The 62,747-nt window shown below is 40.5% G+C and overlaps 1 protein-coding gene across 2 annotated transcripts; it reads right to left on the bottom strand.

Moving 5' to 3' along the window:
- Positions 1-20,349: 20,349 nt before the first annotated feature.
- onecut2 (one cut homeobox 2) lies at positions 20,350-59,674 on the bottom strand. Of its 2 annotated transcripts, XM_068705988.1 has the most exons (3): positions 58,141-59,674; positions 26,153-26,227; positions 20,350-20,639 (listed from the first exon to the last, which is right to left on the bottom strand). In XM_068705988.1, the coding sequence occupies exons 1-3, from the start codon at positions 59,348-59,350 to the stop codon at positions 20,350-20,352; spliced, it is 1,575 nt and encodes a 524-aa protein (XP_068562089.1). In that variant the 5' UTR covers positions 59,351-59,674. The 2 variants fall into 2 exon arrangements, with proteins under 2 accessions (XP_068562089.1, XP_068562090.1); XM_068705989.1 differs by lacking the exon at positions 26,153-26,227.
- Positions 59,675-62,747: the final 3,073 nt, after the last annotated feature.

Here is a 62,747-nt window from a genome sequence, read left to right as displayed (position 1 = left end):
GGTAGTTCGGTGCGGCGTCGGCAGTGATGCGGTTGCTGTACCAGACTTTTGTGATGTATGGAGCTGAACCGGAGGGCAAAAGCTCTACGTTCCAACCCTCACCTGTGGTCATGAGGTGACCACAGGTGAGATCGCAGATAGAAGTGGCTAAAATGAGCTTCCTTCGTGGTGGTGGGGGGGACATCAGAGAAGGGCTTCTGCTCTAGACCAGGATGCTTCTTTCTTTTTTCTTTTTCTTTTTTTGCGGGGGGGCCCAGGGTAGACCCAGTACTCGCTTGTGAGATTATACAGGTATATCTCGTTTGGACAGGGGACGCCTCAGGGTTCCCTGAGAGCTGGAACACGTTGCTGGGGAGAGAGACATCTGGAATCCCCTGCTGAACCCCAAGCGTAAGTGGATGGATGGATTGACCACGGTTTTTAACATTCACTGCCATCAAAAGGGACCTTTTAGTTAAGGTCTGGCAAAGTATCCTCATACAACGTTTCGTTAGGAAAAAGATCGTGGTTACTTAGGTTTAGGGAACATTGACGTTTGGGGTTGAAAAAAACTACAGAAGTGCCGTGACAAACAAATTAACGTAGGCTTCTCGTTTCACATGAACGAACTGCGGTCTTTTGGCTGTGAAAGACCTGCTGTCAGACCCACCTACCAGCAGGTAGGTTTACTGTTATACGTATCCTGTGGAATGTACTGTATCCACATTTAAGTTGGGTGGATTGGTACAAAAGTTGGTATAGACATTCATGGTTCCCAGACCAAGAGGCCCTCTGACTTTAATGATCCATGGGCTTTTCCACTGGCGCCGCACTGAGGTTGAAATATGTGGTTTTGAGTTCACACAATACATTCATGTCCTCCTCAAGATAAATAGTTATCACTGTAGTGAATTTTTACCATAATGCTCTCGTCCATTTTTCCCCTCTATTTTTCTTCTCTACACCCTCACCTGTTTTTTCCCCCCTTTCATCCCATGATTTTCCCACCTCTTCCTTTTACCTCTCCCTCTCCCTCCCTCTTGGATCTATTTTTTCCTCCCCCCCAAACGCCCTCCTTTTCCCCTTCCTCCCTCTTATCCTTTCCAATCTTCAGTCGTCCCCTGCTCGCTCTACCTCCTCACCCCCGTTTTCCCTCTTTTTCCAATCTTTTCCCTCCCCCCCACACACACCTTCCCATTCATTCCTATCTCGTTCTCTCCACCTCAACCTCTCCTCCTCCCCTTCCCGCCATCTTTTTTTCTCTCCTAGCAGTCCCCCTGCGGTGTTGCAATCACCTCTGCTGCTGTTGATTAAGCTGAGAGAGATTGGCTGTCCACGACCCAATAACCCCTGAGGGTGCCGGGCTGGGCGCACCCTCCCCTCCTCCTCTTTTCTTCCCCCCTGCATCTGAGCCAGCTGCAATCTCTCCTTTTCATTTTAATTTCTTCTTCTTTTTTTTCTCCGCACCTTCCCTTTCTCCACGTCCACCTCCCTGACCTTTTTTTTTCTTCTTTCATCTGTTCCCTTTCCTCATGTATCCTTGTCTCCTCTCTCTCAACCTGATTTCCTCTCCTCTCTTCGTCTCATGATTTTGCTTCTTTCCTCCCAAAGATATTTTACCATCTCTTACCTCGTCTTTTTGTCTCCTCCTCCAGATCTCCATCATCTCTTCTCTCACCATGTCTTGTTTCCCTTCCTCTAGTCTCCTCTTTTCATTCTCTCCTTCTTTCCTCCCCTCTCTCGTTTCCTCTGACCTCCTCTTGTCTCTTCCATTTATTTTCTCCTCTCACCTTCTTTCCTTTCATCCCACCATACTTTTTTTTCCTCATCCCTTTTGTTTCCTCTCTTCTGTACTCACATTTCTTCACCCCTCCTCTGGTCTCCCGTCTTAGAGCTCTTCCCCTATCACACCTGTACATTTGTTATGTGGCAAAATAATCTTCTTCCCCTATCACACCTGTACATTTGTTATGTGGCAAAATAATCTTAAATCAAAGGTCAACTTACTAGCTTTTCCCCTTGTTTTCACCCACATTAAACATGTGTGTCATTTCCCTGTCTTTATTTGGAAAATAGACAAAATAGTTTTTCCCCCTAAATTATGTACAGATTTTACATCATTCTATCATCTCAAATGGCTTAAAAAATGCATATAGCTGTGGTAAATAGGTCTAAAACATCAGCCTGAGGAAGGATGTCCTCGGACGCCCGTTAGGTTTGGATTGAGCCCTGAATGTTTACGACTGGCTCCGCCCCTGGTCCTCATGTCAATCGTCAGGTTTTAGTGGCTCTGTTCTGCTGCGATTTAGCACTTCATTCAATACCCATCATATTAATGGGAGCTGTGTGTGTCCCACTGTGTGTGCTGATCGGGGCAACATTGCTCACACTGCGGTTACCGCTGATTACCCAACACCCACGGTGCACTTTAAGCACTGCTGCTGTTGTTAACGCCGTTAGCTGCATGCCGCCGGCTCAGACATATCCACGTTCGTAGCAGTGTGTGCGGGCAGGTGATCTCACGGTGTGCTGCTGCAATAGTGGACCAATCCCATGTTGCATTGGATTGACTAACGCTTGCGTTGATTGGCTGAGAGGAAAACCGGACAAATTGTAAAAAAAATTCTAATTTGCAGGTATATTCAATGCTACTTGGTACTGTGTTATTTAGGTTGGTACCTAAAAGGTATCTAGTACCTCTACTAGCCGTGACAGATGATTTTAGACAACAGAACCTGAAAGAAGTTGGCTCAGGGACGTCGTCATCCACTTTTTTTCTCCTCACTCTCCTCCTCGTGCTCTTCTGTATTTTTACTCTTTTCTCTCCACTGCCCTTCGTTCTGACTTCCACCCCTCTCTTTCTCCCTCTCTTTTCAACATCCTAACTGTTCACCTTTCATTTTGAAATCTTCACTCCGTCCTCTCTGTCTGGTGGCCGGTCAGCTCAATGGGGGAAGGGCTGTTCAGGACGAAAAGGTGTGTGTGTGTGTGTGTGTGTGTGTGTGGTGTGGTGACTGCAGGCTGCTAGTAATTGAAAAGCCGGGACGCCAGCAACTGCAACCCCCGTGACCTCCTATTGAGAGAACAACCATTGATTTCTACACAGAAGGAGAGAGACAGAGCGAGGGCTAAAGAAAAGGAGAAATTAGAAGAAAATAAAATGGGAGAACAGAGAGGAAGAAGAATAGAAGGCAAGAGGGCAGGGAAGACAGAAGGTGAGGTAGATACAAAACTAAAGGAAAGCATTAGAGGTAAACTAGGAAGTATGAAAGACAGGGAGAGAAAGAAGGGTGGAGACAAAGGAGAGGAGACGAAGTACAGAAAATGTTAAATAAAAAACTGCAGGATGAGAAAAAAAGAGTAGAGAAGAGATGATAGATGAGGTGGAAGAGAGATAAGTAGACAGTAATTAAACAGTTGAATGTGAAAAACAATTCAGGATAGGAAAGAGAAAGGAAAGATCAGGGCATACATGCTAACTCAGCAAAAAAAACAAAAAACGAGAGGGAGCTGGAGAGAACACTTTCACGAGGATGTGAGGGGGAAGGGTGCGAGCGAGGAATCAGGAAGTGTGGCATCAAACATGTCAACATGCATGGGACCAGAAAGCAGAAAATGAACATTTAAATCTCTCAAAACACATTCATGCTCAAATCATCTGACAGAGTGAGACATCTCTACAGTTGTTGTGGTTGTAGGTTGGCCTATTAGAAACTAGTTTGATAGCTAGTTTACGGCAGGGCTATTCAAATTCAATAGTGGACCAAATAGGAAAATCATTGGGGGTTTGTGGGCAACACAGAATACTTGGTCAATTAATGGCTGTTTACAGATTTATTACTCCATAGAATAGGGCCTTACCTAGTCACTCACACTCCTGTTCTCTCACTTTGTCTTTGTGGCTATAAAGTAAATAAATACTTGTCAGTCCATTCGCCCTGGAATAGGTGATTATCACAGATTTGAACTTTGTCTCTTTGGCTTATTAAAGTGAGACATTATGAAGCTTGTTGCTGGCTCAGCCAATGTGAGTTTCCCGGTGTCCCCGCTAGACTTGACTAAGAACATGGTCGTACGCGCGGGTGTAATCATAGCGAAGCCAACCACAATCCAATAGTGAATAACATAGGCTTGGATAACAGCAGACTAATTGCACAACTTCTACGGCAGGTCTGGACCGCTCGAAAATTGCGTTCGTACCTAAGAGAAAATACAAAATACAAGAAAATTGGTGAATGCAGCAAGTTCTCCAAAATCACTTGTACGGGCCACTAAATAATCAATCTGTTCATACAAGTGATTCTTGCACGAGGCCCAATGATCTGGCGACGGAGTGTAAAGGGAACTGACGTAGATTAACTGTGCATTCCAATAACCATTTGCCATACTATTTACTATGTTAGAAAAATATTTTGTATGTCCCAACCAGTTGACAACCTCCGGTTCTGCTGAGTGAAGCCGATGCTGAAGCGTCTAAAAACTTGCATTCTCTCTACTGACCAGCAGGCAGTGACTCCTCTGGTTGTAAAAAGAAGACAGATTGTACAGCAGTCTACTAGAAAATGACTCTACTTCTCTCTTGATTTATTACCTCAGTAAACATTGTAAACATGAGTTTATGGTCTCAATCTCTAGTTTCAAATGATAGTCCATTTAGAGTCAAATAGACCATAAAGCGGAGTATGCTTTAGGGCGGGGCTAACTGTGATTGGCAGGTTGCTACAAGAGTCTACCTCACTCCTCTGCATTCCAAATATGGTAACTTCCGTTCATTGGTTGCAAAAAAGACAACATGGCGACGGCAAAATCGCAGAACTCAAGGCTTCAAAACGGCAGTCCACAAATCAATGAGTGACGTCACCATGACTACGTCCACTTCTTAAATACAGTCTATGGTCCCATTACAAGACATATCAAATACAGTATGCAAAAAATATCAAGATTGTCCTTCTTCTGCATCCGGTTGCATTTTGCAGTATGCAAGCCAGCATGCTTTTCTTGCCTTTGACGGCAGTGGTGGCCAGAGCCAGCATTACATTTCCAATGAATGATTCCACGTCTCCAGTGAGGCGGTGCGTGTGGACAGTACGCAAAGGGTTCCAGGATATTTCAAGGCTAAAGTGACACACACACACACACACACACACACACACACACACACACACACACACAAACACAAACACAAACAACAACAACATCGGCCAAAATGAGCACAAGATTGAATCAACTCTTATCAGATGGCGTAAAAAAAACTGAACATTGTGAGCTTCACAAAGACAGGATTTATTGCAGGTCTGCTGTACTGGATTAGCTTGTTCATATGCCTGCAGAGTTTGTATGCATGCACTCAGAGCAATGAGGAAAATATCTGTATAACACAGTAACTACCCCCCCACACACACACAGAACTCACTTGTGTTAATGAAGACCAACATTTTACGAACGTTTAAAGTGAGTCGCCCTTTGGTTTCCCACCCTTTGTCCTCCTTATCAGGCATCTGACCCATGGGTAATAGAAAGACAATGTCACCAGATTAACAGCTACAGAGTGGGCCGCTGTTTCCCTGGCAACGGTGCGAGGAAGAGGAGCAGGAGGATGGGACGGAGTGATTAAAAGAGGAGAGGGGGAGGTTAAAGGAGAGAAGTGACGAGGTGGATTGATGAGAGGAGATGGACGCAGGGATGATTACACACAGAGCGAGAAGAAAAAGAACGAAGGGGGCAAGAGATGTAGAAAGAGACCGAGGGTGATCGAGTCATGAAAGACAGAGATGGGACAAACTAGATAGATTGATGGATGGATTGGTTGAAAAGAAAAGAGGGAAAATGAGCAGGTGAGAGGAGCGACTGACTGGACTTATGAAGGAAAATTAAACTTTAAACATCTCTGCGGGGAAATTAGTTTGCTGCAGCAAATGTAGAGAGTTATCAAGGAGAAGCAGAGACCAAACAAGTATGTTGCCCTTGTCTATTTGTGTTTTCAACTAAACAAGAGAGAAAAAAAGATCATCGAAACTGAGCTCAAAGCACTTGAACGCAATCGCACCAGCGGCGACAACCCCGGGACGACCAAGAGGTCAAAATAGATAAAGTCATAATGGTTCAAACAAACCAACATCGATTGTTGGGTTGGAGACAGGATGTGAATTGTTCTCTGGTGTCAAAGTCAGACACTTTCTTTTTAAGGGGGGTGGTTAGAGTAGATGGCAGGCACACAAAGGACAGTATCTCGACACCAGAGACAAAGGTTCTTCTCCTGATACCCCTACCCGTTCTCACTCCTGGTACCCATTGGCGTCACTTACGTTTAGGCAACCAAACTACTTGGTTAGGTTTAGTAAAAGACCGTGCTTTGGGTTAAAATAAGTATGTTTGTTACGTCACTTCAGTTAGCTGCCCAAGTTACGGAAGTTCAGTACCTTTGCGTAACTTAAATAAGCCAACTTTTGTTTTCACACTGGACATGAATACCGTTCTCCTGGGTGTAAGTCCTGTGTTTGTTTGACCCATCCATCCAATTGGTCCACCTCTATACATGGACTTTGTTGCTCTTTATACTACATCACCTGACCTCCAGCGCTGTTGCTCTGAGCGTTTGATATTGCCGCGGATGGCTTTACATTGGACTAACTTGAAAGTTTGATGCATCAAATACAATCCCCAGAAGGAACCTTGTACATTTGTATCAGACACGGTGACAAAATGTCAGTATTTGACGTCCTGGGAATGAGACCGGGCTGGACTCCCCCAAGTAGGTCTCGGCAAAATGAGCGCTATGGTTGAGGTTAGGGAAAGGTCATGGTTTTTGTTTTCAATGTTAAAAAACACATTGTGTCTAAAACGACGGTAACGTGAGCCGCAGAGTGCAAAACCGAGGTACTGCCAGTTGCTGTCTGACTTCCATTGCTCCTGAAGAAGTATTATTATGGTAAGGATTGCCCCTCCTTGCTCACATCACTGCAGTCTTGGAGGGGGAGGAGTGAGCCGAGGGGTATTCAGTTGGTTTCAATGTGCAACCACACCGCTAGAAGACACCGAATTCTACACACTGTCTCTTTAACATCAGGTCTCCCCCTTATATTGGTGGCACTGCTGCTGGCAGAATAGGAAATGACGAACAATGTCGAGACCTGCATATGAAAACATTCTACAGCGCCACAAACATCCCAACAAGACTCCCAAAGGACTCGGACTGTGTTCAAGATGAGGCTCGAGGGAGCGATGGACGTAGCCATGCTAGCCAAATAGTTCTAAAGGGCTATTCTGCTGTGTTTACTGTAAGCCGTAGCTAGCTGGAATTTAATACAGTAACTAGTACTGTGCGTACAGTTTTGAGGTACTTCTACTTTGGTTGAGTGTTTTCATTTCATATCATTGTATATTTCTTCTCCACCACATTCCAGATGGAAATGTTGTACTTCTTTATTCTCTATTAAAATCCCCAAATGTGAAATCTAAGCGTGTTTCCCCATCAGGATATTTCTCGTCGAGAAAAAAATAACAGGAGGATGAGTTGTACATGGATAAGACCATTGTGATTTCTTTATTGATTTTTTTTTCTTCTTTTATACATAGAGTGGAACAACAGTAATTCTCCCAATATCTCCTTCATGTTTGATCATCGTTTTATTCCACACCACAACTTTTCAGTCACTTCTCTTTTTCTGTTCTAACCAAATGTCTAAAATAAAAATGCATCATTTGATTTTTGATTACTGTATGACAACCATGTAAGAAAATGGTAAAAAAAAAAAAAGAAAAGAAAAGGAGAAGAAAGGGTCAGTAAACAGAAAGGTTGATGTTTGGGGAGGAAACTGCTTGAATAAGTAATCCGATACAGTTCCATACATGTTTAGCTGAGGGTAGCATGTTGGATGCCTATAGTAACTTCATAAGTGCACTGATTGTAATTTTGTTCAAATACTGATGGATCTGCCACTTTGACCTTTGACACCTCACTGTTGGTGTTGCTGATGCTGGAATCAAAACATTTGTTTTGTTCTAACTGTAACTGCATAACATATTTGATTTAATCTGATTTGTTCAGTACAGAGCCCCCGTAACAAAAGTCCCAAAACATGATATTGATGATAATGTACAGGAATTGCTTTACAAGAAGCAAAAAAAAATACAAAATTATGCAATTTGATAGCCCATTTTTTTCATTTTCTAAATATATTCCAATCAGAAAAAACCCCACCAAGGTTTCAAGTTGCTTGATGCTTTGAAGCTAATCGGGAATGGAAGACAAGCAGGACTGGACGGGCTCTAAAATGTACTTTGGTTTTCCCTCAACTAACACCGCATGAACTTGAGCATGAACACAAAACATATATTTTGGCCTTTCAAACTCGTGGAGTTGATATTTACCTTTGAAACTGTCGATTTCTTTGTTTTCCGCCTTTACTCTCAATTTGTTCATTGGGCCATTTGTTCTCTCACTCACGTTCAAAGATCAAACTAGTTGTCGCCATTTATTTGCGTATCATTTATCTGTCCAATTAAAATTTGAATCTACTAGCAAACAGCACCTAAGTGTCCATCGTATTGGGGGCATAGGGTATTTTTTAATCGATTGCTAATATTTTGATAAGCCACCGGAAAGATCAGATATATGAACATGAATCAATAAAATCACTCAAAAAGTTATTTTTGTTTGTTTGGGAGCCGGTATGTACAGGAGATAACCTGGCTAAAGCTTGGACAGGCTAAATGAAAGTACAACCGAGCAGAGCCATGCTGCTGCCGCCGAGCGCTTTAAGATCGCTGTCAGTCGGCGGCTAACAACATTTTTCCTTTCTCACATTTTCAGTTAAGTCAAAAGCGTTTGTGCTTCCCCTGCATCACGTTGTATTTAACTGTCGCCATCACAACAACAGCTGGTGTCCAAATGTACCCGTAAACTGTCGGTAGCTTGCGGTAAACCTCACAGTGACGATGATTCTCTCTGTAGACGCTGACGCCTCGCCCTCTGAATCCGATTTAAACAGTTTATTTATATCAGCAGGTCAAACGTCACACTAATGCCGGATGCAACCCGAAGTTCCGTGTGTATAGCATACACTGTGGGAAATGAAATGAGAGGATGATAATAATAAGGTTAATAATAAGTATCACAATGCATTACACGGCTAGCTAATCGTAAATATACTCATGCATAAAATCTGGGCTATAGCACTGCTGTATGGGTAATGTAACGGCGATGCTAGCCTTAGAACAGGAGACAAAGGACACCAAAACTAGAGTTAAAATAACAAACAAATGATGCATGAAAATCAACTGAAACGTGGCTGGACTTTAAACAAAACCGATGGATCAAAGAAGCCGGTATTATTCTGGGCGTCGTTCCAACAATGTTCCCAATCCCAAAAGATTCCACATGAGGGGACAATGACCCCTTCAAAACAACCAAGAGACCCAAAAAAAAAAAAAAAGATTTGAAATTATAAATCCCTCAATCCTCGGCAGATGGGAAGGAGAGAAAAAACAGTAATACATCAACAAGAAAGAGAGCATAGAAGAAGACAAGCAATTTTCATTTTTGGTTTTAGCGCACCTTTTTAACGATTACAAAAAACAACTTAAAAATGTGTAAAGCTATTTTTCCCCACATTTGTTTTGTTTTTAAAGTTACAGTCACCATTAAAAAAAAAAAAGGAAGAAGAGCAAGTGAATAATTTATGACATACGCTATCATTACATCATCCTAACACTAGTGTCTATGAGGTATATCTGCAACAGTTTGGTAAAGAGAGCGCGGTCTGCGCACAACTCGCACAAGTTTGCCTCCGTGGTTTTTTCATCATTTAAAGCTTTGCGACCGTTTGAAGAAAGAGAAAGAGGAGGGAAGGAGCTGGGTTTGTTTTTAAATGCGGTTGGTTTTTGTGCGGACAAAGACGATGATGCAGTAAGCCTGAGACATTAGCTTACCCGAGAAAATATACTTATGTTGAGATCATAAATGTTTTGTTGTCATAATCAGGTATCATTATCAATACATAACATATGCTTTTGGGATACCATCTTATATTATATTGCGTTAAAAAGTAAATATTTTGTACAAATATTTTTGTAAGTGTAGTTTTTATTTGTATTATTCCATTTATTTTTTCAAATGCCAAACGTCAATTTCTGTGTTTTACTTTCTTTTTTTCAGCCAATGTAGCTGCAGTCTTATCATCTCAAGTCTGTGTAAAAACACAAGGGAAATCAGATTGGACTTGGTGTCTCCTTTAGTCAGAAAAAAAAGATCTAAACTTAGCTTGGAAATAAAAAGAGAGAAAGAAAAAGAGAAGGGATAGTAAAAGAGTCGAACAGAACGGGAAGCCTTTTGGTGATCGCTCTGGATTTCTTTGCGTTGATTGCGTGGCAAAGTACCAGAGAGCAGAGAACACAGAGGTCTAGATGTTGCTTTGGTTCAAGCAAGGCACTCATCCAAGGTTATCTCATACTTTGCAACAAAAGCGTTCTCTACGTCTTTGTTTTGGCCCGGTTTTGGAAAAGCACGAGTCAGAAAACTGACTCGACAACAGACTTTAACCCCAACAAGCCACAAAGTTGCTCCTGCGCCATTTGGCTTTCCTGTTTGACTTTTAAGCCAAACGCTTGTAAAGGTCCTTTACACAGCGGGTGGGCGTTTTTTGGTTGTTTTTTTTTGGTACGATTGAATCGCCACTCTTTCCAGCCAGGCGTGTCTGATAAGTATAAGGTTCAAAGAATATCTTTAGTATAATATATCTCTAGGGTTTTTTGTTTTTTTTCATTTTTGTGGCAATGCTGATTATTTGCACTGCAACAACGGATGACAATCGTCGTGACCCTTCCTGATCTCTACTGTGCTGGTTACAAATATTCACGATCCCTAACAGGATGAATTGTACAAGAACTTATGCAGCACCATCATCAGGTCAAATTCCCTATTGGACCAATACTTTGGTTTGTGACCAAATACTGGTGACATGACGTAAAGTGTAAATGTTAGCATTTAGCTAAAAGTACATGACCTGCATGAGATTTAGAGCTCGAGGGATGGTTCGGCAAGATCTTTTTGAGAAAGTCATTCGTGGCAACAGGAGGGCAGTTTCGCTTCCTCTTACAATTTGATTTTACTTTACAGACAGTTATACGAGTAGTTTATCAGGCTTGCTACCAATCAAACGGAAAAGTTCAGCCGTGAACTCACAAGGTCAGAGCAGCGTTGGATCACTGTGGTTGCTACGCAGCACAAAGCTGGTACCAATCAGCTGTCTAATTGCCGTAGCGAGATGAGTACAAACGGAACAAAAAAAGAGGAGCATGTTGTTGGGAATAAAGCCCAGTGAAAAGCTTCTTGTTCATGAAGAAACGGGATGTGGGTGTCTGGAACAGAACACCAAGAGATTCTTCTTCTCAAATTTTTTGTGTTTTCTTCTTTTTTTTTTTTGCAAATCAAAGTCTCAGGACGTCATTACGCTTCAAACAAAGCGCTTGTCAGATGGTGTAACAACATCTGGGACCCTGTCTTTGATGGCGGGATTGGGTGGTACGATCCTCTATGACAGCAGGCTTTTCTTGCCATTGTGTGGCCATTAGCGACAGGTACAAACACTTTTGTTTGTTGCTGCGTAGTTCGTTTGAAGCATACAGAGGCCTTAAAACTGTGGAGGAGGCAGGAAAACAATGGACAAAGCAGAGACCTCCGGGTCCATATTTGATCCATCCATTGTATTGTTGTTTCTCATATTGTTGAATTTGAAATTGAAATGTACTCTGCTCTAAGGCTCACTAGCCAGAATTTTTTTTTAGAATTGAGTATTTATGCTCATGCACTCCCTGATATCCAGCATCCAGCCGGACCCCGCGCTACAACTGCCTCTCACCCCTTCACATGCATTCTTTTTGAAGAGACGAGACGGTGCAAGGCCAACAGAGAAGGAGGGAAAAGAGAGAAAGAAAGAGAACAGGGAGAGAAAAGGAGAATGTAGAAAAGAGGACGACATGAGGCGTCACCATTAAGAGGTGAGAGCGCAAACGCACAGAGCTGAGTGCAGACCACACTGAAGAGGACAAAAAATCTTTGGTTTCTTTGGTTTCATCAACACGATTAAAAGGACAAATGGAAAGTCAGTGAGGTAGCCTCTCTGGTTCTCACTATTGAAATAGAAAGTTGTTTTTTTTTTTTTTACACACACAAAGTCAGTCTTGGAAGCAGCTATAGCTTTAAGGGACTCCTCAGTTTTTCCTTCCTTAACGAGTGAAACAAGTCGGTGTGTTTGCATTCACGCAGTCACACACACACACACACACACACACACACACACACACACCGATGTTCGGGGAACAAATGGGAAACACAGCAGGTATTTTTCCTGTCGAGGTGGTGTGTGTTAACATCACATTCTGTTTACAGTAACCTGGATAAGCTCTTATACCTACGCAGAGAATTGTAGAAAAAGTATGAATGAGCAGTGTTTTTACGGAATATTGGAGAGGATATTCTTACTATTAATATTTGCTTGGGTAGCTTGACATAATTATGTGGTGATCATCAAAATGTTGTTAAAAACAGCTTGTTGAGTCCCAAAGTGTACACCAGACACTAAGAGCAATTAAACTTGAATACACCCCCTTCACAAAATGCTCTGGAAAAAGGAAAATAGTTTCAAAAAAATGAAACCAGGATCGATAGAAAGTGTAATAAAGTGGCAGTACTTGTAATTTAACACTAAATTCACTATTTAGAGTTATTAAGCTACGGTTTAAAGTTTGTGGTGTGCACCATGGACCACCGTGGCAACCTTCGCTTCTGAGAAGTGAAGCCAATACAGAAGTGCCCTAAACTTGCATTCTTTCTAATGCCCATCTTGTTGTAAAAAGAAGTCGGATTGTATAGAGGTCTATGAGAAAATGACCTCAGTAAATCATAAACATGACTTTATGGTCTCGGTCTTCTTCAATACAGCATGATGTTCATTTCGTAATTTATGGTCCCATTTAGAGTCAAAGGTCGAAAACAAAATACAAGAAAATGACGAATTCCAGGCTTTAAAAAACGCAGTCCACAAACCAGTGAGGTTGCGGTGACTACGTCCACTTCTTATATACAGTCTATGCGGCGCACCATAAAAGTTTTTGCTACCCATGTCCTCTTTAGCCCTCCATTGACTATATAAGAGCATTTTTGATATTCTTAAATTCAGCTAGCAGATGTTTGAGACTGAAATCTGTTTAATTCTAAAATGCACTAATCTTTCTTCTTGGGGAATAAAATGGCGCTTTTGAACATGTGTATACAGAATATACTTTTTGCTAAGTCGATGTAGGAATAAGACCTTAACCAGGGTAGAGCTGCATGGATGTAAACACACACTGTTTGTTGGCCTCTCAAGGATTCCAGTTATCTTTGGTGAGTCAGTTTATGTCAACGCGTGGCCCTTACTTCACCTGATCAAGTGTCACTAGAACATCAGTCTGAAATTCATTGCTTGTTCAACAATGGTCAACAGGAGGCAAAGAAATTAAAAGAAAAACAACCAATAAATTAGCCATACAAATCCCAAGGTGGAAAAGAAAAACAGATGCAGTGCTCATTATTTGGTAGGCTGTTATTTGTCTTAAAGAGATTGTTTTCATTTTCGAAAAAGAAAAAATCATGACCAGGACAAAAAAAACAAAACAAGATTGTTTAAAAAGTGAGAGCAAGTGTTGACATTCAGAAGTAAGCAAGTCTAATCTGACATTCCTACATTGTTCTGTCATTAATTCTAAACATTCATAAAACAACATTTCATTTGCTTTTTAAAGTAAAGCCAACTAAGAATAAATTAACAGGCCTGGCATAAGCACTGCATCTTTGATGCAACTAACATTCTTAAATACTCATAAATATCCATAAAAAAATCAATTACATCTAATTAAATAACATTAAATTATTAAGTACAAAACTAGTGTGTTCTAAAACACCTCATAAATAAATACAGCATTGAACAGAAAGAAAAGTGAACATACAATGTAAACTTTGGCAAAGCTAATCATTAAGGGAAAAAGGGTTCAGAGGGAGATTTGGCAACAAATATGTTCGCTTAAATTAATTCACAATTAAAAAGAAAACATAAATTACATTAAATAAAAAAGAAAAATCGCATATTGCAAAAACCTAGGAAGGAACATAGTCGTAATAGTAGACACATACATATTGGCAAATAATTTTAAGTACTTAAAAACAAACAATGAAAACCTCTTTGGGACAGTTTTTTTGGTTTCATACCCATTTTTTGTTCTTTTTTTGGTTTGGCAGGTTTTTGCCTGTGTTACATCCAGACAGAACTGCAAGTGGGAATGGAAAATGGCCGCCACCCCCCTGAGCCACAAGCCACGCCCCTCCATTGGGCGTGGTCAGCAGGATTGGAGGGTCAGGTGGGCGGAAGATTTCTTTGGACTAGAAGCTTTACATACAGAAAGAGAGAGAGAAAACTAAGGATAAAGCTATTTGACCGATATTTTAGCAGTTTCTCTCAGCGGGCGAAGTGTTTTTTGGTTTTGTTTCATTTATTGTCGTTGTATATATGGAGCAGCAGCATAGTTCCTCCCCCCTAAAGAACACGCTAACGTGGGTTTGTTAGCAATGGACAGTTAGTATGTCCAATTATCACTCTCTCTGAGGCTCCTCCTCCAGCATGGCAATGTGGGCTATAACTAACTGTGGTGTAATGATATTTCAACAATTTGCTCTCCACTTTTTCAAAACTTTTCCACCCAAGCTAGCAGTGCTTTTGTTTGGTAGCCAAAACTCAACTAACGTCCACTGGATTGTCCTCAGTCATTTATTTGGGTCTGTTGCCACATCTCTTAATTTTGAAAGTTAGAATTGGAATTCAGTGGGTTGTTTTCAAACTTTTCAAACTCAAAGTATCTCAAATAAGAAAAGTGAGGAAGCCTGTTTTCTATTCTATACCCCTGTGAGACTCAGGACCGAAATATTTGACATTTTATTGACAGTTAGTTTCTTTTTTCGCTTTGTATAAATGCTGATTCAATAATTGAGGTCATAATTTGTGAATGGCCCAAAGAGTCCATCTGCTTCAGCTGGTTCCTACTAGGCTTGGGTTGAAAAGGTAAAAAATCAGAGGCGGTGAGTTGAACAACACTGTGAGTGACGTTGATCGATCTAGATTGCAGATCCAGGATCTGTCCGGGACTCTCAAAATGAGTATGGAAAAAAGGAAAAAGGTATCTGTGTGTGCTACTGTTTTGTACAGCAGAAAATCTTTGGTATATACTGTACGTTTCACATAGCATAACATTGTCACTCTCTCCACAGTAGGAAGTGTGCCGGACAACAGCCAGCTCAACATGAAAAAGTGGCCTATTTGAATCCCCAGACTGGGCGGAAGCAAAATGGAAGATGGAAGCTTTTGAGTAACAGTCAACAACTAGTTGATGTCTTTTTTTTCCTCTTGATGCTGACGCACCAAGCTGCTTGTGTCACACCGCATGGACGTGAAGCAAGGGGAAAAAATAAACCGTCCCTGTGCTGTTGTCTGGCAGCTTTTGTTTCTACTGCTGGAGATTGTTGGAGGTAGACTTTGTCCTGTGGAGCAGGTAATGACTTGTGGTGGACAAAAAAAACAAGAACACACAAACAGCAACAGCAGCCATCTTAGAATCTCCCGAGACGTGTTTCTCTTTTTTCGAGCATCAAAAGTTTGTGGTAATGTTTGATCATGGCCATGGGTGTGAAGGATTTATAACTATAATGGCTGCATGTGTTGACGCCATGCTGGAGGAATGACCAATGAAAATACCAGATGTTTACATTTCAGCTTTGTAAGATACAATACAGACCCATATGAGTGTCTGCCGTGGGAAAAATTAAGCTCGCTATTTGCTGGCTACCTTTCTCAACTTGTCAGTATAGAAGGACGCAAAACTGCAACAGGCCTGAAAGTTAAAGTATAGACAAGCTTGATTAGCCTACATGCTAACCCAGACAGTTTTGCGTGCAATAGATGTAGTAAAATAATAATTAGTGAGTGAAAAGTCCATATTTTTCCTTTTCGGGGGGAGGAGGATTTGCGACTGGAGTTAACGGTGAATCTTTGGTTTGTTAGCTGATGAGGTTTCTGTTGTTCTTTTAACCGTTTTTTTACTTTGAAAAACTGCATAGGCACACGTTAAAGACACTCTTCAACCGTGAGAGACACATTAATGTTCTGCCGTTTTTTGGGGGTCGGAGGGAAGAAAATGGTTGACGGCGTCCTCCGTTGGTTCCTTCCCTCCTTCCCGTGTGGTTTTACCCTTTTCAGTCCCCAACTTGCTTCCCCTTAAAGATGGCCCGATGCAACATCAGGCAGAACAAAGCTACTTCTCCGATCCCGTGATGTCGTCCTTTCTCCCAGCCTTCTTCTCGTTGTTGTCGACATCCTCCATTCTGGACATTGTCGCCACCACTCTTTTTTTGTGTTTTTTTTTTTTTTTTGGTAATAATTCTCTTCCATCTTCAGTTTTTCCATTTGTTGGAACAGTTAGGTGCAGAAAAAGGTTTTCTTTGGTTTCGATTTGTCAATAAATAGAAAAAGTCTCAAGTGTCCATTTTTTAAATTTTAAATCGTTCTTAGCCTTTGGCTCGCCTCTAACCAGGCCGGGACTCAGCCTGGGGTTTTCTAAGGAGCAGGGGCTGCTGACTGACGCCTTTCCTTTGGTTTTGTTTCTATTTTTGGTTCGATAGCTTGAGTGAAAGATGATTGATGAGGTGATTGCGGATGGTAAGGCTGTTGAACTGGAGTAGGAGGTGGCGGCGGTTGAGGTTTTTTGGGTGCGCTAGTATTTACATCATGTGTCAAGGCTGTACAGTGTGACGGATCAAAGTAAAATCAATGGGTGTTGCGGGATTTGGTAGCGATGGATGCTTGGTGAGGTTTGTACGGACACTAGGACAGTCAGAGAAGACAAGCAGAGAAATGTTATCTCTGTGTTTCAGTCCATCTGTCGTTTTTACCAAGCATCCAACTCTACTATGCTGCAAACAAGTTCCATCTAAGATTTTTCTTAGAGACAACGGTTGGGTAAGGTTTTCACCACTATCAACAAGGAAACAAGTTGCTTTTACAAGCAGAAAAAGTCCCATTTTCTCATAAAAAATTTGAAGTCTGAATATATTACTTTATTAGCGTTTGCAGCGTTAATACCGATCTTCCAGCCCGCTGACCTTCTGGAAGAGACGGACCTGCCAGGCATCGTCTTTAGATTGTCCTCTTTAACTATTACAAAGGCCCTGATTCGCCTGGACAGTTCGTCTTCCGTGGGTTCAGACGGTTTACTGGTTCTGCTGTTGTATCACTTGCTACGTTAAGAGTTTGCGGTTTGTTTTCGGGGTATCTGTGATGGCAGCTGGAGGCTTCCAGAAAGCATCTTAGTTACAGCTGGATTTACACCAAAAGGTCAAATCGTAAGGCTATGAGCAAATTTTGGCCAAGAACCCCTTCAGCAATGATAAACCAACAGTCAAAGATTTGTAAAATATGCACGGACTCTGGACATGGACACTGGAAGGTTGTGTCAAATCTTCAGTGTGTTGCGTAACAATTTCGGTCGTGATCGTGCTAAAAACTAGACGGCCCTTCTGTAAAAAGGGCCGGAGGCTTCAAACTAACTCTGTCCTACATCGGAATAATCGTCCCACAATTTTGTAACCCTCTGAGAAAGACAATCGGACAATCAATCCTGTTTTACACAGTGATTGGCCAGGTTTGCTGTGGTGTGACGGTAGGCGGAGTTAGATTCAACTACTTCCATCACCTTTTGTGTGTGGTCCAACACCACGAATATTTTCGAGGACAGATTGTCGCCATTTGTATGGGTCGTTGGACCGTGCCTATTGTTATGTTTGGGCGAATGGGGCCATTTGGGAAAGGTGGAAACAGTTTGGTCTTTAGATGTAGTCGGGCAACATGTTTTAAACATACCTTGGCGTTAAGTGTCAAACTACCTCTAGTTTTTAGTGCTGTCCGTGCTCATTTCACAAAACTTTGTCAGAAATGGCTCAAGAAACCAATATGTGTGCAACCGTGTCTTGTCGCTTCTGCTGATTTGTTAAAAGCCCAGGAGCTCTTGCCACTAAGCACTCTCTTGGTTAAACATGGATTATGAACATAACTTTAAGCTTTAATGCTTTGTAAAGTATTGATAACTTTCTGGTTGTTTTGTGTCCAAACAAACTGCATTTATAAGCGAACAGGGACTTACACCCATCTAAATGGGGAGAAGTCACAAGTAAAGCCTTTTGTATTTGTATAAATCCAGGCAGGATTTGGTGGTTTCTATCTCTGAAAGAGAGCTATAGCTGTAGAGAAGATGCATGTTGGAGTTAAGGTATAAAATATGCCTTCAAATCTACCTATATTTTACCACATTTTGGACCACAGATGTGACTCAAATTGTTGAAAAAAGTCAGTGACAGCTCAAACAGCACCAGTTTGTGTGGTGTCTTTGTTGTAATTGTCGCTAAGATGCTAGGCTGGAAACCGCTGCCCTGATGGATGAGTAATACATGGTAATACAAATGATGGGTGGGTAAAGCCAGGGTAAACTTTGGTTCGCTTTGGTTTAGCTGACAACGTTTCGGTCAGGGTGGGGATTCCGGGGGAACGTTCGGGAAATGACTCTTTAAAGTTGTGTGTCTTTGTGTGAAGCAGGTGTATTTGCTTGTCTGCAACAGAGTGTGTCTACGCGCATGTTTGTACATTACAGTGTGTAACGACAGAATGCCGAATGGATTTCAGCCACTGTTTAGAAAAAATGGTATCCTGAGTTTTCTAAGATGTGAAGACCACTCGGCTTAGCAGAGAGCCCCGGTTCTATTGCAAAGAAAATGTGCTTCAAGATTGTGCTCACATACGTTGTTTATATTCATATATAATACACCAAAACTCCACTGAGCGCAAAGTATGCTGAGAGAGAAAGCTTGTGTGTCGGTGAACGATCGTGTATCTGTGTTTGTGCTTGCATATTTTGCCATTTCCTAACTTTAAGAATCCTCAATGCCCCCCCTTAAAGAATCCAATTAATACATCTTTTTTGGGGGTAAAATTGAAGAGTTTTGTCTCCCAAAAATGACAGAAATCTCATAATTTTATAAAAAAGAAAAGAAAAAAAGAAAGTTGGTTATGAAGTCATAATTTAAGAAAATAATAATCCATCTACAACCTGGATCATATATATATATATATATATATATATATATATATATATATATATATATATATATATATATTCCAGAGATCAACTTCGGGTATGTATTTTCCTTTTAAAAATGGATATAGAACATTTTGGAAGCAAACTCTTCAATTCTGATCTCTGGGGGAAAACAGACTTTGGTATTTCTGTTAGTGTTTGTGATCAGGGACTGCACAGCCAAATGAACACAGTTGTTGGACTGTTATTCCTCTATCGCTCAGCCATTAATTGACACATACATCAACTGACAAGCTGAACCTACTGATTTAGATGAATAAATCATTGAATGTTTGACTAGATCATTTGAACATAACAACCACTAGCTTTTCCCAAGCATACTGAGCACACTCAGTCCAAGCCAGTAAGTGGGCCTCATGCAAAGACTATTTTTGTCAAAGACCTTATGGTTTCTTATGACCGAGGAAATGTCCTCTATACATCTTTGGTTTGGTTAAAAAAAACAAATGTTATCCACAGTCCAACTTCACCCTCAGCTGCACAAACTGACCTTTTGTTTTAAATCACGATTCAGCTACAGCTTTCTGAATTTGACTGTGCGATCTCTGAAACCAGACTTCTGATCGTGAAAGTCTTCAACTCTGCCCAAAACAGATGCATCATTGCCATCTTTGGGACATTTGAAGGTCGACTACAATTCCATAGAGAATTTTTCATAAAGCTTCCATTGGTTTCTTGTTTGGTCGGTTGGCTCCTAGCTTATATATATTGCATAATAGAAAACATACATCGTCTTCTAGTCTTTGGTATTTGGGCTAGTGTGTCAGCTTATTGTCCTAAAGGAGACATCAGCAGTGAAAGTCTTTGATTTAGAAGTTTTTTCCCACCCCAGTGAGGTTTCTATGTTTTATAGGTGAGTTTACCCTTCGGCTTTGTTATGGATTCACGATGGTTTTGCAAAAAGGCGGTTAGGCTACAAACAATTCGTCGCAGTGAGCAGCCCCTCTCAGTTTGTCACCCTTTGACGAAAGCAGAACGGACAAACAAATAAAAAATATGTAAAAAGTTTGGTTTTTCCTCCTCGCCTCGACCCGCGCCCCACGCCCCTCAACCCCTCAACCCCTTCGTCCCTCCCCGTTTCTCCTCCCGAGACCCGTCCCCCCCGTGCTCCCCTCCCCTCCCCCTCCTCGCCATCTATTATCACGCTTTGGTACAAGTGCTGGACGCCGAGGAATGGGCGCCGGGGCTGCCTCCGTCGTCTGTCCATTTGTCCAGGCTCCGGCGACGCGCGTTCATGAAGAAGTTGCTGACGGTGGTGAGTTCGAGGCCCAGCTGCTGCGAGATGGTGAGCTGCATCTCCTTGGACGGCCGCTTGTTCTCCTTGAAGATGGCCAGCAGGGTGCGCCGCTGCAGGTCGGTGAAGACCAGCCGCGACTTTTTCGGCGTGTTGTTGCGGTCCTTCCCCGTGTCCTGCTCCTTCCGTTTGCACGCTGCAGGGGGAAAGAAGATGAGAGGTGAGATGAGAAAGGAGAGCAGAGGAGAGGTGGTGGGGTGATGAGAGGAAGAGACAGAAAATAAAAGTGTTAGCGTTGTTTGTAGTAGTTGAACAACAGTTAAATATTGGAGGAGGATATGAAACACAAACTGATGGTCTTGTTCATGTTCCTGTACATCTGATGTCTTATTCTCCCACTGAGTCATCACCACATTTAATCAATACAGCTCAGGCGTTCAACTCATAAGAATCATGTGAGAAGTAGAATGAAATGTGAAAGTTTGAGATGTAGTGGTGGAGTTTAATGATGGATGTTTAGTTATTTAGCATGTTTTCACGCTTAATCTGTTTGGTTCATTTCAAACAAACTCTGGTGCATTTTTCTTGTTCAATCTTTTAATTTTTTATTTTAGGCTGGTGCAGGCGGCAACATCCTGTTCTGCCGAGTGAAGCCAATGCGGAAGTGTCATAAAACTTGCTTTTTCTCAACTGACCAGCAGGGGGCGACTCCTCTGGTTGCAAAAAGAAGTCTGATTGTATAGAAGTCTGTGACAAAATGACTCTACTTCTCTCTTGATTTATTACCTCAGTAAACATTGTAAACATGAGTTGATGGTTTCAATCTCTAGTTTCAAGTCTTCTTCAACACAGCATGATGTTCATTTAGTAAATTATGGTCCATTTAGAGTCAAATAGACCATAAAGCAGGGTATGCTTTAGGGCGAGGCTAACTGTGATTGACAGGTCGCTGCTGCTAACAACAGATCGTTACATCACTCCTCCGCATTTCATTTATCAATTACAAAAAGCAACAACATGGCTACGGCCAAAATCGCCCAACTCGAGGCCCTAAAATGTCACGATGACTACGTCCACTTCTTGTATACAGTCTATAGGCTGGGTGTGAAAGCTGTCAATCCAACTCTGACGCGGACTCTGCAACCAGACCAAGGCTGCCTAAAACTGTGGGTTTACCCCCACCTCGAAGTAAACTCTGGTGCAGTTTGGGTGTGGTGTGGTTTTGTAGGATAAATACTACGAAGTCCATCAGAAAGAGGGGCGCTCTGGTCCCAGCGGTTAAGGCGCAGACTAGTGCTGGGCGGTATGACCAAAAATGTGTATCATTGTATTTTGTAAGATTATACTGGTTTCACAGTATATCACGGTATTTTTTTTTCACGTTAATGCATTAACTAATTAACGCCGCAAATTATTTTATCGCGCGTTTAATTATTAAGCGGACATTTTTAACACAAGAACCGCCGGCCAACCGGCCAGTGAGCGGTGGGTCCTAAGTCCCTCCCTGTACAGCTTCTTATCACCCTCTATGTACCAACGTACATTTATAACAAATACTGCACATATTACACGGTACTCAGCATTGCACAAGTGTCTAACCAAAATACCCAAAAATAATCCTGCATCGCTCTTTTCTATTCTTCATGTAGCGACGGAGCCTCTCCCAGCTGTTAGCAGACTGCCGTTCGGCGGTGTAATTTTATAAATGTACAATTATTAGTGTTACAAATTGTTTATGTGTCACAAACTGTTGTGTCGTGGTGTTTTGCCCTGTTAAAGAGAGTTAGTTGTGGGTTATTAATTGTTGTGTTATAAAGTTATAACCATGATTAAGGGTTCCCTCTCAATACAGTTAAGACAACTAGCTCCAACCATAGCGCCCGTCACGGTAAACAATATATTTTGCTGCCTGTTGAAGAGCGACAGCAGTTGTTTCGGCTATGTATGGCGGTATATAAAAAATTTATATCATACAGGAAATTAAAACCGGTTTACCGCCCAACACTAGCGCAGACCATGAACTATGTCACATGTTCCACATTTCTTTTTCCTTTTGTCCAACCATCTCTCTGCTGTCGGCTGTTCAATAAAGCAGTGGTTCCCAACTTATTTTACTTCAAGCCCAAAAAAATTAATTAGTCTGTTTCTATTAAACCATCTTTCTTTAATGAATATAACTCGTCCATTTCCTCGACATAAATAAAGTGATGGCGTCTGGACGGATTTTACTTTTAGACTTCACAACGTTCCGGAGTTATTGAAAATGTTTGGATCTCACGATTCGAAAACCATTCTACACTGGAATCTAATTCTGCAGAAAGCATAATACTAACACTGTTCATTATCTGACACTGTGCACAAATACTAGGTTTAAACAGAATGTGGACCACTATTGTTTGACTGAGGACAAATTATCTCTATTCTACCAGTTAAACTTTTTTGATACTTCCAGCACCTTATTTAAGATAAAGCTATGCATGTGCAAATCTTATTTTGCCCCCCCCCCCCCGATCTTTGGCATCCCCTGGAATACAGGTTTGTGTAGCTAGCAGCAGGAGCTATGGCTATACAGCTAAAAAAAAACAACAGCAAAAGCACGACCAGGACGTGTCTCGACATCAGTCGCAGTAGGGTGGTCGCGAGACGTTTGTTTGCTCTGGGGATGAAGGAGAAGTGGCGGCGGTCATATCGTCTTGCTAAACCCATGCTAGATTACATTTATCTTTTTTCAATACATTTAGACTTTTGGACTGTGGAGCTATTGAAAGTGTTTGGATCACAATCGCAGTCACAGCTGTAATCTAATTCTACAAGTAGTATAACACTTTAATCAAAAAGAATAGACATACAAAAAATGCACTAAAATGTCGATTGAGAATTGGAATGTTTGATGCTTTGAACTGTTCACTACAGCCCTAGATATTACCTTGTTATTTTCACTTTTATACAGACAGCTAGTATTCATCTGAGCTCATTGACATAAGATAAGAATGTGGACAAATAGGTGTTTTTCACATCATGGTGATGTCATTAGTGTGTGGTCTCTTAGGACTTTTACTGCCACCGTGTAGTCAAACAAAATATTTATGAAAAATGTATGAAATAAATGAATCCTACATAAATATTGAAATACATGTACAAAGTGGAGGGACCTTTATTCATTAAGTATGGCAGTATATAATTTAAAATATGAATTTATTCATGTCTCCTAGACTTTTCTATGACCATAAGCTTGAAGGAAAAAAAACAGAACAGACTATAATAATATAACATATTTGCAATAATAGTAATAAAACACCTTTTATAATGTGTTTGCTGTTGTATCTCAGTCAGTCACTGAGGAGGAGGTCTGGGTGCGTTTGATTTGATTACCTCTCTGAATTAAGTCAGTACGAATCAGGTTAAGTGGTCAACTATTGCGTAAGAGGAAACTATCCTCGCTGTAAACACACACACACACACACACACACACACACACACACACACACACACACACACACACACACAGCTTCTTATCACGGCGTTTAGTGACCTGACGACAGATGCAAATGAAAGATGGCCAGCATTTTGTTTCTCTGCTGCTCTCTATCTCGTAATAACTGGTTCAGTGTCTTTATGGCCTTCATGATCAATACGCATCTAATATTTACACTGAGTGAAACATTCAAACCACATTTTTGTTTTTTTTCATGGCTGGACATATTCTACATGTGTTTAGACACATTTTCCCCCGAAAAATGCAGCCTGATGAGTTTGGTGTCTTTGGCGTCAGTGGGATTTATTTCTTAAGTTTAGGCATTGTGGCTAGTTGCTGGGCTGGATCAATTCAAAATGTCACTGTTGTTCATTATACAGGTGACAACTCTTCTTCTGCTCTCTGAGTAAATAGGTGAAATGTTATAAAGAATTCATGTTTTACTCCACGCTGTCAGGAGTTGTAATACAATTTGTCACTGACAGGTGGTGCTATTGATCTCTGCATATGAGGAGCCACATACACACTGGGTTTAAAGCATATAGTCAGTGTCTGTGTTTGTGTGTGAGAATTACTCACATTGTGGGGACATACATCTATTTACTTGCCTTCCTTTTGGGGACAAAATGCACGTCTCCCGTTAAGTACAGTTTAGGATGAGGACGTGGTTTAAGTTTTTTTTTTTTTTAAGATTAGGGTTAGGATTAAGATTAGACAAGTAGTGGTTATGGTTCGAGTAAGTCTCCAGGAAATTATTGTAAGTCAATGTAATGTCCTCTAAAGTAATGGAAAGATGACTGTGTGTGTGTATGTATGTGACAGAGACAGACAAAGATTGAAAGAGACAAGTCTGCTTAGAATCATCAGACGTATAATGACAAGAAATTGTGAATAAAAGGCCAAATTGAAATAATACTATAATAATAATAATAATAATAATAATAATAATAATAGCTGGCATCAGAATCTGCCTGGTCTTTTAAATGAACACTATAAAACACACCTCATGTTGATGCACATGTTTTGCCAGTGCAACCATTTTTTTTCAACCTGTTTTGATTAAACCCTGTTTCATGTCATCTTTTTTAAATCTCTCATTATTCCTGATTTTGTTTTAGAGCTCTTAATTATTATTAATATTATTATTACTGGATTTAAAAGTAATGTTTAACTCATTATTAATATTTATATGGATAGGACATATTCTATAGGGTATATAGAAGAATGTCACCATCAACCCAAAACTGTGTCACAGTTTTTGTTCTTGTTTACTTGTTTATTCAAAGCGTAAACTAGAAAGGATCTTGGACGTTGGACCTGACTATTTACTGGATGATCTTTGTGATAAAACATCCGACTGTGAACCAAAGTGTGTTTCTAGCAGCTGAACTGATAATGACTGGTGTCACAAATGTGTCCGTCAACCTCTTTTTCTCTCGGAACCTCAAATAAATCCTCTTTAACTGTGTTCAAACGTTTATTTCAACAAGGACCAACATTACCAGTGTTATTTTCACTACTACTTTTTCTACTGCTAATAGTAAACCTACTACACCTGCTATGTGATTATCACGGTCATTGTACAACTCTTTATGCTAGACGCTAATATGTTTTTATTTATTACTAGTAGTAATAATAATTTGTGCCAGGTAGTTCCAAAAAAACCTTCCCACTAGGCTTTTATTGTGAAATTTGAAGTGTTTTGAAATTTCTGTCCAATGAACTCTTTCTGTTCTCTTGATAGGAGGAAAATCCTGTCTTCACCTAATTAATTTAATATGATAAGGATAATACTATAAGAAAATAAGACTTTTCAAAAAAAATCATTTAAAGGACTAAATACAAATAAAAATAATAAAAATAAGGTTAAAAGTAGATGAAAGCATGAAATGGAGTGGAATGGTAAAACCAGAAGAGACATATTAAATATTACCAAAAACTTTCTTTTAAAATGTTTTAAGAAGTGATTTACTACTACTACTACTACTACTACTACTACTACTACTACTACTACTACTACTAATAATAATAATAATGATTCACGTCAGAATATGTCAAGGTATTCTAGGATAAAATTAGTTTGATAAATAATGTTTTTTGTGCATATATACATACAGAAATACACTCAAAATAGTGTCTTTACTTACAAGAGTTGCAGTTCTATAATTAAAGCTACAGAAAAAAAAAATTCATATGATTTTTTTTTGTGCACTTTTGTAGTGTTTGTTTTGCACCTGGCATTTCCTGACTGGACTTGTGTTGATCATCGTGAAGCTCTGGTAGCTGTGAGTAACTGGAGGTACTTCCACCTGACAGAAAAGAGTATACAGGTTTATATTTTCAGTATTCCTTCCATGCATATTTCATGCATGCATATGAAACACAACGGTCGACAGTTCTGAGCTGCCTGTGGCTGCCCCCGCGTTGTTTTCACTTTGATTTACACATTTCATTTCACATTTCCTGGTGGCCCGTCACAAAAAAGTGTGTCTGGTTCCAGATTCATATAATTATAATACATTTTGTACTTTTATATGTACTTACACAACAGCTTCTTTTGGTAAATGAGGAAAAAAAATTGTACAATTAAAGCATTGATTTAATACTAATAAAACCCGGATATTGTATCGTCACTTTAGTTTCAAAAACATTTCAAACCATATTTGGCTCCTAATGTGAACCGCACCAAAATAGGACAAAGAACCCAACACATTTCATTTTTAACCAAATTAAGCCCAGTTTTAATTGACATGGCTGAATGAAATTTGAAATCATTCATTTAGTAATTTGAGAATTTCCCTCATGTACGGAAGATCATTATGGCCACATGTGAACATATCTTTGAGTCCTGATGCACAGGTCCAGGTACTGATATCAGATATCGGTCCTGTACTGACTTAATAAACAGCTGGACCAGGTCTTGTATCGGATACCATTATTTTAATAAATGACAATTTAGTACATTAATATCTTTGTATTTATTTGTTACATTTTGTTTGAATAAGTCAAGAGAGCAACGTTTAACTCTGTTGCTCTCTGTTGCAGCTAGATGTCACTTTAAACTCAAACACATCTTTCCCATGTGGCCCTAATGCTCTTCCGTACACACGTATCATTGCTGGCTTCATCTGTGTGTTTCAGTGATGTCTTTTTGTCATTTATATATATATATATATATATATATATATATATATATATATATATCGCGTAATGTTCTGGAACTACTTTATTCGGACATGTCGGCTGTTTATTTAAGACAAGCGCAGAATAACAAGACATTATGTTGGGACAAATTCAAGTTGTCAGACACAGTTTTTTTTTTAGATAATTCCAAACTTGCAGTTGGCACGAATGAAGACTGAAAATATAGGATGGAAGTGCTGGTCTTATTCAAAAACATTACATTTGCTGCATTGCTAGAGGGAATCCAAAAATAGCTCAGGTGCAAAGAATCCTCAACAAACAACAAAAATAAATTAATAAATGTTTCACAAAGGTCAAAAAATAAACAGTGAAATACGGTTTCAAATACTGCAAATAGATTTCCAGTGTACACCTTTCCCTCTCTCTGTCTCTCTCTTTTCAGCTTACTGTAGCTCGATGGAAAGCAGCTCTGCAGCAGTTCACCTCGGACTTAGTGCAGACGCGTTTACGTTTAAAAAGAAGGGAGCAATCAAAATCACCCACCCACAAACACAGTGTGCAGTCAATGTGCTCAAAGAGCACACTCGAGTGATTCGATCGGGCTGTCTTTTTTTTTTTACCCCCCTCTGGTCGAGGTTACAGTGAGGATCAAATACGCAATTATATTATTCAAAAGGGGTTTACCGGTTTGAGGAGGGGCGACAGTAGGGGGGGGGGGGGGTATTCTTTTAAGGTAAAGGGTTGAGTCAATAGGATCAATAAAGCAGGGTTCCTCTGTCTTTCATCAGCTCTCTCAGTCTCTCTCTCTCTCTCTCTCTCTCTCTAGACATAAGTGTGTTGCTAAACGCGTCTCCGTCCTGCGAACGAGATCAGCAGAAAACACCAGAATTTCTTCGTCGACTCTTTCTATTCATCCTCTCTGTGTGACTCAGCTGTCACAGCCTCCCTCGTCTGTTATACTTAGTGATTCAAACTACAATCGCAGTCTTCATAGTTATTCCCCTAATATCATCATCATCAGTATAACCGTCTCAACCATATCCCAATTCTCAAATGCCAAGTAGGGCTGTCACAATATATATATTTATATATATATATATATATATATATATATATATATATATATATATTAGGGGTGTAACGGTTCACAAAATTCTCGGTTCGGTTCAATACAATACAGTGGTGCTATGGTTCGGTACGTTTCGGTACAGCAAAAAAGCAGAAATGCCAAATCCTCGATGGTGAGACTCTCAAGTAGTCTTTAAAAATTAAAGGTTGTGTTTGATACTTAAGATCTTCTCTAAAATATTCCTCTATAAACTCAAACAAACACATTTCCTGAAAGGTTTTAGAAGGTTTTTTTTTCAGACTTAGTTACAGAGCTGCGGGTCTTGCTCTCTCTCTCTCACCTCATATTTACTTTAATATTAACACTTACACACAAAGGTTTACTAGATTATGATCCATGAATGTGGTCAACACACGTCTCTCACTGGTAGCTCTGCTGGTGGCTGAAGTCTCTGTCCTACTGGAGAGCAATCCATGTTTTGTTCCTTTATAGTTTATGTGTGTTAACTTGTTGTACATAATTGTACAGAACAAATTAAACATTAATAAGAAAAGGGAAGTCTGTCCTCCCTAAAGCCGCTAACCGTTCCTTCAGACGTCCGCTCCGTAGGTCTGATACCTCCGCTGGACACACCGCTCACTAATCGCTCCATTAACAGCTGCGTCCTCCGTAATAATGCAGACTTTAACTGAACAACAGCTGCAAGTAAAGACAACACGGTCAGCAACGCCTGTAATCAGTTGTTCACATTAAATTAACCTGGTAGTCGATCGGTAATCAAGACTGTTGTCGTTTGTGAACATCCGGGAACGGTCACGTGATAGGAGCGTGGCGAATCAGGGAAGGACATCGCGTTATGTCGGGTGGGTTGCCATGTTTGAGCGCAGTGGCTCCACCAATTTCAGCTATATTTTATTTTTCAAAAGCAATTTAATATTATTCAAATGTATTGTTCGGTTCGTAATGCGTACCGAACCGCGAGCCCCGTACCGAACGGTTCAATACGAATACGTGTATCGTTAATACACATCGTTAATCGGCCTAATGTATATATATATTTCTTAAAGTAATCTATTGTTTGGGTATCTGTGAAAACTGGGGTATTGTGTCGACTCTTGTGTCTCCAACAATTTCAAATGATAGCCATCCTTTTTATAAGGGAAAAAAACATTCTAAAAAAACCCAACCTCACCACCACCAGAATCATCTCCACCACAATGGATCACATCAACATGATCATCTCATGACATGAATATCATGTTCATCACATTATAATCATCATCTTAGAGAAATAGTACAACATTTTGGAAACTTCATTTATTTGACGATCAATATAGCTCTCATGACCGTGTGCTAAGTTAGGAGGTCAAATCAGGACGTGGTTAGCCTAGCTTAGCATAAAGACTGGAAGCAGAGGTGAAACGGCTAGCCCGGTTCTGTCCAAAATCCCAGCACCTCTTAAACTCATTTCTTTTGTGCTTTCTTAGGGAGGTCTGTGCTGGAACTATTTCTTGGCAAACAACACCTGTCCCCAGTGACTGTACACAGCCTTCCTGAAGCCTTCTCCTCACAATGAAGTTGCCAGGTTTGGTACCATCGCGACTGAAGAGAATGAAACCTGTGCTCACAAGACTGCATCTGGCAACCTGTGCAGTAGCTGGAGATGTTGCGCAGAAAAACCGGATGTCCACCTTAGGGCTGGACCCGAATATCTTGACTACTCAGTTATTCATTTGTTGCGTAGATATTTGTTTTTCAATTTTGGTATTCGTGAACAGAGAAATGTCTGAGTCCTTTCCGGGTCACGCCATGGATTTGAGCCAAGCCAGAACCCTCAGCACCATTGCTTATGTTTGAGCGTAACACATGTAGGGCTCATGTTGAAAGGGCTGAGCATAAGCCTCCAGGTGGCAAAGCTGAATTTTGTATTTATGCTAAGCTAGGCTAACGACGTCCTGACTCTAGCTCCGTGCTTAACGCACAAACATGCCATTGATATCGATCTTCTCGTTCTCACTCTCAGAAAGAAAGCAAAAAGACTATAATTATTGTCATCACAATAACCATTATCACCAGCTTCAAAATCATTGCGTCACTCTTACACTGTCAGTCACTCTCATCATCATCATCATGCCAAGTATCCACCAGTCTAAATCATTCTTACCACATGACAAGAATCAGTCTCATCACAGTTGTCATTCTTGTAATCGCAATTATTTCAAAACATAATCATCACCACCATCCCAATAGTGCTGCAACACAATCATCTCCATTGTCATTATCACAACTGATGCTTTGGCATCGCAATCACCCACCCTTGGTCATGTTCATCACCATCATTTTCGTCAGACAATTCAAGATGGCTGTATGCTTGCAGAGTGGTCATGTGAAAGTGTTGTAAATGAGAGGCACTGATGATACAAATGTGTTCTCAGCTTTATGTTCGCTCAAACAGTGATCGTCCAATCACAGCTTACACTGTTTATCTGCTCTGACATAAGCTGCAATGGTTAGCATGTCAGATACAGTGAAGGCTTATGTTACTTCCAAGGGTTAGGGTTATGGTTCCATAAAGCACTTTAACAGCAAACTACATTGGTTTGTAGGGGTGCAGGTTATATAAAAAGAAAGCCCCCTTCAGCCACCCTGAGGATTCTGGTCCTGGAAAATAATAGTCGGATAATACATTTATGTTTATCATGCAACTGTAAAACAAGGAATCCCTGTCTGTCTGTATGTGTGTCCTTTGCCTAGCTCAAGCACAGTTCATCCGATTTGCTTCACACTTGGCGGGTGTGTTGCTGGGGACCCAACCCAAAGATGTGCAGTGACAAAGTTGGTGCAATTTGGAGTCGAGCATGTCGTCCTCAGTGGGCCTTTACAGGCCGCGGCTCATTGACTGCAGTTCACTTTTGCTGCTTTATGTACTAACGTTAAAACCATTGCTGTCATGCCGAGCAATCGGTGTGCTCTGAACAGTCACAAGCTCCGATCAGCCATATGCTTGGAATCAAGCAATTCCCTGTTTCAAAAGGCGATGCCCCAAACTAGTACTTCTAACACTAGGACTAACTAGCTCTACACTGACCAGCAGGGGGCTGCAATAAGAAGTCACATTGTATGGAAGTCAATGAGAATATGATCCTAACTCTCACTTGATTTATTACCTCAGTAAACATTGTAAACATGTTAATTTAGTAAATTATGATCCAGTTTAGAGTCAAATAGACCAAAAACCAGGGTATGCTTAAGGCGGGCATACTGTGATTAACAGGTTGCTGCTGCTTCCAGAGCAGTATACGGTGTCTCTATGTCACATCTCTGCTTTCCAAATATGGCAACTTCCATTCATTGGCTGCAAAAAAAACAACATGGCGACAGCCGTAATCGAAGCTGGTGGCGGCGAAATCACCGAACTCAAGGCTTCAAAATGGCAGTCCACACACCAATGTGTGACGTCACGATGACTACGTTCACTTCTTATATACAGTCTGTGGTTGTAAGATAGGTGTAGATGCGTGAGATGGGATGAGAACTCATATAATTTAAGACAGACACAGAAATGCACTGCTATTGAGGCTTCCATTTTAAAAACACAATCAGCTGTGAACACCCACTGCTGACCAAAAGGTCAAGCCTTTTCCAATATGGTGGCTGAGAGGCATTTTTTCACCTTAGAACCTTTTCTCTATTCACTTGAATGGGGTTGAGTCAAGTGCTGAGCCACAAGAGCTGGTAAAACACTCACAGCAAACACACAAGTGTATTATACAGAGGTGTTAAGAGTCAAGGGCAGCTAAACATCAATAGAAACAACAAGGTGGTGCTTTATTGAAGCAGCTATTTCAAGTGAATATGTAAAAAACAAAGAGAACAAACGGAGCAAAGAGGTCAGTGAAAGTAGAAATGGAGAGGAACAGATGGATAGCAGCAGAGAATCAAGATGAGAAAGCAATGATGAGAATGTAAGTTCAACTCTTGCATGGACTCCCACCCTATCACATTCCCCAGTGAATATTTATTGACAGTTGATAGTGGCCATGGGCCACCATTCCTTAGATTAAGTAGATTTAGATAGCCCTCAGGGCTCTATCTTGGGCCCAATTGTTTTCAACAGTTTATCAGACAACACAACATCAATTTCCATAGCTACGCAGATGATACCCAGCTGTATATCTATATATGTCCAAATGATTCCTATCGACAACTTGATTGCATTCATTTGTGAGATAATGGATGAATTTCTTCCAGCTAAAAGATAAAGACTATAATATATCAATAAATAGATATGATAAAATAAATACAGGAGACACTTATTACATATTAAGACACACACTTTTAACAATGCTTTTTCCTGGGTTTAAGATATTTAAATGAATCCTTGTTTAATTGAAAATATTTTGTTAACTTAGATTGAATTGCTTATTTGTTTTCTTAAATAATTCGCTTTTATGTAAAGCCTTTTGTGTTGCATTTTATAAACTCAAGTTTATTAAAAGTAAAAGTTTAAAGAGAGGAAATGAGTGAGCCAGCAAGCTTTGGTTTCATTATACAGGGAGAGAAAGGAGAAAGAGGAACTCGGCAGAGTCATTAGAGACTGTTTTCATCCTCACCGCAAAGATAGATCACAGCCTGGCAGCTTTACCATGACAGCCTCAGTCTCCAGCGCCATGTGCGTGTCCTGTTGCCGATGGACACTATTTTCCACAATGCACGATGCAATGGAAATTGAGGAGCTCCTCACAAAAAAAAGTGACGGTGTGTTGACCTAAATATAGACAACTTTTTTTTAATACACACGCAACACTTTGAAATTCTAGCGAGCCACCAGGACACATAGAAATCCACCTCTTTTCCTCTCTGGACTGTTTACCTGCATTCAACCGACCCCTGCTGAAACGTGATCCGCAAATAAATGCAGAATCTGTTCATAGAGATTAATACCTAATAGGTATTGAGTATAATGCATATTATACACCAGCTACACAGGATCCTGGAAAGAGACTCACGCTTGTTTGTGAGTTTATTTCTCTGAAGTGTGCACCTCTTTTTCTTTTTTCATTCATATATGTGGCTAAGGACCATAATCACATGGTATGGAGCACAAACAATACATACAATAATAACAAATTGATGGCACACGGCATGGCTTAATTAGAACAAATGCTACTAGATGTTTTTAACTAATAATTATAGCGGACAAATAGCTGTCAGCAAGTCACTCACATTCAAACCTGACCTGGTCATGAAACCATAGAGCCTGACAAACGTTCATTTAGCAGCCATAGACTCACAGTAACATTGGCCACTTTCTGACTTTAAAACAGGTGTTTCTTCCTCACCAGGCTCTGTGCAAAACTCGCCACCACTTTACTAAAGATCCAGGGCTTGGACCAGATCACCAGATGCTAACAGCCAACTAGGCACTCTGAGCTAACAGGAAGGTTTCCTTCTCGGGATGTTGAACATTTTTCCTCATTTAGCTTTTTGATGGCCAGACGCAGACAGAAGTAAAAAAGAGAGATGGAGATGAAGAGGCAGAGACTGAGAAGAAATGAGAGATTAAAAGGAGAGAGAGAGCAGAGAGGATCAATATAGCTGAATATAAACCTAGATGTCTGTCAGGACGCTACAGACTCAGACAGACAGGCTTCATTCTGTAAGAAAAAAAGGATTTATGGCACAAAGGGCCGCCATCAGCTGGAGAGCTCTGTCTCCCTCTCTCTTTATCTACTGTCTCTCTCTTTCTTTGTGTCATTTAGTATTGTATTGCTGTCTCGTCTATTACTATTTCCGCCGTCACAATCTTTCCCTCTTTTGCCTCCTTCGTCTCTGTCCTCAATCCTTTTTTTCTTGCCTGTTGTTGTTCTTACTCTCATCTGTAATCTGTCGTTTGCATCTTCCTCATTTTCTCTTTCATTGCCCCTCTCCCGTCTCCATTATCTCTCTTTAACTCTCTTCTCCATCGTCTTTCCCGTCTTCCTCCCCATATTCTTTCTTCTGATGCTTCCCTTTTCCTCCTTCCTGTCTCCTTGCCTCCGTGTCTCCTTCCTCTCCTTCATCTTCCCGCCCCACCTACCTTTCCGTCTCTCCCTTCCCTCCCTCGTTCCCCTTTCTCCACGTCTCTTCTCTTCCTTCTCTCTCTCTCTCTCTCTCTCTCTCTCTCTCTCTCTCTCTCTCTATCTTTTTTTTATTGCACCATTACCACTTAAGCCTTGGTATCCATTACACAGAGGGCATATAAGTGCAGGGTAAGTAGTAAAGTCGCCCTTCAACGTACACTTCGCTGCTTGTGTGTGGCGCCACATTTCGACACTCCGTCATGTGCCGGCAGAGCTGAGCGATGTTTTGATGAAGTCATTAATCAGCTGTGACGTGATTACAGCTGTGCGACAGCGACTGTGTGATGTCGTTGTGATGTCACCGGTGTCACCCCCTCCACACACACACAAATAATCATGACTGTTAACTAGTGCTGGGCTGGTTTTAATTTCCCGTATGATATTCATTTTTCATATACCGTCATACCGGTGCATAGCTGAAACAACTGCTGCCACTCTTCAACAGGCAGCTAAATATATTGTTCGCTGCGACGGACGCTACGGTCGGAGCTAGTGGTCTTCAATGTATTGAGAGGGAACCCTTAATCATGGTTATAACTTTATAACACAACAATTAATAACCCACAACTAACGGTCTTTAACAGGGCAAAACACCACGACACAACAGTTTGTGACACATAAACAATTTGTGTCATGGTTGGCCGGCCAGTTCTTGTGTTAAAAATGTCCGGCTTAATAATGAAACGTGCAATAAAATAATTTTCGATGTTAATAAATGAATGCGTTAACGCGGAAAAAAAATACTGTGATATACCGTGAAACCGGTATAATCTTACAAAATACCGTGATACACATTTTTGGTCTTATCGCCCAGCACTACTGTTAACTGTCATTTATTTCTATCTAGAGCCTCAGGCTTTGAACTGTGGTTTTAACAGTCACATGATTTTCACAGCATGATCAGGGATGGTCAGCTGGTGCAAAACATCTCCCCAGATGTTCAATTTACAACTTGTACTACAAAATATACCAACGGTGAATTCAAGGTATGCTATATTCCAAATTCAGAACATATCTATGAATGAGGAAGTGCCTCCACATGGCTCTCAACATGGCGACAGCTGAGCCGGAGGCTAGCAGCTAACAGTGCTAATAGCGCTAATAGTGCAAACAACGGCAACAGTTCTGACAGGAGCGACGCCGTTATCAGCGCATGGATTAACACATTTCTATCAAAGGAAAACAAAAACTTTATATTACAATATAACACACTGCAAATTCAGTTCACCAAATGTGTGGTTAACCATTGGATAAACTAATGCATAACAACACAATATGATGGGTTTTGGTAGACGATTCTATTAAAAGAAAACATGAGGCCCTCTTCTGGTATTTATCAGGGGATCATGTTTTAGTTATTTGGTCAGTTTTAAGGGTTTTTAAAATAATGCATATAATCCAACAATAACTATACAACATTATCAATGGGAGTTAATAACAAGTTTAAAGTAAAGAAATAAGGGCATCGTTTCATAATGGTTGCTATGGGGTAGAGGAAATGGTATAATTACTTCCTCAATGTGTTGTCATTATTTTGGACAACAGGATTTTGGGTGGGACAATAATCAGCAAGGCCTCAGTCTTGGCTAGTAAATCAAATTCTGAGTTAATATCAGCCATTGTAAGGATGTTGTGCAGGAAAAAACAACAACCACAAGCACAGTGATTCACTCTGAAGACTTCCGTGTTCCAAAGCAACACTGTGTGCTACATAATTATGTCCCTTCTACAATTAAACTGCACTCTCAATTACATTTGAGGTAAATGTATTTTCTCCCAGATTACAAACGCCGTTTTAAGCATGTGGTTAATGTTGAATTGAAACAAAGCATCACAAAAATGCAACAAAACTACTTGGTTAGGTTTAGTTTTAAGGTCCTTTCATGACAAGTTTCAAAATCACAGATTCTAATGAGAGTCGTGTTTGGGAGTCCTCATTCCTCAACTATGGTGAAAGTTATTCTGATGATTCCAAGCTTTACATGATTCCACTATCACCATGTAATATTAGGTCAGTTAGTCGAAACAACCACCTTATTGCAGTTACCAACAAGCAAGTAAAATAATCACCAAAGAAAATATTTTGCACCAACACACACACTTTGTATCATTAGATCTTTGGGTTAAAGCCGATACGTTTACAATGGTGCTGGTGAGTGACTCATTAGTTACCATAACTGAGATGAATGATGGCCAAAACTATGACGACGTGGACGTAAAAAACAATCTCCTTCCTAGTAGTAGGAATATTGCAGTACATTACAGTGTGCAGACTTGAGATGCTTACCCTCGACATGGCAGCCTGGCAAACACACTTGAGGCTTCATATCTCAGCACTTAAACTTGCACACACAGATGTATATAGAGAGTAGAGACACAGCATCGTAGCAATCAGCCCTCCACTATGAGCTAGTGTGTGTGTGTGTGTGTGTGTGTGTGTGTGGTTGCGCTTAATGCACCACCCCGATGCTTCTGCGTTTAGATGATAACCGGAAATGGAACAACAGACTAAAGACACTCTCTCTGTCTCTGGTTCCCTCACACACACACACACACACACACACACGCACGCACGCACGCACGCACGCGCACACACACACACACACACACACACACACACACACACACACACACACACACACACACAGACACTCACACACACACTCACACACACGTAACAGAATTTCTGAGAGCATGAATGAATCTGATAGAATCCTTTAACAAAACAGTATTGTGGTATATGTCTCTCAGCTGAGAAATAAAGCAGCACTGATGTCTATCATCCTATTGATTCGTTTTTGTTTTTCTAATTAACCAATGAAATGTTTAGCCACTGAAATGTTACAAAACAGTGGCAAATTACTGTAGCCTCCATTGTAAGAGGCCAAAGTTACACCTGAAGTTGACATTTTAGTTTTATAGTGTAAAGTCTCAACTATTGGACGGATTACCATAATATTTATTCACGTTCCCCAAAGGACAAATTGTTTTGACAAAATAATGGCATTCCCATCACCCTCAGATGTACTTTGTGTTTCGCGTTGATTAGCAGAGCTTAAAGGGGGACCTTCAGTATTTTTCAAAGTGAATATATTCCCATGGTTCTGTGTCAATTTCTGAAATTGGTCCGGTATTGATGTAGAACGCTAATTTAATCCTTCCAGTCTAACCCTCGCTTAATCCGGTCCGTTTGTTACTGTGTCTGACCAAGTGTTGCTCAAGGAGAAGTCTCGCGACGCATCCACGTTGTGGAAATCAGCTAGATATTAAGCTGTGACTTGGAATATATTTAGGATAAAACTACGCTACGCATTCTGTACGCCAACACAACAAACTCAGGGACACTCCTCTCTCCAACTCGCACTCACGATTCCTACGTTGTGTTCTGGCAACAATTCACCTTTTGCAGTTTTCCGAACGAGACGTCTCCTCATGCGATACTTGGTTAGACACAATAGCAAACAGACCAGATCATGGTCAAGAAACAGGTGTTGTTTGTCTGTAGGGCTCTTTCCATAATGTCGTCAGACACTTTTAACAATCTGAGCCTGTCAGTGGCGCAAAGCTACATTGATGAAGCGAAATTGCAACGAGCGATTGCATTGTAGCCCGTTCAGCGGCTTCTTGCTGCTGCGCTCTCCTTTAATACTGGTATGTAGTGACTTAGTCACTTAGACACAAAAACATGGGAAATAAGGGTTGCGGTTGAAAAATGCCAAAATTACCTTTTAACATACTAAACTAAGATGGTAAAAAAAATAGCAAACATTGTACTTGCATCAGCATGATGTTAACATTGTCATTGTGTGCATATTAGCATGTGAAAGTTAGAATTTAGCTAAAAGCAGCACTGTTCCCAACAACAGCCTCGCTGAGCCACGTCCATGACTGGCTGGCTTGTATTCTTGTTACTTGAGATGTGTGAGATTAATTGATCATCACAATGACAGTACATTTTGTTGATTGCTTAATCAATCAATCAACCACTTCTTTATAAGGGAATGTCTGGTGTTTCGTGTCTTTATTCTTGCCTCTGTGCCATTGAGCTCCATTGTTGTCCAAAAACTAACAATGAGCCACACTGGTTGACATGTTCCTTCATCACCATGAACATACACACAGTACTTTATTTTGACTCAGTCCCACATACGTCGTCCTGCTGACACAAATCCTCCCCAGTGCGCCAAATGTGTACTAATCCTCTGCTGAAAATAGTCCCCAACAAACACATTGTCCTGTTTGAGTGACATCCGATGAAAAACTACGGTGACGAGCTGTTTTAGGAAATTACTGAGCCTTTTTCAAAAATGGAAATATGCATCTGTGAGCTGTTTAAAAAAATAATCTTTACAGCTTCTGTAGGAGCCAATGGAAGTCAGGACGTATTGAGAGATGGACTTGTTGGTTTTGGACGTGTTCACAATAAAAAAAGGAACATTACACCAGTCTTATCTGTTAAACCCAGGGGTTAAACCATTCAATGATTAATGTAACAAAAGATAGTGGATTGTAAATTAATTATTCCATTCTCATGCAAACTTAGATCAAATATGAAGAGTTTAAAGTATAACATTACGGGTTTTTGCTTTACCAACTTGTGTACATCACAAATACATACAAATACATAGATCTATTTCTATGACTGATTGTATTGAGGAACAAAGGGGGAGAGAGTGAGTGAGTATTCAGTGTGTGTGTGTGTGTGTGTGTGTGTGTGTGTGTGTGTGTGTCCAGAGAGATGGTTTATCAGTGTATAATCTGTATGTCCACACAGTCTGTGGTGACATCACCGGACAAAGGTCTCGCTGACCGCTTACACCCACACACACACACACACACACACACACACACCCGCATACCCACTCACACACTGTAATGTATCTCCAGTTGTTTACCAGGAGAAACGGGTCGACCAATCAGAGCCCCCGGTGGCTCAGTGATGTCATTGAGCTGATGAGGAAATGGCCTCAGAGGAGTTTGATGTCATCCACCTCTCTCTCTCCTCTCCTCTCCTCTCTCTCCTCTCTCTCTGTCTCCTCTCTCTCTCCTCTCCTCTCTCTCTCTCTTTCTTCTTCTCTTGTTTTCCATTTTGTCTCATTCAGCTCTATTTCTCTTTAGTTTTGCATCTGCTATTCAGCAATTTGTAAGGTGGCTAAACAAACAGACACCTATAAAATAATGAAAGAAACAACAGCAATGCTAATAACATAAAATGTGGGAGTTTCGAAGATGCGTTCTTGCTTTTATTTGCGTTGTTAATCAATACAAATGATTTGATCTGTCTCTCCATTTTGATCACGTCGATGGGATTAAGGTATGAACTGGACTGGATCAAGCCCACAGAGCTGCGCCGTCTGACCTATTTGGCTTGTGACCTCTAAAATTCAATTTGGTGTTGGCTTTCCTGTCACCTTGAGGGTTTTAGGGGCCCAAAGAGGCAATGGTATCCACCATTCAAAAAGAAAACTGCCAAAAAAAACATCTCCACGTGATCGTAGAAAACCTTGAGTGCACCATGGTTTAACCCATAGAATCTGGACACTTAAAGCTGCTACAATCATTTTTTTAGATGAACATGGATCATATGACTACTTATTGCTCATACAGACAAACCCAGTGAAAATGTAGCACCCAACTCTGCCCTCCCTCATCTCTATAAAGCATTTACTTCCAGCTCATTGTTTTTGGTTCTCTAGCCCGCAACTTAACCGTTCTGGTTCACTCTCACTGCTCTCATCAGCTTCGTTTTCAGCAAACAATCCCTAAATAATAAAACTACTGCACACAATCTGCTAGGCACCAAAAGGCAGACAGACACAGTTGGAGACCTGTGGCTGAACACAGCAGAACATTTAGCAGCTGAAGAGCCATATCTGACTTCATTGCAAAATGATGCTTACTAATTTAACTAATCAAAGCATAGTGGGAAATATAGTGCAAAACTTTAACGGGATTGCTTCAAATAGAAATACAAAGGTATAATTCAAATGAGTTCAAAAAAATGAAAGTATAAAAAAGTGTGATGTCTAGAGTGAAATGTCGCTGGAGAGAAAGTTTCAAAACTTCTACAGGGAAAACATTCACTAACCTTTAACCTGCTTTATGTTGACAGTGAGGATAAGTCAGAGGGAAGCTCTTTTTGGACATCAAACAAACACACACACACACACACACACACACACACACACACACACACACACACACACACACAGACTAATAGATGATGAGTTAACTGGCTTCTCAGTACCTTTTCTTATCAGTAATGTTTTTTGGCAGCCTGAAGCCATCGCCGCTCAGTCTCACAACACCAGAGAACAAACACAGGTAGAAAGATAATATTCTCTGATCAATAGATTGTATTGTAATCGGTGATTGATCAAAAGGAGGTAGGGCGAGCTATAAACGGACATTCTGGCAGTCCGCTCACCGCTGTGTTTGTCTCCAAACGATCGGCGGCCAACGCTACGATTTGACCTGCTTTTTCTGCTCTGAGAGAATAAAAGCCGCTCAGAGATGACCATATAGTGTGTAGTCTTTTTCTTACCCAGTTTTATTTCTTACTTTTTTTATTGTTTTATTTCCTTTAAGTTTATAGTTTATTACTTGGTTTTACTTTTTCTACTCCATTCGCTGATTATTTGTTCCTATTTTCAGCTTTTTCTCCGAACATGTTTCTGCCCACTCCGTCCAACCAAACCTGTCCCCATTAAAGGCCGCAATATCTACAATTGGATGCCATCCATCCAGTATGAAACATAATCCAATAACTGACAGATTCCGCTTAATGAATCCAGTTAGGTGGCACAATCGAATAGAGGAGGATTCCCTGCAAACCCATTCGTCTGACACACATCACACTGGCTGCTTTTAATGCTTTTACCAGCAAATCTGCAGCAGGTGAGCGGGAGGGGAAAAAATAATGACAATCTGACCATCAGAAAGTGCTGCATGTTTTGGTTTAGACAAATGACAAGACAATAGGTCAACACAATAAAAAAATGAAGCGTGTACAAACCCGTTTATCATCCGAAGAAGAAAACGTGGCCGAATAAAAACATGAAGCAAAGTGTACGGAAGCAAATGAGGGACATAATCATTTGAATTTTAACAGCCACCAAAATACTTAATATTGAAATTTAAACACCAATGAATTCATTGAAAATATTGATATACTGATAATATAGAGATGTTTTAGATATTATAAATATATTTGAAAACCATGTATCTTAATTTATTTGTTCTCTATTCACCGCTTTGAAATGAAAATATGAAATTTGTCAAGTTGCAATTTCAAAAGCTGATGTTTTTATGTTTTTTTTCAACTTCTTTCAAATTCGAATCCACAAATTCAAGATTGAGAATTTCAAAATAACTAGATTTAGGTTGCTGAAATTCGATTGGTCAAATTCAGGTCGAAAAACATGAAAGAATAGGCAATCAGGCCTGAATGCAATCAAACCAACTTGTAAGCGCTTTACAATGTATTATTATTATTATTATTATTATATAATAGACTCAGATACATAGTTTTCAAAGTGAAATATTTCAATGCTATGAATTTAGTGGGGTTTGAATTCTAATATAAAGTATTCAGTGGCCTTTAAAATCAAAACGCTTATGTCCCTTATTTGCTTCCATAGATGCGCACACTGTCGTACGGCCGCGCACCTCAATAACCCGATTGGTACGGTGGCCCTGAAAGCCCAACGTGCACCTAAAAACTGACAAAACACAAGCAGATGAATGTAACATTTTTACTTTTTTCACACCTGAAAAAGAACAACTTTCCAGAGACAACAGTGAAATCCATGTTCACTTTTTAAAAACCTGCGACCCCAATCGAACTCTAACCATGCCGTAGTTGCCACGTGCTGATATTGTAGAGAGAAATCCATTCTTACAGATCATACTGATACATTTCAATCAGTTATTTATTTGCAAGTAATATTGGATGTTTTAGTGCCCATATTATTATCATCATGATTCATTCAGATACAGTTTACCTCTCTCATTGTTGTCTAATGTCAGCTCTTTCTCTGGCCTACTCGACAGCCCCCCCCCCCCCCCCCCCCCCCCCCCCCCCATCTCTTCCAGGAACTGGTCTGGATCAGGTTCCTGCAGATCAATGGAGATCTGGGTCCGCACCGTTTACGTTATCGTTGCCAGTATTAATGCTCTTTTAATCTGCTCGGGATTACAGCCATCGATCCACATCATCCATCCGCACGCACAGCGGAGCCCAAAACTGCCGTTTTCACATGCGTGCGCGCACACACACACACACACACACACACACACACACACACACACACACACACACACACACACACACACACACACACACACACACACACACACACACACACTTCTTAAACACACTGACTCCCAGACAGAGAGAGAAACCGAAATAACAGAAAACAACAACACGAGCAGAGACGGGGAGCAGCAGGGAAAACAAACTGAATGTGCGTCCACTTCCTTGTTTGTGTTCGGTCTCCGTATCTGACCATCAGTGTATTGATCGGCTATAGATACTCATCAGCACATTTACATACAGAGGACTGTCAGCCAGAGCAGCATGCAGACAAATCACAGATACAAGTGAGAAACATTTAATTATTATTATTATGACTATGATTTTTTTTCTTTTAACAACAATGACAGCAACAGCAGCAATAATAATAATAATAAATAGACTTGTAAGAGTCGAAAAGAAATCTACTAATTTATTTTCATCTTCAAAGGATATCATGCTTTAAATTAAATAAAGTCTTAATGTGTTTCTTGTCATATTATAATATATATTTTGTAAAGTTATATTTATTCTTATTGATTTATTGTTATTATTGATAACAACTGTTATCATTGTTGAAAAATAGAAGATTAATAATACTGAATTAATGTGTATTTATTTTCCATTTCCGTAGGGCATTATTCTATTATTATAAATAATAATTGACTTTTCATTTATTTTATTATTTTATTTATATAGGTTTGAATTTAAATATGATTTTTATAGTAAATTTGTTTTATTATTACAGATTTTATATATAAATACAAATAGTAATCCTTAATAATAGCAGTTTATAATAATCATAATCACCAGAATATAATTTAAATATAGCTATTTGTTAATGAGTTTGTTTGTTATCCTCAGAGGGAATGGCAGGATTTTGGTGAAGCACAAGGTCAAAGCGGAGCTTGTGTTTATTGTCCTTTTCTTTTAAAAACACTGTTTGTCTTTCGCCGTAAACCCTGCCATGCTGCCTGACGGCTCGTCCCGCCTGTCGTCATTCATTACTCCTCCGGACAGAGTTATTTCAGCAGCGCTGCGACACCAATACTAATGAGCCCGAGGAAGAGGAGGCACGACGACAGGAAGGAAACCAACAGAGCACAGATAGAAAGAGTGAGAGAATTCAAAAAGAGGAAGACATAAAAAAACAGAGAAAACAAACAGCGACAAAGAAGAATTAATGGGGTTAGGGAGTGACGTTCAGTTGGCTCAGTCTGTTTAAAGGGGCCCTACGGGCCTCACCTAAACACCAATAAATGAATCCAACGTAATGTTTGAGACATATTGTAAAAACAGGGATCGGCCTCTGCTCTACACGTGGCTTCTCAACCCAGAACGACCCAAACAAGTCAGATCCAGACTTTCTTGCTTCCCTCCATTCTAGGTCATGTCTGACCTAAATTGCCACCAGTCTCCAATATTGATTGGACCCGAGACTCTGACACCACGAGTAAATATACAGTGGATCGTTGAACATGTTATATTGTTTACAGGATGCCTTGAAACGCATCATTGTCAAATCAAGTATGGCCCTGTAAACAGTATCCTACACAGACATATATTACTGGATATATAGATGTGTGTATATAGCATATATATATATATATATATATATATATATATACTGTATGTGTGTATGTGTGTGAATTTACTGCAGATGAAAAAGATGTGCTTTTTGTAAAATAATTGAAGTAAACATAAGACACTATAGCAATTTGATTTAAGATATGACAAAGAGTTACTTTTGATTTGTATGTATTTGATTTTACGGTTGTTGTTGTTGTTTAATGATAGTGATGAATTTGGATTTTGTCAGCCAATCAAGACGCAGCCATTTACTGATAATAATGTGTCTTTCTTTCCGTGACAGCTGGTGTCTGTTCTGTGTTAGCTCCTGTGTTAGCGCCTCCTGTGACTTTACCACAGGCCTTTTTATATAACTTACATTGAGGCAACCACACACTGACGTTTAGAAAGGACCGTTTAAAGCAGTAGAGCAGTGAATTACTTTCATCACTCGTTCATTTCGTCACTTTCATAAGGTGGACAGAGTCAGATACCCTGACTTGCAGTCGCTAGCATGAGTCGAGCTCCAAAAACACTGGATCCTACATTTCCCGTAATGTCTCAATAGCACATTTCAGTACACCCTCCCTGGCTGGTAAAACACCCATATCTCTCAAACTCCACACCTCAAGGTTTAATTCAGACTTTTCTGTTTAAATGCTTAAGCACAAAATGCCATTATCTTATCCCAATTCATTTTCTGAAACAGCTGGGCACTGTAGTTTTTAGCAAAAATTACTCAAACACAAGAAAAAAAGTGCATTTGTTTGGGGACTATTTTCAGCGGCGGATTGATACACAATTTCATTGTGATCTACAAGGTAAGATAAATGCAAGTATTTAGATTAAGCAACTTGAGCTTTCAGAGTCTACTATTATATGTAAAAATGAGTTGAATTACCTGCTACTCATTCTCTTCAAGGGGGGGCAGCACACAAAACAACAGTAGTGATGGGAAATGTAGTCTTTAATTTGAGAAAGACAGGTCTTTAACATTACCTCTGTGGAGAGATATTACCACTAATGCACTGCTTTCAACGTGCATTGGGTAAATGATGTGAATAAACTGATATGGTCTTTTAAGCATGAATCAGAGTTGTGATCCTGTCTTCCCTGCTGCCTATACCTGCACGTGTGTGTGTGTGTGTGTGTGTGTGTGTGTGTGTAGGTCTGACCAATTCTGCGCTGAGCTCCGCCTGGACGAGCTCAGAGTCCAGGTGTCACGTTTGATTTGACCGGCATAATAAAGTGGTCGACAGGACCATTTTCTCCCCTGAACCCCGAGTCGCTCAGTTCTCCCCGGCAACACTTCTACCGCTCCAACACTGCCCGGCCACCGTAATTGGTGTGGACAGACTTAACAAAAAAATCACTACGCTATTCCACTTATTTTCTTATTGGGAGCTGCAGCGTAGGTTTGTAAAGGGTCTGTACGCATAAGGCTGATGTTTGGAGTTTACAGATTCGAGCTTGGTGCTTTGCTGAATGAAAAACGTGCAATGTGTTGCCGGGGTTGCGACGTCAAAACCTTGTAACTCTTGTCTCCTCCTGGTATTCACCTGCAATCTGTATCTGCATACGTTATGCCTGAACGAGGATCAGATCTCAATATGCAAGTTTTAGGGACAACAAACAGCCTGCTCTCGAGGGACGACAAGTTTCAAGGCGAGGGTCATGTGACTGACAGCCGAAGGCTTCCATAGGCTACTTTTACTGAGACTTGCTAACTCTTGCTAACGTTACATATACTGTAAAAAAAAAGAGAAGAAAGAAAAAAGGCAATCAGAGCCAGAGGAGAAGCTCGCAAGCATTAGTGCTAGCTCAGCTTCCTTTATCTTGCATGTGGTGGAATTCCCTTGAGAATCTCCCAGAGCGATGCTGCTGTGTGGGCTCTACTCTTTTTCTTTTTTACATTGCTAAAGAAGGGCTTGTGTCGTTTTGGCGGAAAGCTTAAGATAGCTGGAAGAGGTGATGTAATGTAATGATGTCATTTTTCACCAGGGGTTCTCATCCCTATAACGTAAGACCCACTTGTGATTGTTCAAAAAAAGATTTCAGAGTACCATTTCCCCAAATAAATAAAACTAGATATACAACATGGCAAACAAAAAAAAATGCGATAAAATTAGACTAAAGACTGGGCTGTAAATATGTGTAATGCCACGTTCAGCTGTATAAAAGCAAAATACATTTCTGCTCATCCTCACCCATCTCCATCTGCCATTATGAGTTCAAATGTAATGTATTCGGGGTCATATTTCCTCACCACACGCTTTGGGGCTTTTACTGTTGCACGGTTGTCTCCCACATCACATTTCTGTTCAAAAACAGATCCATTTCGTGTCACTTCATCTAAGGGAACGCTAGCGAACAGTGTGAAAACACGTTTACCTGTGTCTACCTGATGATGTCATATTCAAACGTAACTGGTCATTTAGGTTATGATCAGTAATCTGATGTCCTTTATTTATTTTATTTAGATATAAAAATAACTTTGTATAGTACCGAAAAGAGGTCATTTTAATTTAATAAAACCATTTGGTAGTACTTTCGCAATAAATATTCAATTATGACTCTATCTACTCCCACATGCTCGTGTTTTTCCTGATCCAGATAAAATATCAAGAGAGAGATCAGATGGTATTATGGTGGAGATTTAGTCTTTTATGACATTGATAAAAGTATCAACATTTCCAAACACCTAAACGATATAACAGGATATTTGTTTGTCCGATAAACTTCCTTCTTTCTAACTCCACACCCCCAGATTTATTTTATTTGTCAAGTGACATCCCTTGAGACAAAAGTTTTCATACAACTTTTCCACATCTGCAGTAGTACTCAGCAACACCTGTAAACACACTTTATCATGCCTCGGTTTCCAGCCTCCAACACTGCTATTGACAGGAGAGGACAGAAATAACCGGGTCTGTCAAATCTTCTCACGCTGACACACAAACAAACATCAAAAGTCTCCTCTCAGCAGCCTGAAATCCATTAATACGGATCAATAGCAGCCTGTAAATATGCAGGAGGTCAGAACAAAACCCCTGAAAACGGACACAAACTGTATTCCCACAGTCTGAAACCGTAAAGCCAAACCCACACAGACACACAAGCAGTTACTGCTGGTAATCTGTGTCATAAAGCAGGGTCCGGCTCATAAATAATGCACTGTGTCTGCCTGCAGCAGGATGCGTAAAATGGAAAATATTTAGGTTAAGTCATTCAGATTTTCAGCACGATTTCACTCTAAGTGGCCTCTTCTCTTTCTGTTCGGTAACAAAAAGGACATTATAGGATACGTCTGACGATATTTTTCCGGCAATGAAGTGAGCATTCATTTAGCATTGTGTGTGTATCCAAAGCCTGATGCATCTTATTTCCCTGTGTCCAAAAGCTATTAAAAACATGTTCCTTCATTATCACGAAAAGCCTTCCAGCAACACAAAGTGCATAATCCCTCTCTGGTCGGCTTTTTGTAGTAAGTGTTGATTTCCATTGACAGCAACTTAACAGTGATCGAAAAACGGTAGGGTGGAAAGATTCTGAATTAATGTCGATGAGAACAGTATTAGTGTTATAAAGAGACACTGAGATCAGTGGTGTGGTGAGCATGACAAACCCCGTCTCCTACAAAATTCCGTTACCATACAACTAAACTGCACTCTCAATTGCGATTCAATGGAAACATATTTTCTCCCTGATTATGGTTGCAGTTCTAACAGTCTGAACGTTGTAAATTGAAACAAAATAAAACAAGCTGCAAAAAAACTTGGTTATGTTACGATAACAACACTACTTGGTTATGCTACGGTAAAAAACAACTTGGTTATGTTACGGTAACAACACTACTTGGTTATGTTAAGGTTACAAAGCTACTTGTCAACAGCAAACATAAACCACGACAAAAAAGGTTTCCCTCAAATTTTGTGAACGTAACGTTGAGGAGACTGGGCTGGTATGACATGATTCTGTTGATGTACTGATGGAATAAGTGCTCTGGGAATGTACATTATACTGAATTACCATGTAAACTATTAGAGCACTTCCCCCTATGTTTTCTCGTTTGTGCTGACCATGGATCCTATTTGTACTCCAGCTTTTATATGAGCTATTCTATTCTAACACTGATTTGAGCATCGATGTCTTTTCATCCATAATTCACTTGGAGTCACAGGCAGGCAGCATCCTCCATCCAAACAATGGACTCCTCCTCCTCCTCCTCCTCTCTTTCTCTCTCTCTCTCTCTCTCTCTCTCTCTCTCTCTCTCCTCTTCCCTCCCTCCATTTTGCCTGGTTAACCCGGCTGCGAGGTGAAGAAGAAGTGAAGTGAGCAGACCGAGGCAGGTCACGCCGAGATTCCCATCAATAATTCATCGGGCCGCTGCTGCCTCTGCTCTTGTGTTCAATTCCCCCGACGATCACATAATACCTTCCCCCAAAAGAGAGAGAGAGAGAGAGAGAGAGAGAGAGAGAGAGAGAGAGAGAGAGACAGGTCCAAGGGAGGAAAGAGATGGCGAGAGAAAGAAAAAGATTCAAAATGAAGAGGGAGAGGAGAAAGAGGCAAGGGGAAAAGCTCCAGAGAGACATTTAGATGGACAGATTTGTTTTTCTTTTATCATAGAATACTGTTTGGTGATGCGTATACCATTTTTTTTTCAAAATTCTGAATTCTTACACTCATATTGTAAACCTTATTTGTCCAAAAACCTGCTTTGGCAATACTGTACTTGGACAACATGGCTAAAAGTATGTGGAAACCAAAATACATACCTGTGTACCTGACAAATACCTGAACAAAATGTTGTTCTTTTCAAAGGTAAAAATATAAAACATTTTGAAAAGAAGGGCTCAACAGTGTATGAGGCCGAAATCCCCAAACATTACACCAATATGTGATAGAGCTGAAGGTATCATTAATCAGTTTGGAACCTCGCTGCAGGGATTGTTCTGCTTTGCCCTACCAATCAGCAGTGGCTGATGGATTTGTCCCACCATCGACAATTTAAGTGGACACAGAAGCTGTGATGGTGGTTTCTTGGAGTAGTTAATTTGATGGGGTTTTTTCTATGATGATTGAAAACATTAACATTATTTCTGTATGTCGACTTACAACAGCCTGTACTTATGTGGCTTTCATACAAGGTAGTTGACATTTTTTGTGGCATTTTTTGTCGCTAGTTATTAACATTTGTAGGAAGATGACCATTCTTAAACCCGCTCATAAATCTCTGATTGGTTTATTGTTCCTCCAGTTGGGGAAACGGCCTTTGAAAAGCACAATAACAGACCTTTTTTGAATCACGAAAGAAATTAGTGACGCAGAAGCCGATTCAGAGGTCTGGAACCAAGCTAAAGGGACCGATGGACTAAACAATGAAAAGAATTCCTAGGTATCTACATACATTTGGCCATATAGTGTTTTTATGGTCATATAAATTAAGGGAAAGAAATCACAAAAAGAAGGAAAACAAAAAGAAACACTCAAACAGTCCCATAAACAACAGAACGTCTCTACAGTCCATTGTTTGACAACCGTTGTATTCAACTTGAGGTGTGCTTCCAGCATGACATGTTGCCATGTCTGCGTTTTTTAAAGAATTGGGCTACTTTTAAAGTGATGCCGCGTTGAAAATGTGCTGTCCTGTTTGGTTCGGCAGACCTATTTTGCATGGAAATTACATGAATAATATGGCCAACAAAAAAAAAAAATCTTGCCAACTCCAGACACGACGTAGTAGTTTATCTTTTGCTTTTATGCAGACAATGCCATGCTGTACTTGTCAGTCAAATGTGATGATCTCAGAAATCTAACAGATTTTAGTGAATGCCTGGATTCTATGATAGGTTGGATGTCCCAAAAGAATTCTTAAATGTAATGACACACCGGCAGTTATTTGGGATTAATTAACTGGGAGAGTCTCAGTTCAACGTTCTCTATTTTCCATATATTTAGTACCAACTTGCTTTGTTCTTTCTATGAAACTTCTTTTGGAAATTATTCAGACAAAAGCATAAAATCCAACATGTTGTATAATTTAAAATGCTGAGAAATTAATCAGTTCCTAATTTGTTGTCTTAATGCCAATATTACTTGAGTTCATTACACTCCTGTCTTCAGTGGGTGAAAATGCTGCAGCCTTCTAACAAAAAGAACACATTACCAGTTATCCAGCTCCTCCTCTTTTGTGCTAAATACTTTTATCATGAAGCTGGACAGGGTACCGGGGCAGATCTATTACTATCTTTTACAAAGTTACGATAGCAATATTTAAGTCAAGCCTGATGTTTCCTTACATATTAAAAAATGACCCCAGTCACTTCCACACAGGCATACTGACATACAGCTCATTAATTAAACGATGGTATCCACCCGTACCCAAAGGTATCAGTATTGATATCTGCACTGAAAAAGTTGGATCGGTGCGTCCCTAAATTATTCTTTTGAAAAGTGCTATATAAATAAATCTTATTTACATAATCACTCTAGAACACTGCAGAAATAAATGAGCGAGAGAGTGAGGATTGAGGGAAGGGTTATGCAACTACTGGATATTTTCATTATTGATGATGGTTTGGTCAATAGAATGATCAAAAATGGTTGAAGCTGCCCATCACAGTTTCCTAAAGCTCAATCTGTTGTCTTCAAATGTTTTGCCTGACCAATGTCTAAAATGGCAAAACATCCAATTTACTATTATATAATACAAAAACAAATAGTAAATTCTTCTTAAGTTCAAGAAGCTGGAACTAGAGAATCTTTGTTATCTTTTGCTTTAAAAATGACTTTCAACTTTCTGGGAATAGCCTAATCCATAAATCAAACAATTGTTTCAGCTCTAAATAGGATTGCATCAAGCGATTAATTTAGCGAGGAAGAAAAAGATATTGAAGGGTACGAGTGGAGAGGAAGTGAACTGAAAGAGAGAACCAAAAGAGGAAGGCTAATCATTAATATTTTCCTCGTTGTGAATGTACAGAACATGAATGTGGATAATGTAAGAGCAAGAGAAAAAACTAAAATAACCCTGTCTCCCAGCTCTCTTATTTCTTTCTCCGCCCTGCATGCTGCTCCTCCCTCTCCTCTCTGCCCGTCTCAGGGTCAGGGGAATATTTGCTCCATCTATTGTCTGAGTGTTGCAGCTCTGATCTTTGACCTCAGCTCTATTGGTTGCTTGCAGCGTTGTTGATCTAGGATTTGAGGCTCGCTCTGTTCATACAGTCATCGTAAAGAGAGAAGAGAGAGGCCTGGCAAAGAAAATCATAAAAATAAAGCAACTAAAATGTTCTGAACAAAATGAGTTGCATGGAGTATCTTCACAACAACCAGATGTGTTAAGGTGCATTCACACCAAACGCGGTGCAAATTATCTGCACGAGTAGATTACATACAAAGTCTATGCCCAGACGCGATGAGACTGGAGTGACGCAAATTTGCGAAGGAGCGGCACGTTTGGTGCGGCGCAATTAACGCGAATCAATGCCACAAATGCCACAAATGCCACAAATGCCCCAAACGCGCGATTTGAAATTTTTCAACTCCGCCGAAAAAATGGCGTGACGCCTATCAGCGTTGAGGTGCTCCCCCTGTCATCACTGATGTCCTGACATTGAATCAGGAAACAAATACTGTAGCCGTCTGTGTTCACCCAGAGCTCTTCGATACCTCATATTAGTAGAGACCGGACCAAACTATGTGTATAAATGTATGTGTATAAACCATATGGTACAAACAATGAAAAAGACGCTGCCGTATTTACGCCGAGATGACGTTATGTTGAGTGTTGATGGAGCGGCTACAACGTTAGCTTAGAATAGCACCAATCGATCCGAGCTCCATTGAGAAAACACGTACTGTATTTAAAAGGGATTTGCTTGTCGTCTTGCGGAGAGAACTAACAAAACATGAATTCAAACTTTTTACAAATCTGCATCAGTATGTAGTTATTTCGGCATCAATTTTTGTCCGTTCATTACAGCAAAATCTGTTTATTTTGTGTTCATACAGCTGTTGTAAACCAGCCGACGTGTGGCTTGCTAGACACAGTGAATACACCTGACTGTTATGAACCCAGACAAGACGACGTTTAGTTTCCCGGGATATCTGGGACTTCCACAACAAGTACTAAGCAGAAATAATTTTTTCCATGGTTGATGGCGGAAATAAATGGCGGACAGTGGAATGGCTTCCAGGGTGATAAGCCACGCCCCCTCTCTCCGACGCGTTTGGCGCGAATGGGGCGATTCATGCAAATGACCACAAATGGTCCCTGGCAAGTGAACGCGGCGCGAATGACGCGATAAACGCTCCTTTAGGGTTTTTCTGCCGTAAAAAACAGAACAAAATTGACTCCATTCTCTGTGAAACCACAGGACGCCAATTACAGGTTCAGAGTCAAGCTGGAAGAAAGAAACCCATTCACATTCCTCACTTTCAGAGGCCCAGTACATGTTTAGCCTAACTTAGCACAAAAGCTGGAAGCATTGGAAACTGCTTGCCTTGGTCCATCAAAAGAGAAAAATCAAATGTCTGATTTACATGTTGTTTTTTGTAAGCTAACAAGCTAGTCACCAATCTTTCTTGTCATCAACTGGGTTTTGCTGCCAGCAGCGCTTAGAGTCTTTTCGTTAAGCTAGCCTACATGTTTTGTTCTGTTGTGGCTAAAATCAGAAAAGAAAATCTGTGGCATATAAATGATAAATTGTATTCAAAATTCAGAAGTTAATTGATTAAAATTCCTGAATTAAAAAGCTTTACAACGGCCAGCCGCTGACTTCACCCCGCTATCAGACGAGGAAAAAAGTTTGCAACCAGTCATCTGAAAAAATGTTGACATTCTATGTTCCTGCAAACCTCAGATACACTGAATGTTTCTGAACCCCATATCCGTTTCATATCAGCCTTGTATCACGCTTGCAGAAACGCTCAATTTTACTTAGTTAACGTTTGTGACACAAGTGGTTAGGTTTAGGTAACAAAACTACTTGGTTATGGTTAGAAAAAAGATGTCTGTCTGTGTTCCAATAATAATGTAAAAACGGTACCTAACAAACTAACTAGCGTAAATAAACAATAACTGCGCACAGCTGACTTTCTTACGTAATGTTAGGTAACAAGCACAACAACCGTGCATAACAAGCATATAGTCAACGTTGACTTTTGGTTAGCCACCCTAAGTCCACCCAAAGTGGACTTTCTTGCCTGTTACACCACATTTCTTCCAACAACGGTCACGCAATAAACTACCTCACTTGCTCTGACCCAATGTAAAAAGACGTTGACATTCAACATATCTTTGGTTTGCCGAAACGTACTATGAGAACATTACTTCCTGGCAACTGGGCTGTTGATTGGACGATTCTGTATCTTACCAGCAAACAAGACAATGTCTTATTTTTACATTTCTATTTAAACTTTTCTTGAAAAGCTGTTGGAATTGTAAGCGTTTCAATTTTTGTCGAGCTAAGTTAAATAAGCTAGCCTCCCCCCCACCCCCCCCCATACCCAGACGTTGTGCTAAGCTAGGCTAATGTTAAGCACAGCTAGCTTCTAGGTTGTAGCATCAGGCTTTCCTCAACAACACTGACTCTTGGACTGGTGACTAGCTTTCTGAGAAGATACAGCATGTCAATCAGGAAGCTTTCTAGTTATCTAGTTTCTTAATTGAAAAAGAAAAAAGGGGGTTTGTAGTAAAACAAATATCTATTCCTCAATGCATGGAACTGACACAGTGTCGTTTTGGTATCGACCAACCACTGCTCGGGTAGCCCACTGCAACTATTGGCATTATTAAAAAAACATTCAGTCAATCCCCAACCCTAATAATGATTTCAGGTTTGATTCGTGGATGTGGGGCCTTTTAAAAAAGAAACCAGTATCACACACACACAGCAGCCAGCGAGTGTTTTACATTATGAGAGGGAAAGCAGATGAGCGCAGCTCCGTCAGACAGCAGTTTGAGCATAAGGCTGTTCACGGTGTATACCGTCCGCTGACATTTTACACGAGGCAATGGATACTCTCCTCCAGCTCCACCCTCCATCCACCGTCACTCAAGTCATTTTCATATAAATAAATATCGGCAAATACCAGCCCCGAAAACCAAAGAACCCCTATCGAAGTAACAGACAAATCCTGCACAGAAAATCTCATCCACATGTGTACACATTTAAAATGTAGGGGTTCCAAATTATGTATATGTGATGGTAAAAGCTGGACCAAATCCACTGACTGAATCTAGGCTAATTAAATGCAAAATTCCAAATAAATTTTTTAAGAATCAGCTGCCAGATCTGAGATGTTTGGATCTCCATTAATTGGGAAAAAATAGGGGGGGGGGGGGGGACGGGGGGGGGACCTATTAGCAGTGATTGTTCTTTATAAGAGTCTATTCAGCAAAGTTCAGACACAACCATGTTACATTCACACCACAAATAAAGCCACGATACGTTTAAAAGGAGACTTAACAGATGTTACTTGTAAACATTGGAATATGAGGCAGCCATCAAATATGAGAAACTACACCAGGATATCAGGTGAAACCATGGCAGATATGTGACTTCAGAATACGATCCGATCTAAAGGTCACAACACAAACAACATACAACACAAGGTATGATGTAGGAATAGAGGTATGATAGGAAATAAAATGAGTTTATGAAAGTAATTATGGAGATCCCGTCAGAATTAATTTTTTTAACTTTGTTTTAGGAATAATTTTGCAATATTGTATAATGCAATAAAATAGTTTCATTCATTGAAGTTTATATTCACTATAGGAAATAAAGGAGACTTATTGGATAATTACTGAGAGTTATACTGAATACAAACACAGATACCATGAGTTCATTAAGCGTACGATACATATAATTTAGGTGATATTTGAAATGTCCCTGTATAAAAATATTAAAGGAATAAATTTAGTATTCAATGCTCAGTAGAATACTTAATATATCCAGGCTATTAAGCAAACTTCATACAATTATAAACATTTCAAACATACTGCATCTACTCTCACTTATTTAATTGTAATGTGTTTCTTCTTATTTCTGACCTCTGTGCTTTTGTAGTGCTAAATGTTTTATCTTGTTACAGCAAAATGGCTGACACTACACGAGTAATGAGGTTTTTCTAAGATTATTAGGAATTATTTCAGCTATTTGAAATAAGGCATAGTAAGGGTATTCTCCATTTAGTGATATTTTAGAAAACTCCACGTAGGTTGTGTTCGTTAAATGAACAGTATTGTTTATATATTTGTACATATCATGGAGATTTGTCATTTCTATTCGTTGTCATTTTAACATGTATGGGTTTTTTTTATTCCAAAGAGGACACACGGGTATCGATAATAAATAAATAAATAACACATCTTGTGTTCCACTGTTAAAGAAATCTATTTGAATTGACTTGCTTTCACCAGGATAATTATCCTGGAAATAAATGTATGTCAAAAACAATTGAAGAAGATAAAATGTTGATGCTGAAGGTTTATTGTTGGGAGTCATATTAGTGATAGCAGCAGAAACACACTTCAGATACTATAACCTTATTGAAAATAAAGTCAAACTCCACACTACATACTCTATATTTAGAGTAAAACACTGCCTCATGAAAAACACGTCTGTAAAATGTAAATTGTCCATGAAATTAGAAAAACAGCTTTGCTTTTAAGCTCCATGACAAGAAAGATTTCTTTTATTTCTTAAATAAGTAATTGGGTTTAGGCTTTTAGGAATGTTTAAGTCTTTGAGTTTAGCTGAAAACATGTTGTTTTATTTACTGGACAGCAGTGAACATAATAAAGTTCTCCTATTCTGCATAGTTTCAAATATTATTGAATAGTTGTATGTTTGTTTAGCTTTGTTGACTTTGTTCGGTTATGTGTCAATATTTGTATTTTAAGCAGATTACTTCATCTTGGTTGCCACGTGTCAAAAGGTGTTGGAGCATGGAGACTGAAAAGCCAATGGAGTTGTTAAAGACTTTTTTTTAACTCTTTAAAAAGTGTTTTTCTTAAGCGCACTAACCAGATCAAAGTGAAATAGTGATAGTAAAGCAAACTGCTTAATAATCAGAAAATGATTGTGATTTAAAGATATTTCAAAGTATCCTGAGCTCTTCTAGAAGCGTTTTTCCAGCATCTGTGTTACAAATCTTACCTTTTAGTATTACAATGAGTTGTTTTGGAACCTCAGCCTCACACAACATATAGATTCAGACATTTTGGAACTTGGTGAGAAGGAGCAAATAACATATGCTGATTGATGTTGATTTTGTATTCATAGATTAACTAAAGGGAGATAGCTGTTTCTTTTTGGGTTGAGAAACTTATCCTGCTTATAAAAAACTAACTTTATCTTTTATAAATGTCACAAACCTAATTTTTTCTTCCTGGCTCATGAAAAGTTCACATTTTGAAGATTTTCACAATAAAAGCAACACCATCCAGTTGGATGTATGAACAGTTTGAGTCCTGCACACAAATATGCCCTCCTCCTGTTTTATTCTAATTTGCCTTTCAATTTGTATGAACACGTGTTACCGAATTGATGTGGTTTCTTTTGAATTTGCGTTTCTATCTATAAAAAAAAAAAAAACATCATCAGATGAAGGCAGCTCTAGTAGAAAATGCCTGGATTGGTGAAAACGACAGATTTTTCACTAACTAACCCCATTAAAAAAGCAGGTGAATGTAAACACTAGTTATATATCACTTGTGTCTTCTACCGAAGCTAAACTCAAACATCCAGCTTACAAAATGTCCAAATTGCCATAAAAACACCTCTGTGAAATACCAATAAATATGATCTCACTGGCAAACTAAAAACACGCATAAAACTGTTCATGTTACACAATTCAACGAGAAACAACGAGAAGAAAACCACACTCTTCCCGATCCAGAAAAGCCACCTGATTTTATATATATATATATATATATATATATATATATATATATATATATATATATATATATATATATATATATATATATATATATATATATATATATATATATAGTGCTGCTGCCGCTGCCGTCCCTGCAGACAATAGAGGTTGTTTTTTTTTTTTTTTTTTTGGGGGGGGGGGGGGGGGGCAGACAGAGTACCCGGTTCCTCACTAGAGGGGGCACCAGACCCACTGATGCTGCAGACCGTAGTATTTATGTCACACAGCCCGTCTGATCGCTTGAAGCGCCTCTCGCGATCAGACACAAACCCCTCTCTCTCTCTCTGCCCGCTGTGAGTGCTCTCTCGCACCTCTCTCCCTGTAAAATACCGCAAGAGAATAAAAGCAGCTTTCAGCGGGCTAATGACAGTGGCTGACTAATAGAATCCCTCGTACCTCTAAAATATAGAACAACTCTGAGAGCAAAGGTGTTTAATTCAGCCTGAAGTTTGACTTTAATGGAGGAATTATTTCCTACATTTGGTGCAAATGTTCCTAAATTATTTTGAAGTGAAAGCACTTCCTCTTTTTCTCTTCCATCTTTCCCTTTGTTTTTCTTACTGTGCTATTTTATTTTGAAGCCATAATTTGGGTGAAATGTATAGCATATAATAACTGAATTGATATTTAGTAAAAGTGCAGTTTTTCCCTTCTTAACATGCAGGGATATGAAAATAGAATCTGGGTCGCTGCAGAGAGATATATAGACAGATAGAGAGAGGGAGAGAGAGAGAGTGGGGGACTGTTGGAGGGAAATCCCCGTGACCTTGTCATTTCCCATCGATCCCTTTTTGTTATTGATCAATAATGGTAATCATAACACCGGTGATTCTAAATACATTTCCTTCATCTGAATCGGAGTGCGGGAAAGGAGCTGCGAGGAAACACCAAAACAAAGCCAGCAAAAAGGTTGGGGGGGGGGGGGGGGGGGGGGGGGGGGGGGTTGACAGTAATTTTAGATTTCTTTTCTTTAAGTTATGGGGGGGATTTAAATTCCTCTTCTTGTCCTGACGCACGAAGCAAACCAAAAACCAAAACCCACCAGCGTGGCAGCGCAGTTTGTTGTGTTCTTACCTGCCAGTCTGAGGGCCGACATCCTCTGAAACTCGGGCTCCTGCAGCCACTTCCACATCCTCCTGAAGGTCTCCCGGCCTGACTTTAGTTTACTCCAGGGTTTGGGGTTCCTCAGGAGGTCCGACAGGGTCCCCTGTGAGCGGCACAGAACCCTCTGGGCGAAGATGGCCTGGGGGATGCTGTACCTCTTCAGCTCCGCCGTGATCCTCTGCGCAACCTCCTTGGTGTTGATTTCCTCCAGCTGCCCCGAGCTGTTCACCCCCTGCGTCCCCGAGGAGGAGGGCGGTCTTTCCCTGGTTGAAGCCAACACGGGCCCGTGGGATGGAGACTGGAGGTGGGCGTGGGGGTGGTGGCCCGCCGAGGACACGGCCGGGTGCCCCGGGTGGTGCATGCCGTTCAGGTGCGGCATCATCCCGGCCGCCGGGCCACCGAGGCCTCGGTGCTGGTGGTGGTCCCCTCTGGCCAGCATGGAGGCGGTGTGGTGCGCGTCGAAGTTTAGCATCTTGTCGTGGCCCCCATGCGTCGCGGTGCCGTAATTGTGGAGACCCTGCTGGGTGTTGTGTATGGAGCCCAGGCCGTTGCCCAGCACCGGGGAAAGGCTCTGACCCATCCCGGACATGTGGTCCTTGTGGTAGGGGCTGTAGAGGTTGTTCATGCCCGGCAGCCCCCGCTCGTCCCGCATCAGGGTGAAGCTCCCGCTCACGTTCCCGGAGAGCCGCTGGTGGTGGTGGTGATGGTGATGGTGGTGGAACTTGTCCGACACGGTGGAGATGGGCGGCAGCGGCTGCAGCGGGGTCAGGGTGGTGTAGGTGCCGCTCATCCCCATCCCGGGAGACGACGTGTCGCAGGGCACGCTCATGGCGTGGTGCAGCGGCAGGGACAACTCCGGCCGGTACTCCCCGCTGCCGTCCAGTATCGTGGCCATGCCGGACACCATGGCGGAGCGGGACGACGCGGCGGCGGCGGCCAGGTCCTGGTGTATCCGCAGGGTGGCCGCCGCTGCCGCCGCCGCCCCGTGGCCCCCCGAGGAGCTCCCGCGGCCGTGGTGCGGGCTGTGGCCGCTCATCAGCTCCACGTCAGGAACCATGGAGCTCACGGCCACCCCGCCATGCAGGCTGCCAAGCCCGTCCATTGTCATGTCCGTGTTCATGGCATAGACGTCCAGGTCCTTGGCCAGGCATCTATAGGCGTTAGTGTAGGCAGTCTTCATTCATCTGTCCTCTCAGTCCATCGGGTCGAGCGGAATTATTTCTTCTTCTTCTCCTCCTTTCTCTCGCTGCTTCTCCCCTGATGCGCCGGGATGGGTCAGTAGCCGTATTCCCCCCTTTTTCCTTCACTTCCTCGGTTGTTTCCCCGTCCTCCTAAGGCCTCTCCAGCTCCGTGTCTTTGTGTATTTTCCCCGGTAGGTGCACATTAAAAAAAAAAAATGTTTTTATATTTTTTATTTTTTTATCTCGATCGTACGGGCCTGTGCGGTGGCTCCCCCATATCCAGCCCTCTCCTCCTCCTGCGTTACTCTGCTCCTCAGACGGGAGCTGTCCACGGTCCCCTAGCCGACCGCTCAACCCAACCTGCTGCGGGAGGCGGAGGGGAGGAGGCGGGCTCCGATGGAGGGGCGTCACCCGCGTTGACTGACGGTGGAACTGGCCAATCAGAGGGGCTGGTAGTCCCAACGGGGATGAAGAGGGAGTGGTGAAAGGGGCCAGCTGGCCAATCGGCGTCTTCGGTGTGTGCGGCGGTGAGGACGGTGGAGATGCTCTGGGTTGGATTCGAACGAAAAAAAATCATTATTGTACAGTCTGAACAATGCTAATTATTATTAATGCGACTTTTCTATAAATATGCGTGCAAGGCTTCATATCTTGCTCTTTTCTCTGGCCTTTATTTTCTCCCTATTCAATAATCTGATAGTATTAAAAATGGAATTATAGTGTGGATGTGGAAACACATTTTAAGTGTCTTGACCCAACTTTATCTTATTTCAAGCAAAGAAAAGACACATTCATATTTGATAAGCTACTATGAGTGTGACTTTTCACATTTTGAGAAATCCAATTTCAACTCCAAAGGTCCATTTAATAGATGTTCTGGAGCTTTCGATCATATCACATGATCTTTTTCAGAAGATGGAATTTTTCTAGTTGTTTTGAAATGAAAAACAAAACAAAAACATGGGTAACAAGTCCTTAAAGTGCTCATAAAAAATGTAATTTTCATATGATTGAAAGCTCCAGAACAGTCACTAAATGCACCATATGGTGAGGTTGTTATCTTTCTTTAACATTTCTTACAGACATTTACTAACGTGTTCGAGGTGTCCTCATCAAAATGTATCAAAGTTATCCCACTGCATTTTTAAGCTCCTTATTTATAAATATAATATGAATAATTTATATTTACCTATGAATAAAACCACCAAGAAAAAGTAAAAGAAAGTAAAGACAGTTAGAAAAACAAAAACAGCAAACAGTGACTGTGCGGAGAGGTGCCTTCACTGTACTGAAGCAGGACTCAAATGGAGGATTTTTTTTCTCTTCTGCTGCTGCAAAGAAGCAAGTTGCCCACGGGGATCATTAAAATTTGATCTCATCTCAGCTCTCATCTCATCACCTGCTGTCTCTGATTGTTGAGATAGAGTAAGGTGACCAGAAATAACACATGATAAACACATGATAAAACCAGAACTGACAACAAAGCCTCCCTCAACATTGGGGAAAAAATGTTTTCTTTTATTTTACCTTCCAAAGCTCCGACCTCCCAAAAGATTTATGTGCGTCCATCATCTGTCATTAAAGTTAGATTTTACCTTCCAGATATCGACAACAACAACAAAAAACACATAATTGCAACACTGGTTTATCTTGAAAGTCTTGATTATCGGACCTTCCCCCCAGCAACAAGTAAAACAAGAAAACCCGACATGATGCAACATGACAGGAAGCAAATGATGTAAGATGACACAACAGCATCATGTATAAAAAAAAGACTCTGCTGCTGGACATTTTTTTAATTACATTCATTGTGTTTTTTTCTCAGTCTATGGAGAATGCATTGATGAGGACGGTGAGAGACGGTGAATCAGTCTGCTGCTGCATGAGATGGTCACAGTGTGACTATAACATGACCAACGCAACAGGATGTCAAATGACAAGACACAGCACGTCACGCCACGATACAACACATCGTGTCGTGACACTATATGAAACGACACCAAGTGATGTGACGTCTTATGACATCATCACGGAATGGTATCTGAAGTGCTGTGACATAACAAGACAAGACAGTGTGATGTGAAATTACATGACACATGATCATGACATGAACTGAAATGCATGGTATATGACATGTCGCTGCATGACACGCATGAGATAAAATTAAACATAAGCTGATATCTTATCATGTAAGATGAAACAAAATGTCATAATGTGATGTGACTTGATATAAAATGACATGTAATAGTGTGCAGTGACCTGACATGAACCATCTCATACCATGTGAAGATACAGCACTCATGACATGGCTTGATTACATGGCATGAGGTCCCATAATACTGTATGACATGACAAAACAGACATGACATGATATCACATGACAATAACATAAATAACATGACAAAACAGATATGACATGATGACATCATGTGACAATAACAAAACATACATGACGTGACATGACAACAACAACAACAATACACATAACAGACATGACAACAACATAACAAACATGACATGTCATATACAATTATGCATAATCAGATGTTTCTGAGCCTTTTTTTTAGGATGGAGATGTGTGACCATGACCACGTCAGGGTTTCTGTAATGTACCCTGACGTAACATTACATATATATGATGAAACATCATAGGAGATGAGCAACAATACAGTAAATGAGTATAGTTTGGTATGCCATGTGGTGTTGGACAGATGTTTGCAGCTGTGTAGCTCACAGCGTTGAGTGCAGACTGCTGAAGTGTAAATGATTTGTTGGTGTGTGTTGGGATGTTATCGACAGACTCTGGCTGGAGTGATGAGCGTGGGAGCTGCATTGAAAGAGCATTATGGCCTGTAGCTGGTTCACTTTACAATTCATTACACTTCCAAGGACAAATGACTGCTAAATAACTCTGTCTGCCTCTCTCTGCCTGTCTCTGTCTCTCTCTCTGGCTCCGATCCATCATCATAAAGTAACAAGTGTAGAGACAACAACAAAAACAATCCCACAGACACTTATTTCATATTAAATTACTAATAGTTCTGCCTCATCTAGCATTGAAAATTATGATAAAACACAAAAACAAGCACAACAATGACACCAGGATTGATTGTAATATACAAGTTAAAGGCCCTTTTCCTCTTCCATAAAACAATACAACTAGATCTACCAATTTTTTAAGTATTCTAGTCAATCAAATGTATATTTTCAGTAATAAAAGATGGGCGGTCCGTGTTGAATTTCTCTCACTATGGTTTGGGTTATTTTACTGGTTGCTCTTTTTTTGTGGTAGGCATCCCCATCCGTAATCCTGTGTTAAAATCTCTGACTGGTGGATTGTGTCTCCAACTGAGGAAACAGCTGTTTCATAAGCATAACACCAAACACATTAGAGTC

The sequence above is a fragment of the Cebidichthys violaceus genome, unplaced genomic scaffold (assembly GCF_023349555.1).
Source record: "Cebidichthys violaceus isolate CVI_PGR_0920_01 unplaced genomic scaffold, fCebVio1.0.p SCAF_12, whole genome shotgun sequence".
In the NCBI taxonomy this organism is placed as follows: Eukaryota; Metazoa; Chordata; class Actinopteri; order Perciformes; family Stichaeidae; genus Cebidichthys; species Cebidichthys violaceus.
Note: the sequence above shows the minus strand (reverse complement) of the source record. Positions and strands in the feature narration are given on the sequence as shown.

What these genes read in the sequence shown, in the direction of transcription:
- onecut2 (XM_068705988.1), bottom strand. Translation starts at nt 59,350, where the DNA reads ATGAAGACTGCCTACACTAACGCCTATAGATGCCTGGCCAAGGACCTG. An exon ending in GTCGGCCCTCAGACTGGCAG is followed by an intron (nt 26,228 to 58,140) that starts GTAAGAACACAA and finishes CTTTTCTGTCAG; the next exon opens with GTGGAAGTACCTCCAGTTAC. An exon ending in GTCCAGTCAGGAAATGCCAG is followed by an intron (nt 20,640 to 26,152) that starts GTGCAAAACAAA and finishes TTCCCCCTGCAG; the next exon opens with CGTGCAAACGGAAGGAGCAG.